We start from the raw sequence: 72,089 nt of genomic DNA, 5'->3' as shown, positions 1-72,089 counted from the left end.
CTGGCCCATGATGGAAGACAGTTGTCCATGAGGACCCTCGGTGCATCTTGTCATCCTCCTCCTGAAATCTGCTGGCAGTGAGGGCCTCACGAGCACGCCTGCCTCGTCCGGCCCCTACAATGGCCTCTCCTCCTGCATCCTCGGCTTCCAAGACTTCATCATCCTCACCCCTTCAAGGTCCTCCTCATCGGAGGAGACGAGCAGTTCCTCCATCTTGTCATCTGCCAAGTCCCCCCCACTTTGTAGCGCCAGATTATGTAGTGGGAAAAAAAGCCACAATGATGTGCGAGACACTCTGGGTCTCACTCATCTGCAGATAACACATGTGATGTCTATACACCCTGGGTCCAGCGAGATGCCTACAAACTACAGCTCCCCAAGGATCATCCTCTGCATCGCAGGGGTACCTGCTGCCCCTTGGCCTCGAGGGCTCTGCCCGCCCCTTTGGCGATCCAGCTGCCTCTGTCACCACCTTCTCATTCTTCCCTCCGGCCTATAAGCAACACAGCAGCAGCGCTAACACCAGGCTCCATCTTTCTGATGTTCCCCTCACTGCAGTATCACTGAGGAACACACGAGAGTCAACATCTGTTCCCAAAGACCCACTTTCTGTCTCTGACTGTGGGCTCCAGGCTTTTTCACACACGCCAGAGAGCACTGGCCCCTGAAATGATGCCCAGTGCAGGGTGGGCATGAACCTTCACTCCAACCCGGCCCCACAAGTCCCAGCCCACATGACCGACTGGCAGCAGCTTCGGCCTGGTGACTGGATGTCCCACTTTCAGCCCCGGCACTGGCACCATCATTCCCTGCAGCCCAAGTCTGCGCTGTCTGGGCTAAACATGAGGGTTAATGTTCAGTGAGTACCTGAGATTCATTCAGGTGGCCCAGTGGCTTCTCCTCTGTGAGTGGTGAATGGCCACATTCCCAAGGGGGGTTCCCAAGCTTGTCCAGCTGCACAATAGTTCTGCAGCTCCATAATACTCCGGTGAATTTGAAGGCTGCGAGCGAGAGGTTAAAACAAGGGGAACAATCATTGCCACTTTGAGGGGTTAGTGTTGCATGAATGGGCATCATTGCTTCACTTTCCTGACTCCCCGCATGACAATTGAACAGCAGCTAACATGCCTCTGCTGTGACTCTGTCCTCAGTTTGGAACCGTCAATTCAGTTGGCTGGCCCTTTAGTGCCCCCCCTACCCCCACCCCCTCAGTCATGTGTCTCAGTGCAACCTTCCCCAGTCGTTGTCCCCAATGGAGCCTTTACCCTGAAGCCCCTTCCCTTCCCTCAGTCCTGTCTGGCCCCTTCCCCAATGGATCCCTTGCCCTGCAGCACAGTAAGAGTGCCCCCCTCCCTCCCCCCTTAACCCTGCTGTCGTACCTGCTTTGAGACAGAGAAATATAGAAAATAGGAGCAGGAGTAGGTCATTCAGTCCTTCCACCCTGCTCCACCATTCAATATGACCATAACTGACCCTTTATCTCAACACCATTCTCCCGCTCTCTCCCCATACCCCATGTACCTTTAGAGTCCAGAAATCTATCTATTTCCTTCTTAAATATATTCAGTGACTTGGCCCCCACAGCCTCTGTGGTGGAGAAATCCACAGGTTCACCAGCCTCTGAGTGAAGAAGTTTCTCCTCATCTCGGTCCTAAATGGTCTACCCTGTATCCTGAGATTGTGACCCCTTGTTCTAGATCCCCCTCCCCAGCCAGAGGAAACATCATCCCTGCATCCAGTCTGTCCAGCCCTGTCAGAATTTTATATGTTTCAATGAAATCTCCTCTCATTCTTCTAAACTCCAGTGAAAACAGGCCTAGTTGGCCCAATCTCTCCTCATACAACAATCCTGCCATCCCAGGAATCAGTCTGGTGAACCTTTGCTGCACTCCCTCTGTGGCAAGTATATCCTTTCTTAGGTAAGGAGACCAAAACTGCACACGATACTCCGGGTGTGGTCTCACCAAGGCCCTGTACAGCTGCAGTAAGACATCCTTGCTCCTGTACTCAAGTCCTCTCGCAAGGAAGGCCAACACACTATTTGCCTTTTTAACTGCTTGCTGCACCTGCATGCTTGCTTTCAGTGATTGGTGCACAAGGACACCCAGGTCCCTTTGTACATCAACATTTCCCAATCTATCACCATTTAAATAATACTCTGCCATTCTGTTTTTCCTGCTGAAGTGGATAACTTCACACTTACACACATTACACTGCACCTGCCATGTATATGTCCACTCACTCAACCCGTCTAAATCACCTTGAAGCCTCTTAACACCCTCCTCATCGCTCACAATCCCACCAAGTTTCGTGTTGTCAGCAAACTTGGGAATATTACATTTGGGTTCCCTCATCCAAAGCATTGATATATATAGTGAACAGCTGGGTCCCAAGCACTGATCCCTGCCATACCCCACTAGTCACCGCCTGCCACTCCGAGAAAGACCCAGAAGAGAGCCTCCTGAAGCTGATGTGGTGCAGCCTGTGAAGTCTGGCACTGACCCTCGGGAGCTCACCCCGGGGTCAGGAATGAAGTGCAGCTTTCCAGATCCACCTGGTTTCAATCCTGTTGTGAAACACGTGGTTCTAACCGCACGCTGATGTGGGCTCTAAAACAGCGTGGAGGGATGATTCCGGAGAGCAGGAGTTGTAATGAGATGCTGATTTATGCTAATGACATTCGCAATCCTCAGCGGTGGGAAACGTGTCCCGCCATTGAGGGCTGAAGCGAACAATCACTTCCTCATTTTACATGGTTGTAAACGCGGTTTTGGGCCTTCTCGTCAGATTCAGCCCTCGCGCCCACCATGACACCCGCCACGATTGGGAGCAGGAAATCCCGGCCAAAGACTGTGGAGAGGAAAGGGAGGTTAGTGATGGGGCGGGAGTTTACAAGGACTGATTGGGTGAGCGTGGGTTTTATGAGGAGATGGTGATGATGGTGATTTTGAGAGCGAGGGGGTCAGTACGTGTGGAGGGCCTGACCCTCTGGTACCTGAACTCTCCCAGTGAAGCTTTCCCTCTGTTACTTTATCTCTCTCCTCATGGCACCCAATTGGAATCTGAATAATTCCAATGGATTTCCCTTTGTTCCCTTGTTTTACAGATTATTCCAAACAGGTTACCCTCTGAGTAAATAATATTTACCTGATCAATGTTGTAATTTTAACCTCACTACTTTCCATTAACGTCACCAGCTTTTTCCACACAATCAGAGAATCACACAGCACTGAAGGAGGCCATTCAGCCCCTCGTGTCTGTTCTAGCTCTTTGAAAGAGCGATCCAATTAGATCTACTGCCCTGCTCTTTCCCCATTGACCTGTAATTTCTCCCTTTGAGTTTTTCTCCAATTGCCTTTTGCGAGTTATTCTTGAATCAGCTTCCACCGCCCTTTCAGACAGTGAGTTCCAGATCAGGACAATGTTAATGACATTCAATCTGTGACCTCTCCTGTCACTGGAAACAGTTTCTCCCCATTTACTCTATTAAAATTCCTCATACTTTAGACAATTTGTATCCTGGGATGGGAATTGAGGTACAGTAAAGTGAGGGAGTCTGGGAGACAAACACAGGAAGACATTAATAAACTTGCAGAATGGGCACTGAATTGGGGAATAAATTTCAACATTGAGAAGATAGAAGCTTTACGTTTTGCTCAGAAGAATAGGGAGGAGACCAACTTCTTGCAAATAAGTCTCTAAATGTGGTCGAGGAACAGAGGGATCTGAGAGTACAGACACATAAATCCCTAAGAGCAGTGAGACAGGTTATTAAAGTCACAAAAGAATCATATCAAGCACTCGGGTCTATTTCTAAAGGGATAGAATTGAAACACAGAGGATTTATGTGAAACAGATATAGAATCTTGGTTAGACCACGCATCTTGTACTGTTACTGGTCTCCATATTAAGAAAAGGATACAGAGACACTGGAGAAGGTAGAAAAGAGAGTGACCCGATGAGGATATAGTCATCAGTCTGGAGTCCTCTTCTCTGGGAATGAAATGACTGAGAGGGGAGCTGACTGATGTCTTTAAGGTGATGAAGGGATTTGATAGGGTGATGTAGAGAAGATGCTTCCAATTGTGGGTGGGACCTAAACTACCAGGCATGAATAAAAGATAAACACCAAAAATCTAAGAGGGAATTCAGGAGAAACATTGTCACTCAGAGGGTGGTTAGAATGTGAAACTCACTGTCACTGATAAACAAGAGATAACAAGTGTTGTAGAGTTGATCTTCAGATAACTTTTCTTGGTGCAAACATTTGACTTTATTTACAAGAGGACAGCAGCAACTACACATGTGCATCAAGCTCCATTACTACAGAAGTACTCTCTCTCTGTGGAGGTTGCCTGCACTGTTCACACATTGGTTTACACAGTTCATGTGATCTTACAGTACACGGTTATTCTTAAAGCTACAGTCCAACATTTCCCAAAACTATAATTACGACATTCCTCCCCCTTTAACATTTCTGTACATTTTGTATGTACAAGGACATTTATCTCATGACATTACAATATTTACACAGGTCATGAAATTACAAGTTCAGCCTTTCAGGTGGTTTCCTGATCCGTGTGGAACATCGCAGCTCCACACCTTCAGATTCTTTTGCAGGAAACCATGTTCTCTGGAACCGCATTAATATCAGGTACCTCATTAGGCACATGCAGTTCAGTGTCTTCCACTCCGACAGAGACATCAGGAATGTCTGCCCTTGGTTGAGCAAATTCAAAGGAACCAGTGGTTCGGTAATGACTATAGGTGGAACAATGTCCTGTAGTTGTATCTCTCCTACTGGAGTGGTAAATTGCAGGTTTTGCCCCTGCAAGTACTCAGGAGGATCACTCTCCCCTTCCCTTCCTCTGTCATTTTGTTTGCTTTAAAGAAGAATTCAAGACATTCTATATATTGAGACCAATCATTAGTGGCTGGCTCAAAGGAATCGATTCTGAAAAACTGACATATTGAATGAGTATACCTGCTGTTATTTCAAACAAACATCGAGATTCACAATCGCTGGGTGAGGCACAGAACCAATTCTGATTTATCCTCATCGCCAGTTTGTTATAGAGTTGATCTTCAGGCAACTTTCCTTCGTGGAAACATTTGACTTTGTTTACAGGACAGCAGCAGCAGCAAATACATGTGAGCATCCAACAGCGTGACTAAAGAAGTACTCTCTCTGTACAGGTTCCCATGTTGCTAGCACACTGGTTTAGAGAGATCACGTGACCTTACAGTATGGGATTATTCTTATAGCTACAGTCCAACAGTTACCAAATTTATAATCACCAAAGCATGAGTGTAAATTCATAGCTTTTATTACTGTTTATTTGGATGGAAAAAAATGCAAAACAAAGTTAATTATTGTTTAGTCAATCCCGTCTGTTTTTAATTGTACAACATTCAAGAAAAGCTCACTCCCTGGGGAGCTCAGATAAATACTGAGCCCCTCCCGGAGCCCAATGTTATGGGAGGGAAACAAAGGAAATTCAGAACGAGTGGTTAGAGAGTGAAACACGGCAGCTTTAATTCAGAGGTGCATGATCTCGCAATATTGTTACGTGCTGAACACAAAAATACTGCTCCCTGCTCCCTCCAACACTGCCAGATCGCTACTCCCTCCAACACTGCCAGATCGCTACTCCCTCCAACACTGCCAGATCGCTACTCTCTCCAACACTGCCAGGTCGCTACTCTCTCCAACACTGCCAGATCGCTACTCTCTCCAACACTGCCAGATCGCTACTCTCTCCAACACTGCCAGATCGCTACTCTCTCCAACACTGCCAGATCGCTACTCTCTCCAACACTGCCAGATCGCTACTCTCTCCAACACTGCCAGATCGCTACTCTCTCCAACACGGCCAGATCGCTACTCCCTCCAACACTGCCAGATCGCTACTCTCTCCAACATTGCCAGTTCGCTATTCTCTCCAACACTGCCAGATCGCTACTCTCTCCAACATTGCCAGATCGCTACTCTCTCCAACACTGCCAGATCGCTACTCTCTCCATCACTGCCAGATCGCTACTCTCTCCAACACTGCCAGATCGCTACTCTCTCCAACACTGCCAGATCGCTACTCTCTCCAACACTGCCAGTTCGCTACTCTCTCCAACACTGCCAGATCGCTACACTCTCCAACACTGCCAGATCGCTACTCTCTCCAACACTGCCAGATCGCTACACTCTCCAACACTGCCAGATCGCTACTCTCTCCAACACTGCCAGATCGCTACTCTCTCCAACACTGCCAGTTCGCTACTCTCTCCAACACTGCCAGATCGCTACACTCTCCAACACTGCCAGATCGCTACTCTCTCCAACACTGCCAGATCGCTACACTCTCCAACACTGCCAGATCGCTACTCTCTCCAACACTGCCAGATCGCTACTCTCTCCAACACTGCCAGATCGCTACTCTCTCCAACATTGCCAGTTCGCTATTCTCTCCAACACTGCCAGATCGCTACTCTCTCCAACATTGCCAGATCGCTACTCTCTCCAACACTGCCAGATCGCTACTCTCTCCAACACTGCCAGATCGCTACTCTCTCCAACACTGCCAGATCGCTACTCTCTCCAACACTACCAGATCGATACTCTCTCCAACACTGCCAGATCGCTACTCTCTCCAACACTGCCAGATCGCTACTCTCTCCAACACTGCCAGGTCGCTACTCTCGCCAACACTGTCAGATCGCTACTCTCTCCAACACTGCCAGATCGCTACTCTCTCCAACACTGCCAGATCGCTACTCTCTCCAACACTGCCAGATCGCTACTCTCTCCAACACTGCCAGATCGCTACACTCTCCAACACTGCCAGATCGCTACTCTCTCCAACACTGCCAGATCGCTACTCTCTCCAACACTGCCAGATCGCTACTGTCTCAAACACTGCCAGATCGCTACTCTCTCCAACACTGCCAGATCGCTGATCTCTCCAATACTGCCAGCTCCCTGTATCCTCCAATACTGCCCGTTTCCTGTGGTCAGAGGTTGTCCTCAATGCCAATTATGCCCCCATGTATGTGAATTGGTTCAGCCTCTAGCAGTTCCCTGATTTCACTAAACTCTGTTTTCTATTGCTGGGCCCTCGATTTAATGGGAATTATTTTTCTATTGATAGTACCTGGGAGTGAACAATGTCTCTGGAAGGCGGAGGGAGGGAAGTTGAATCATTGCCACACTAACTGGCCCTGGGAAAATGTCACTGGCTTCACGGGGCAGATCTGGTGTCTCGTGACCCCCAGGGGGTTATTTTAGGGACAGGGTGGAAACAGACAGTCAGGAGGGGCTGCGTTAGTCAGAAACTCCTGTTTGAAAGTCTGGATTTCACACCCAATTGTGGAACTTACTGAGGGTCCCCAGGATGTAAACCTGCCTCCGGCTGCTAAAAGGGACACCTGCACGTTTAACACTCAAACACTGATTGGAAGCGATGTTTCTGGAGATGGATATGTCACCGGCACTCACCCACTTCCACTGAAGGTGTGGAGTGTGCTGACTGGGAGGGACGTGAGAGTTACAGGATGGCTCAGTGACCCAGCGAGAGGGTTCACAGCTTCTCAGATGTGACTCTGGAGGTCCTGGTGGAGGAGGTCGAGAGGAGGAGGGATGTCCCTCACCCACAGGGAGTGTGGAAGGAGGTTACAGAGGCAGCTCATGCAGTGAATATGGAGGGAGATCACCCAGGAGGTGACAGCCCAGAGCACTGTCCCCAGGACATGGATCTATAGGATTAAATAAGGAAGAAAAGGAGGCTTATGGCAGATACAGGGGGCTGAAAACAGCAGAAGCCCTCGAGGTGTATAGAAAGTGGAGGGGGGTACTTAAAAAAATAATTAGGAAAGCAAAGGGGGCATTAAAAAGCACTGGCAGGCAAAATGAAGGAAAGTCCTAAGGCATTTTATAAATATATTACGGGCAAGAGGATAACCAGGGAAATAGTCGGGCCTATTCCGGACCAAAGTGGCAAACTGTGTGTGGAGCCGGAGGACGTGGGTGAGGTTTTAAATGATTACTTTTCATCTGTGTTCACTATGGAGAAGGACAATGTAGGTGTAGAAATCAGGGAGAGGGTCTGTGATATACTTGAACAAATTAGCATTGAAAGGGAGGAGTATTAGTGCTTTTAGCTGGCTTAAAAATGGATAAATCCCCAGTCTGAGATGAGATGTACTCCCGGCTGCTGTGTGAGGCAAAGAGAGGAGATTGTAGGGGCTCTGACACTAATTTTCAAATCCTCTCTGGCCACAGGAGAGGTGCCAGAGGACTGGAGGACAGTGAATATGGTACCGTTATTCAAGAAGGGTAGTAGGGATAAACCAGGTAATTACAGGCCAGTGAGTCTAACATCAGTGGGAGGGAAATTATTGGAAAAAGTTCTGAGGAACAGGATTAATTTCCACTTGGAGAGGCAGGGATTCATCAGGGATAACCAGCATGGCTTTGTCAGGGGGACATCATGTCTAACAAATTTGATTGAATTTTTTGATGAGGTGACAAGTTGTGTAGATGAGGGTACTGCAGTTGATGTAGTCTACACGGACTTCAGTAAGGGCTTTTGCCAAGGTCCCGCATGGGAGAATGATCAAGAAGGTCAGAGCTCATGGGATCCAGGGCAATTTGGCAAATTGGATCCAACATTGTCTGAGTGGCAGGAGGCAAAGGGTCATGTTCGAAGGTTGTTTTTGTGACTGGAAGCCTATGACGAGTGGTGTACTGCAGGGATCGGTGCTGGGACCCTTGCTGTTTGTAGTGTACATTAATGGTTTAGACGTGAATATCGGAGGTATGATAGGAAGCTCGCAGGTGACACCAAAATTGGTGGTGTTGTAAATAGTGAGGAGGAAAGCCTTAGATTACAGGATGATATAGATGGGCTGGTAAGATGGGCAGAGCAATGGCAAATGGAATTTAATCCTGGGAAGTGTGAGGTGATGCATTTTGGGAGGACTAACATGGCAAGGGAACACACGATGAATGGTAGGACCCCAGGAAGTACAAAGGATCAGAGGGACCTTGGTGTACATGTCCATAGATCCCTGAAGGCAGCAGCACAGGTAGATAAGGCGGTTTAGAAGGCATATGGGATACTTGCCTTTATTAGCCGATGCATAGAATATAAGAGCAGGGAGGTTATGTTTGGAGCTGTATAAAATGCTAGTTAGGCCACAGCTGGAGCACTGTGTGCAGTTCTGGTCGTCACATCATAGGAAGGATGTGCCTGCACTGAAGAGGGTGCAGAGGAGATTCACCAGGATGTAGCCTGGGCTGGAGTGTTTCAGTTATGAAGAGAGACTGGATAGGTTAGGGTTGTTTTCCTTAGAGCAGAGAAGGCTGAGGGGGGAGCTGATAGAGGGGTAGAAATTATGAGGGTTGTAGATTGGGTAGGTAGGAAGAAACTTGTCCACTTTGTGGAGGGGTCAATAATCAGGGGGCATAGATTTAAGGTAAGGGGCAGGAGGTTTAGAGGGGATGTGAAGAAAGATGTTTTCACCCAGAGGGTGGCTGGAATCTGGAACTCACTGCCTGACAGGGTGGTAGAGGCAGAAACCATCACAAAACTTAAGAAGTATTTAGATGAGCACTTGAAATACCGTAGCAGTTCTCTGAGAGGTGCTGTCAGGTCTGTCATGTTCAGAATGAATTTTCCCAGATAGCTCACCATTCCCAAAAACCTCCCCAAGACTTTCTTACATTCTGAGAGTGGCATGTATTACCCGTACGGTGTGTTGAAGGTACAGAGATAGGAGCTGCGTTCATCCAGCTTGTCCTGCCAGAAGCCCAAACTCGCATCGGAGATTGAATGGTATTTAGCATCAGCTAGTTTACACGTGATCTCTTCTACACGTGATCTCGGAATAGTATTTAGCATCAGCTAGTTTACACGTGATCTCTTCTACACGTGATCTCGGAATAGTATTTAGCATCAGCTAGTTTACACATGATCTCTTCTACACGTGATCTCTGAATAGTATTTAGCATCAGCTAGTTTACACGTGATCTCTTCTACACGTGATCTCTGAATAGTATTTAGTATCAGCTAGTTTACACGTGATCTCTTCTACACGTGATCTCGGAATAGTATTTAGCATCAGCTAGTTTACACGTGATCTCTTCTACACGTGATCTCGGAATAGTATTTAGCATCAGCTAGTTTACACATGATCTCTTCTTCACATGATCTCGGAATAGTATTTAGCATCAGCTAGTTTACACGTGATCTCTTCTACACGTGATCTCTGAATAGTATTTAGCATCAGCTAGTTTACACGTGATCTCTTCTACACGGGATCTCTGAATAGTATTTAGCATCAGCTAGTTTACACATGATCTCTTCTAGACGTGATCTCTGAATAGTATTTAGCATCAGCTAGTTTACACGTGATCTCTTCTACACGGGATCTCTGAATAGTATTTGGCATCAGCTAATTTACACATGATCTCTTCTACACGTGATCTCGGAATAGTATTTAGCATCAGCTAGTTTACAAGTGATCTCTTCTACAGGTGATCTCTGAATAGTATTTAGCATCAGCTAGTTTACACGTGATCTCTTCTACACATGATCTCTGAATAGTATTTAGCATCAGCTAGTTTACACGTGATCTCTTCTGCAGGTGATCTCTGAATAGTATTTAGCATCAGCTAGTTTACACGTGATCTCTTCTACACATGATCTCTGTATAGTATTTAGCATCAGCTAGTTTACACGTGATCACTTCTACACGTGATCTCTGAATAGTGTTTAGCATCAGCTAGTTTACACGTGATCTCTTCTACACATGATCTCGGAATAGTATTTACCACCAACTAGTTTACACGTGATCTCTTCTACACGTGATCTCTGAATAGTATTTAGCATCAGCTAGTTTACACGTGATCTCTTCTACATGTGATCTCTGAATAGTATTTAGCATCAGCTAGTTTACACGTGATCTCTTCTACATGTGATCTCAGAATAGTATTTAGCATCAGCTAGTTTACACGTGATCTCTTCTACACATGATCTCTGAATAGTATTTAGCATCAGCTAGTTTACACGTGATCTCTTCTACATGTGATCTCTGAATAGTATTTAGCATCAGCTAGTTTACACGTGACCTCTTCTACACGTGATCTCTGAATAGTATTTAGCATCAGCTAGTTTACACGTGATCTCTTCTACACATGATCTCGGAATAGAATTTAGCATCAGCTAGTTTACACGTGATCTCTTCTACACGTGATCTCTGAATAGTATTTAACATCAGCTAGTTTACATGTGATCTCTTCTACACATGATCTCTGAATAATATCTAACATCAACTAGTTTACATGTGATCTCTTCTACATGTGATCTCGGATTAGTATTTAACATCTGCTAGTTTACACGTGATCTCTTCTACACGTGATCTCTGAATAGTGTTTAGCATCAGCTAGTTTACACGTGATCTCTTCTACATGTGATCTCTGAACAGTGTTTAGCATCGGCTAGTTTACACGTGATCTATTTGTTCTTTCCCAGGGCTGTTTCTGTTTAGTTGCAATTAACTGCTTGACCGTGTGCGGTTTACCATCTTCTGTCATCTGTTTAATCTGGCATTTTGCTGTTTCTGCCGCTCTGCAGATATTTATTGCTTTCCCCAGCGTGAGATCAACTTCTCTCAAAAGCAGTTCTCTCAGAGAGTCAATTGCGATTCCACAAATTATTCTATCTCAGATGAGTGATTCTTCAAGCTCTCCAAACTCACACAATTTATCTTGTTTTCTCAGCTCAGTTATGGACTGACTAATGTTGACTCTGCCTTGTGCACATGTAAAAAATCGATACCTTTCATATGTGATGTTCTTCTTAGGGCTGCTATAGGCTTCGAATTTTTCCATTATTTCTCTCAAGTCATTTTGCTTCTCATCACTTTCAAACGTGAATGTGTTCTCAAATTCTAGGGCTGCTTCCCTGCCACATGAAGAAAGATGGAAGACTGTACCTGAGGGCCTTTTTTATCACTGCCCATTGCTGTGCGGGACAGCTTGAATCACTGCTGGAGCCTCCTCCAGTTATCAGCGAGATTTCCCTCCAAACGGAGCTCTGTTGGTGGTTTCAGAGCCTCCGTTGTTGAGTTTAGTTTACTCCTGACACCATGGGTGGGATTTTCCGCACCTGCCCACCACCAGGATCTTCCGTTCCCACCGCAAGTCGATGGACATCTGGATGGGGCTCCGCCTCGCCCAGGGCAGGTCCCACCCACAACGGGGCCGGATAATCACAGCCCGTGTCTTTCTGTTTGTCTCAATGATGCACACAGGCTGTCGACATTGTAGCTGGGATAACTTTATTGATAGCACATTTTCCTAAAATGAACACATATCTGCAGTGCCTGAATTCTAGCAAGACAGGTTCCAACACGAGCTCTCTGACCTTCAACCCCCAGGTTAAGTGACCCTCTATCTAGTACAGAGCACCGTATGGTATCTACTTCTAGAGTCCACTGTCACAATCAACTATTATCATGACAACCCCCAGAGCATCATCTGGGGTAACTCCGGGTTGCAGAGAATGGGAGGTCGTGGGTCAGTGACACAATTGCTAATAATGGAGAAAATAGAATGGGGGAAATTCAAGAGGCAGCATTAGAGGAACACAGATATCCCAGAGAGTTGTGGGGCTGGAGGAGGTTACAGAGATAGGGGGGTGGGGAACAGGCCTTGGAGGGATTTGTAAACAAGGGTGAGAATTTTAAACTCAAGGCTGTGCTTGACCGAGAGCCAGTGTGAGTCAGTGAACACAGGGGTGATAGATGAAGGAGACACAGGCGGCAGAGTTTGGGTGATATCGAGTGGATGGAGGGTAGGATGTTGCATGTGGTTCAGGAGTGTGTTAGAATAGTCGTGTCTGGAGGTTACACAGACATTGATGAGGGTTTCCACAGAAGATAAGCAGAGCTGGGGCAGAGTCAGGTGTTGTTGTGGAGGTGGAAATAGACGGTCTTAGTGGTGACACAGTTATGTGGTTAGAAGCCCATCTCAGGGGCAAATATAACACCAAGTTTGTGAACAGCCACAGAGCAGACAGGGAGAGGGATGGAACTGGTGGTTAGCAAATGGAGATTGTGGCGGGACTGAAGTCATTGGTTCTGGTATTCCCGGTATTCATTTGGTGGATATTTCTGCTCATCCAGTAGTGAATATCGGATATGAGTCTGATCATTTCGAGACTGTGGAGGGGTTGAGAGAGATGGTGGTGAGATGGAGCTGGGTGGTGTCAGTGTACACGTGGAACCTGATGCTGTGTTTTCAGATGTGGGGCAGTAACTAGATGAGAAATCGGAGGGGGCCACAATTAGATGCTTGAGAGACACCAGAGGGAACAGTCCAGGAGCTGGAAGAGAAGCCATTGCAGGTAATTCTCTGTCTGTGATTCGATCGATAAGAATGGAATTCCCAATCAGCACTCTGTCTCTTCCAGGACGAGATAGCACAGAACAGGCTCGAGCAGGACCTGACCATGGGGAGGAGGGGCACGTCAGTATGAGGTCACTCCCCTTGAGGAGGCAGTGCTGGTGGTGAGCGGGAGGGCAGTGGGAGACACTGTGAATGCAGGGAGAGCAGCTAGGGGGCATCTCACCCGGAGGTATGTGAGCATTCCAGCTTCCTCACAGAGACACAAATATTCCCAATCCCAAATCCCCCAAACCCATCCTCACTCCCAACTCCATATGGTCCCATCGCACACACCCTCCTGTAGAGGTCACAAACACTGTACCCGAACCCTCCCAACGTGATCATTGCAGGTTCCAGGAGCAAGATCCACCTAACACCCACCCCCATAGAGGAATAGGAAGATCCACCTCGCACCCTCCTTGATAGAGGAATAGGAAGATCCACCTCACCCCCTCCCCCATAGAGGAATAGGAAGATCCACCTCGCACCCTCCTTGATAGAGGAATAGGAAGATCCACCTCACACCCTCCCCTGTAGAGCAATAGGAAGATCCACCTCACCCCCCTTCCCCATAGAAGAATAGGAAGATCCACCTTACCCCTTCCACAAAGAGGAATAGGAAGATCCACCTCACCCCCTCTCCCATAGAGGAATAGGCAGATCCACCTTACCCCCTCCCCAATAGAGGAATAGGAAGATCCACCTCACCCCCTCTCCCATAGAGGAATAGGAAGATCCACCCCACTCCTTCCCCAAGGAGGAATAGGAAGATCCACCTCACCCCCTCCCCAATAGAGGAATAGGAAGATCCACCTCACCCCCTCTCCCATAGAGGAATAGGAAGATCCACCCCACTCCTTCCCCAAGGAGGAATAGGAAGATCCACCTCACCCCCTCCCCCAAAGAGAAATAGGAAGGTCCACATCACCCCCTCCCCCTTAGAAGAATAGGAAGATCCACCTCACCCCCTCTCCCATCGAGGAATAGGAAGATCCACCTCACCCCCTCCCCCATAGAGGAATAGGCAGATCCACCTCACCCCCTCCCCCATAGAGGACTAGGAAGAGCCATTTCATCCCCCCTCCCATCGAGGAATAGGAAGATCCAAACCACTCCCCCATAGTGTAAAAGGAAGATCCACCTCTCCCCCTCCCCCATAGAGGAATAGTAAGATCCACCTCTCCCCCTCCCAAATAGAGGAATAGGAAGATCCAACTCACACCCTCACCCCCCCATAGAGGAATAGAAAGATCCACCTCACCCCCTCCCCCATAGAGGAATAGTAAGATCCACCTCTCCCCCTCCCAAATAGAGGAATAGGAAGATCCAACTCACACCCTCACCCCCCCATAGAGGAATAGAAAGATCCACCTCACCCCCTCCGCAATAGAGGAATAGGCAGATCCACCTCACCCACTCACCCATAGAGGAATAGGCAGATCCACCCCAACCCCTCCCCAATAGAGGAATAGGAAGATCCACCTCACCCCCTCTCCCATAGAGGAATAGGCAGATCCACCTCAACCCCTCCCCCATAGAGGAATAGGAAGATCCACCTCACCCCCTCCCCAATTGAGGAATAGGAAGATCCACCTCACCCCCTCCGCAATAGAGGAATAGGCAGATCCACCTCACCCACTCACCCATAGAGGAATAGGCAGATCCACCCCAACCCCTCCCCCATAGAGGAATAGGAAGATCCACCTCACCCCCTCCCCCATAGAGGAATAGGAAGATCCACCTCAACCACTCACCCTTATAGTAAAAGGAAGATCCACCTCTCCCCCTCCCCCATAGAGTAATAGGAAGATCCACCTCCCCCCCTCCCCCATAGAGGAATAGGAAGATCCACCTCTCCCCCTCCCCACCCTCCAGTACTTTTCATTAGTAATGATAAGTTCTGGAAAGATTAATGGGGTAAAAGGCGATAAATCCCCTGGACCTGGTCCCCAACTTCCTCGGGGTCTAATAGATGTGGCTGCGGAGAGAGCGGATGCATGGGTTTCATCTTCCAGAATTCCCCAGATTCTAGACCATTCCCCATGGATTGGAAGGTAGTAAATGTAACGCCACTGTTCCAGAAAGGAGGGAGAGAGAAAACAGGGAATTATAGACCAGTTAGTCTGACATCAGTAATAGGGAAAATACTGGAATCTTTTAAGAGGGATGTGGTAACAGGACACTTGGAAAATCCCGGCCAAGATTAGACACGGTCAACATGGATTTATGAAAGGGAACCATGTCTGACTGAACGATTGTAGGTTTTTCAGTGTGTAACTGGCAGGGTCGATGCAGAGGAACCATCGATTCAGTCTATTTGGATTTTCAGGAGACACTCGATAAGATTCCACACGGGAGGTTGGGACACAAGGTTAGGGCTCATGGGATTGGGGGGAAATGTATGAACATGGATTCAGGACGAGCTAACGGACAGAACACGGTGGGAATGAACCGGTCACTATTCAAACATATTAGATAGGATTGAAATAAAGATAGAATTACTTTAGGAGCAGTTCAGAGAAGGTTCACTGGACTCATTCCTGGGATGAAGGTGTTGTTTTATGAAGGAAGCTTCAACAGGTCAGGCCAATATTCACTGGAGTTTCGAAGAGCGAGAGGGGATTTAAATTGAAATATATAAGATCCTGCGGGACTTGATAGACTGGATACCCTGAGGGTGTTTCCTCATCTGGGGGAGACTAGAACTAGGGGTCATAGTTTAAAAATAAGGGGTCTCCCTTTTTAAGCCAGAGATGTGAAGAAAAGCTTTATCCCAAAGTGTAGTTGGTGTGTGGAATTCTCTTCCCCAGAAAGTAGAGGAGCCAGGGTCTTTGAATTGATTCAGTGCAGAGTTAGATTTTTGTTAGGCAACAAAGTCTAGGCTTAAGGGGGGTAGGAACGTGGAGCTGAGACCATAACCGGATCAGCCATTATCATATTGAATGATGGAGCAGGCTCGAAGGGCCGAATGGCCTACTCCTGTTCCGATGTTCCTGTGTCCTTATTATCAGGATGGAGAGCTGGAACTAACAGGGCAGGATCAATGGGTCTCTGCTTTTTACAATCGAGATCAATGATTTAGACGAGGGATCTGAGTGTAACACAGTCAGGTTTACTGACAATGAAAAGCTAGTTGGGAAAGTAAGCTGTGAGGAGGATACAAAGAGACTGCAAAGGGATATAAACAGGTTCAGATATTCGAGAGAGAGAGAGAGAGAGAGAGAGGAGAGTATGGGAGACACCCTCAGGGTTTAAACTGAAACGTGACAGAGCAGCTGCTGAGAGAGGCGACTGGAACAGGAGAAAAAGATCACAAAGAGACGATCACCGCACAAGGAGAAGTGGCAGGGGTAAGTTTACCCAGAAACATTACAGTGAATCCTCCTATCAGTTAAACCAGACCAATTAATGTCTTCAAAAACTGTAAAATAAGATTAGTTGATTGAATACGATGACCACAAATTTTGTCTCCATAACCCCGGGAATTTGGACACGACAGGAATCCGATTGGAAACAAAATGGTGGCTGCAGATTAAAAAAAAAACAATTTCTCATTCTCCCTGGTCCCTTGGATCTCGAGCTCTGGGAGATTTCCTGTACCTTCGTCTGTGAAGACAGACACAAAGTAATCATTTAGCTTCTCTGCCATTTCTCTATTCCCCATTATAAATTCTCTTAGCTGCCTGTAATGGACCCACATTTATTTTAGCTAAACATATCCTTTTTCATACCTATAGAAGCTTTTACAGTCGGTTTTTATGTCTTTTGCGAATTTACATTCATATTCTATTCTCCCTTTATCAGTTTCTTGGCCCTCCTTTGCTGTTTTCTAAAATGCTCCCAATCCTCAAGTTTACTAATATTTTTGACAACTTTATAAACCTTTACTTTTAATCTTAATCAATCCTTAATGTCCTTTGTTAGCCACGGTCGACTGATTTTTCTTTTTGGGTTTTTGTGCCTTGAAGGAATGTATAATTGCAGTAAACTATGTAATAATTCACTAAAGACTATCCATTGCCAATGTACTGTCGCACCTTTCAATGTATTTCCCAATCCACATCAAGCAATTTTCCCCTCACAGAAACCCAAGGAGAAATAATTTTCCTTGTTGAAATTTAACACACTGGCTTCAGATTGAACTGCCTCACTTTCAAACATTATGTAAATTACAGAATACTCGATATATAATAGCCTGTCCTCTGGTCAGTTCCTCAACATTCTGCTCTAGAAAACCATCCCTAACACGCTCCAGAAACTCGTCCTCCCCAGTGTCAGTGCTCATTGCTCTTACCCAGTCTATATGCAAATTGAAATCACCCATGATCACTGTATTACCCATTCTACACACGTCTCTAATCTCCTGATCAATACCATGCCCCACATTACCGATACTGTTTGGTGGCTGATAAACAATTCCAACCAATCCTTGCTGCCCTTTGCTGTTTCTTAGCTCCCACCCAAACAGATTCCACACTTTGTTCTTCTGATCTGAGATCCACCCATACTAATGCCTGATCCTGCCCCTTATTATCAGCGCAACACCAACATCTTTTCCTTTCTCCTGTCCTTCCTAAATGTCGAATATCATTGAATATTCAGTTCCCAGTCTTGGCAACCCTGTAGCCACATTTCCGTAATGGCAATTAGATCATAGGCATTTACCTCTATCTGTGCCTTTAATTTGCTAGTTAATAATGCTTGCACAGGAACAGCGGAGAGACCTCACCCTGAGTGAGACACAGCCAGAGTGAGTGTGGATATTGGCAATTTGGTGCACAGTGGGAATTCGCTGCATAGGGAAAGAGATGCTCTTTGCATTTTTTTCTTTGCTATCCAACTTCTTAAATCTTCAGAGGGTGGTCTTGCCCTGCTGCAGCAGTAGAGGCTACAAGGGAAAGGAATGGCTGGTAAGTAGTGGGTAAGGTCGGGTAAATATTTACTACTTTTATTGCTTATAGTTTAAGGTCTTTTTGTGGTTTATAGTTTGTATATTTTGTAGTAACGAGCATCAGGAAAGAAGGTCCCTAGAGTAATTGATTTAAAAGGTTTAATTTAAAGGGATAAGTCATGGCAGGAGAGCTCAAAGCTTTGGTATGCTCCTCGTGCTCAAAGTGGGAAGCAGTGAACATTTCCAGTGCCCAGGACCAGCATGTGTGCAGGAAGTGTGTCCAGCTGCAGCTCCTGGAAGCTCTGGTTTCAGAGCTGGAACGGCGGCTGGGTCACTGTGGAGCATCCACGAGTCTGAGAGCATCGTGAATAGCACATTTAGAGAGGTGGTCACACCGCAGCTGAAGGGACTTGAGGAAGGAAGGGAATGGGTGACTACCAGGCAGTCCAAGAGAAACATGGAGATAGTTCAGGAGTCCCCTGGGGTTCCGCTCACAAATCGTTATTCCATTTTGAAGGCTGATGAGGGCGTTGGTTCCTCCAGGGAGTGCAGACAGAGCCAAGCTTCTGGCACCACAAGCAGCCTGTCTGTACAGGAGGGGAGGAAGAGCAATAGTAATAGGGGATTCTATTGTCAGGGGAACAGGTAGGCGCTACTGTGTCAGTCAACGTGACTCCAGGATGGTGTGTTGCCTCCCTGGTGCCAGGGTCCAGGATGTCACTGAATGGCTGCAGGGCATCCTGAAGGGGGAGGGTGATGAGGCAGAGGACATGGTACTTGTTGGTACCAATGACATAGGTAAAAAGAGGGATGAGGTCATGCATCAAGAATTCAGGGAGTTGGGCAGTAGACTAGAAAGCAAGACTTCTTGGGTTGTAATCTCTGGATTACTCCCAGTGCCACGTTCTAGCGAGCTCAGAAATAGGAGAATAGTGCAGATGAATACGTGGCTTAAGAGTTGGTGCAGGAGTTTTATTTAGATAGTCAGCAGGAAATTGAGGAGCAAATATGTGCACAATTTGCAGAGGTGTGTAAAAACAATAACAATAGGGTAATTATATTAGGTGATTTCAACTTTCCCAACATTAATTGGGATAGACATAGTGTTAAGGACTTGGATGGAGTGGATTTCTTGAAATGTGTACAGGAGAACCTTTTAGGTCAACAGGAAAGAGGGTCCAACAAGGGACGGCACAGTGCTGGACTTAATTCTGGGGAATGAAGCCGGACAGGTAGCTGAGGTGGTGGTGGGCGAGCATTTTAGTGATAGCGACTACAACATGGTACAGTTTAAGCTTGTTATGGACAAAGAAATAGACAAGTTGCAAAAAAATGTTTTGGATTGGGGGAGAGCGGATTTTAGTAAAATTAGGCAGGATGTGGCCAAATTAGACTGGGAAGGTAGACTAGCTGCTTGTGGGGAAATTGACAGAGGAACAGTGAGGGGGGCGTTCAAAAAGGAAATGGGCAGGGTACAGGCTCAACATGTTCCCTCTAAGATGATAGGAAGGAGTAACAAGCCCAGAGAACCATGTATGACCAGAGATATTCAGGTTACAATGAGAAGGAAAAGTTGGCTTTTAGCAGTTACAAGGGAAGCAAATCAGCGGAGCCATTAGTGGAGTACAGACAGTGCAGAGTGGAGTTTAAGAAAGCAATTAGGAGAGCAAAGAGGGGATTTGAGAAAGCTCTGGCTGGAAAAGTAGGGAAAATCCCAAGATATTCTATAAGTGTGTCATTGGGAAGAGGATAACCAGGGAAAGAGGAGGGCCCATTAGGGACCAAGGGGGCAATCTATGGGTGGAGCCAGAGGATATCGGTAGAGTGTTGAACGAATACTTCACATCCGTCTTCACCCAAGAGAATGAGGATGAAGGTATCAAACTCGGAGAGACTGTGAGGTTCTTGAGCCAATTGATACAGGGAATGACAAGGTATAGGAGGTGTTGGCAGGTTTAAAAGTGGACAAATCTCCAGGTCCAGATAATTTGTGTCCCAGACTGCTGAGGGAGGCAAGGGAGGAGATCGCAGGGGCTCTGACCCAAATTTTTCATTCCTCTCTGGCCACAAGGGAGGTACCAGAGAACTGGAGAACAGCTAATGTGGTTCCGCTATTTAAGAAGGGTTGTAGAGATAAGCCAGGGAACTACAGGCCAGTGAGTCTCACATCAGTGTTAGGGAAAATATTGGAGAAAATTCTGAAGCAGAGAATCTATCTCCACTTGGAGAGGCAAGGTTTGATCGGGGATAGTCAGCAAGGCTTTGTCAGAGGGATGTCATACCTAACAAATTTGACTGAATTTTTTGAGGAGGTGACCAGGTGTGTCGATGAGGATAGTGTAGCTCATGTAGTTTATATGGATTTCAGCAAAGCCTTTGACAAGGTCGCACATGGGAGACTTATAAAGAAGGCAAATGCACATGGGATACAGGGTAATTTGATAAGGTGGATTCAAAATTGGCTTAGTTGCGGGAGACAGAGGGCGATGACAGAAGGATGCTTTAGTGACTGGAAGCCAGTGCCCAGTGGCGTACCACAGGGATCTGTGCTGTGTCCCCTATTATTCATCATTTATATAAACAACATAGATGAATATGTGGGGGGTAGGATTAGTAAGTTTATGGATGACACAAAGATTGACCGGGTGGTTAACAGTGAGTTTTAGTGTCTTGGGCTACAGGAAAATATAGACAGGATGGTCAAATGGGCGGATAACCCTGAATTTAACCCTGAAAAGTGTGAGGTGATACATTTTGGAAGGAGTAATTTGACAAGGAAGTATTCAATGAACGGCATAACACTAGGAAGGTCTGAGGAACAAAGGGACCTTGGTGTGTGTGTCCATAGATCTCTGAAGGTGGAGGGGCATGTTAGTGGGGTGGTGAAAAAGACATATGGGACACTTGCCTTTATCAATCGAGGCATAGATTACAAAAGTAGGGAGGTCATGTTGGAGTTGTATAGAACCTTGAGGGGCATGAACAGGATGGATAGGGAGCAGCTGTTCCCCTTATTTGAAGGGTCAGCCACGAAGGGACATAAGATCAAGGTGAGGGGAAGCAGGTTTAGGGGGGATGTAAGGAAAAGCTTTTTTACCCAGAGGGTGGTGATGTCTGGAAAGCACTGCTTGGTAGAGTGATGGAGGCGGGTTGCCTCACATCCTTTAAAAAGTAGCTGGATGAGCCCTTGGCATGTCATAACAGTCAAGGCTATGGGCCAAGTGCTGGTAAATGGGATTAGGTAGGTAGGTCAGGTGTTTCTCACGTGTCGGTGCAGACTCAATGGGCCAAAGGGCCTCTTCTGCACTGTGTGATTCTGTGAATAATCTTGTTATAAACGAACGGTTAGGATGAATGGCCATAATATGATAGGATTTTATGTTACATTTGAAAATGCACAAACAATTGTGAAGTGTGCTGTACCTGAGTACACAGACTGGATTGTGAAGTGTGATGTACCTGAGTACACTGACTGGATTGTGAAGTGTGATGTACCTGAGTACACAGACTGGATTGTGAAGTGTGATGTACCTGAGTACACAGACTGGGTTGTGAAGTGTGATGTACCTGAGTACACAGACTGGGTTGTGAAGTGTGATGTACCTGAGTACACAGACTGGATTGTGAAGTGTGATGTACCTGAGTACACAGACTGGATTGTGAAGTGTGATGTAACTGAGTACACAGACTGGATTGTGAAGTGTGATGTACCTGAGTACACAGACTGGATTGTGAAGTGTGATGTACCTGAGTACACAGACTGGATTGTGAAGTGTGATGTACCTGAGTACACAGACTGGATTGTGAAGTGTGATGTACCTGAGTACACAGACTGGATAGTGAAGTGTGATGTACCTGAGTACACAGACTGGATTGTGAAGTGTGATGTACCTGAGTACACAGACTGGATTGTGAAGTGTGATGTACCTGAGTACACAGACTGGGTTGTGAAGTGTGATGTACCTGAGTACACAGACTGGATTGTGAAGTGTGATGTACCTGAGTACACAGACTGGATTGTGAAGTGTGATGTAACTGAGTACACAGACTGGATTGTGAAGTGTGATGTACCTGAGTACACAGACTGGATTGTGAAGTGTGATGTACCTGAGTACACAGACTGGATTGTGAAGTGTGATGTACCTGAGTACACAGACTGGATTGTGAAGTGTGATGTACCTGAGTACACAGACTGGATTGTGAAATGTACATTCACCAATAAGTAGCCATTGTTAAACTATAAGAATGAAATTTTGCTGAACATCATATTAATAAAACTTTTATTGCAGCTTTTTGCAGATCTTTATACATTTGCACAATAACCTGGCCTTCATATATTACTGTATATACATGATATATATTTGTGATACATATTTCATATAATATGATATATATAACTTATTACTCAGGCTTCTCTATATATTACTGGGCAGGATATATCGTCACTAACGTTTTAACTATGTAGTGACACAGCTCTGAGAACCATATTAATAAAGTTTTAATTGTATCTTTCATTCTCTCTGTGTTTACTGACACAATTCTCTGGCTCGTGGGTTACCCTATGTACAAACCATCTGTGATGTCCTTGGAGTAATGGCTCAAATTGACTTCATCAAACTGACATTCCAAATAGGACGATATTGTTCATAATGGGATTAACTGTAATTGGCTCAGATCTGAGCGTCAGCAGCTAAAATGGGGAGAGGGATGGATTTTAGATAGAGAGAGGGATGGAGGTCAGATGGAGAGAGGGATGGAGGTCAGATAGAGAGAGGGATGGAGGTCAGATAGAGAGAGAGAGAGATGGATGTCAGTTAGAGAGAGGGATGAAGGTCAGATAGAGAGAGGGATGGAGTTCCCATAGAGAGAAGGATGGAGGTCAGGTAGAGAGAGGGATGGAGGTCAGGTAGAGAGAGGGATGGAGGACAGGCAGACATCAGGATGGAAGTCAGATAGAGAGAGGGATGGAGGTCGGAGCGAGAGAGGGATGGAGGTCAGATAGAGAGAGGGATGGAGTTCCCATAGAGAGAGGGATGGAGGTCAGGTAGAGAGAGGGATGGAGGTCAGGTAGAGAGAGGGATGGAGGACAGGCAGACATCAGGATGGAAGTCAGATAGAGAGAGGGATGGAGGTCGGAGCGAGAGAGGGATGGAGGTCAGATAGAGAGAGGGATGGAGGTCAGGTAGAGAGAGGGATGGAGGACAGGCAGACATCAGGATGGAAGTCAGATAGAGAGAGGGATGGAGGTCGGAGCGAGAGAGGGATGGAGGTCAGATAGAGAGAGGGTTGGAGGTCAGATAGAGAGAGGGATGGAGTTCCCATAGAGAGAGGGATGGAGGTCAGGTAGAGAGAGGGATGGAGGTCAGGTAGAGAGAGGGATGGAGGACAGGCAGACATCAGGATGGAAGTCAGATAGAGAGAGGGATGGAGGTCGGAGCGAGAGAGGGATGGAGGTCAGATAGAGAGAGGGTTGGAGGTCAGATAGAGGGATGGATGTCAGATAGAGAGAGGGATGCAGGTCAGATAGAGAAAGGTTTGGAGCTCAGATAGAGCTAGTGATGGACTTCAGAGAGAGAGAGGAATGGAGCTTAGAGAGAGAGCGATGGAGGTCAGATAGAGGGACGGGTGTTGGAGAGAGAGAGGGATGGAGGCCGGCGAGAGAGAGGGATGGAGGACAGTAAGAGAGAGGGATGGAGGTCAGAGCAAGATGGGGATGGAGGTCAGATCAAGAGAGGGATGAAGGTTAGAGAGAGAAAAGATTGAACCTCAGATAATTCGAGGGATGGAAGTCAGAGTGAGAGGGCGATGGAGGACAGATAGAGGGATGGAGGTCAGATTGAGTGATGGATGGAGGTCAGATTGAGAGAGGGATGTAGGTCAGATTGAGTGATGGATTGACGCCACATAGTGAGAGGGATAGAGGTCATATAGATGGATAGAGGTCAGATGGAGGGGTAGAGGATAGATATAGAGAGGGATGGAGGTCAGATAGAGGGGTAGAGGCCAGATAGAGAGAGGGATGGAGGTCAGATAGGGAGAGGGGTGGAGGACATATAGGAGTAGGGGTGGAAGTCAGAAACATAGAGGGATAGAGGCCAGTTAGAGACGGGGATGGAGGTCAGATAGAGAAAGGAATGGAGGTCAGATAGAGAGAGGGATGGAAGTCAGATAGAGAGAGGAATGGAGGTCAGATAGAGAGAGGGATGGAGTCAGATAGAGAGAGGAATGGAGGTCGGATAGAGAGACGGATGGAGGTCAGATAGAGAGAGGGATGGAGTTCAGACAGAGAGAGGAATGGAGGTCAGATAGAGAGAGGAATGGAGGTCAGATAGAGAGAGGGACGGAGGTCAGATAGAGAGAGGAATAGAGGTCGGAAATATAGAGTGATGGAGATCGGATGGAGGGAGGGATGGAGAGGTGGCTGGAGCTCAGGCTGAGAGAGGGGTGGAAGTCAGATAGAGAGAGGGGTGGAGGTCGGATAGAGAGAGGGTGGAGGTCAGATAGAGAGAGGGTGGAGGTCAGATAGAGAGAGGGTGGAGGTCAGATAGAGAGAGGGTGGAGGTCAGATAAAGAGAGGGTGGAGGTCAGATAGAGAGAGGGTGGAGGTCAGATAGAGAGAGTGATGGAGGTCAGAGACAGAGAGGGATGGAGGTCTGTTCGGGAGAGGGATGGAGCTCGGATCGAGAGAGGGGTGGAGGTCAGGTTGAGAAACGGCTGGCGATCAGATACACTGAGGGATGGAGATCGGGGGGTGTGTAACTGAGAGGAAGGTCAGACACTCAGAGGGAAGGATGGAGATCAGGGAGGTGTGTATCTGAGAGGAAGGTGGGACATTCAGAGGGAGGGATGGAGATCAGGGAGGTGTGTATCTGAGAGAAAGGTGCGACACTCAGAGGGAGGGATGGAGATCAGGGAGGTGTGTATCTGAGAGGAAGGTCGGACACTCAGAGGGAGGGATGGAGATCAGGGAGGTGTGTAACTGACAGACTGGTTTGTGAAGTGTGGTGTATCTGAGTATACAGACTGGATTGTGAATTGTGATGTACCTGAGTACACAGACTGGATTGTGAAGTGTGATGTACCTGAGTACACAGACTGGATTGTGAAGTGTGATGTACCTGAGTACACAGACTGGATTGTGAAGTGTGATGTACCTGAGTACACAGACTGGATTGTGAAGTGTGATGTACCTGAGTACACAGACTGGATTGTGAAGTGTGATGTACCTGAGTACACAGACTGGATTGTGAAGTGTGATGTACCTGAGTACACAGATTGGATTGTGAAGTGTGATGTACCTGAGTACACAGACTGGATTGTGAAGTGTAACTTCACCAACAAGGATCCATTGTTAACCTTTAATAATGACATTTTGATGAACATCATATTAATAAAACTTTTATTGTCGCTTTTTTCAGATCTTTATACATTGGCACAATAATCTGGTCTGCATATATTACTGTATATAGATGATATATATTTGTAATACATATTTTAATTCATGTAATATGATATATATTACTTATTACTCAGGCTTCTCTATATATTACTGGGCAGGATATATCGTCACTCATATTTTAACTATGTAGTGACACAGCTCTGAGAACCATATTAATAAAGTTTTAATTGTATCTTTCATTCTCTCTGTGTTTCCTGACACAATTCTCTGGCTCGTGGGTTACCCTATGTACAAACCATCTGTGATGTCCTTGGAGTAATGGCTCAAACTGACTTCATCAAACTGACATTCCAAATAGGCCGACATTGTTCATAATGGGATTAACTGTAATTGGCTCAGATCTGAGCGTCAGCAGCTAAAATGGGGAGAGGGATGGAGGTCAATTAGAGGGAGGGGTGGAGGTCAAAAAGATGGAGGTCAGACAGAGAGAGGGAAAGATGTCAGATAGAGAGAGAGATGGAGGTCAGACTGAGGGATGGATGGACGTCAGATGGAGAGAGGGATGGAGGTCAAGTGGAGACAGGGATGCAGGTCAGATGGAGAGAGCGCGATGGAGGTCAGATGGAGAGAGAGATGGACGTCAGATAGAGAGAGGGATGGAGGTCAGATAGAGAGAGGGATGGAGGTCAGATACAAAGAGGGATGAAGCTCAGGGAGGTGTGTATCTGAGAGGAAGGTGGGACACTCAGAGGGAGGGATGGAGATCAGGGAGGTGTGTATCTGACAGGAAGATCGGACACTCAGCGGGAGGGATGGAGATCAGGGAGGTGTGTATCTGACAGGAAGATCGGACACTCAGAGGGAGGGATGGAGATCAGGGAGGTGTGTATCTGACAGGAAGATCGGACACTCAGAGGGAGGAATGGAGATAAGGGAGGTGTGTATCTGAGAGGAAGGTGGGACACTCAGAGGGAGGGATGGAGAACAGGGAGGTGTGTATCTGAGAGGAAGATCGGACACTCAGAGGGAGGGATGGAGATCAGTGAGGTGTGTATCTGAGAGGAAGGTCGGACACTCAGAGGGAGGGATGGAGATCAGGTGGAACGAGGTTACTGTCCATTCTCTCCCCCTGTGCTGCAGTTTAGTGCAGACTAACCTGTTGCTCTGTGGATCCCCGGTTAATGCAGTCCCTTTGCTCCCTGCCTTTCAGCCTCTCTCAATCCACACCACCACTTCTTCCCTATAGGGAATAGGATTGAGCCAGTCACCCAGTGGGGATGAGTTCAAATCCCAGGATGGGAAATAGTGAAATGGAATTGGATAAATCTGATCATTTGTGTCCTGGCTGCAGAAATTGTCCATAAATCCTGCTGGATTGTTATAAAACACAAGGGACTCAGTGAGGGAAGCTGCTGGTCTCACCCTGTCACTGTCGACCCTGTCAACCACTTTAAGAATTTTAAAACAAAAACAGAATTACCTGGAAAAACTCAGCAGGTCTGGCAGCATCGGCGGAGAAGAAATCAGTTAACGTTTCGAGCCTTCATGGCCCTTCGGCAGAACTGAAGCATAGTTAGAAGAAGGGAGAAATATAAATTGGTTAAGGTGGGTGGGGGGGGGGTGGGGGGGGTGGGGGGGGGTGGGGGGGCGGGAGAGAGAGACACATTGAGGGTGTGGTGTAGTGATTGTGGAGATGAGCAGATTATCAAATGATGTCACAGACAAAAGGGTCAAAGAGGTGTTGAAGGTGGTGATATTTGTCTGAGAAAAGTGCTAATTAAGAATGGATGGCAGGACACTCAAAGTACAGCTCTAATGGGGGTGGGGTGGAAAGACTAACAAGGTTTTAGTTTAGATTTAAAAATAATGGAAATAGGTGGGGAAAGAAGAATCTATATAAATTATTGAAAAAAAAGCGCGGGGGGTGGAGAAGAAACGGGGTGGGGATGGGGGGAGGGGGAGTTTATGATCTAAAGTTGTTGAATTCAATATTCAGCCCGGAAGGCTGTAAAGTGCCTAATCGGAAGATGAGGTGCTGTTCCTCCAGTTTGCGTTGGGCTTCACTGGAACAATGCAGCAAGCCAAGGACAGACATGTGGGCAAGAGAACAGGGTGGAGTGTTAAAATGGCAAGCGACAGGGAGGTTTGGGTCTTTCTTGCGGACAGACCGCAAGTAAGAATTTTATATGTTTCAATGGGATCATCTCTCATTCTTCTAAACTCCAGGGAATAATGTCCCAGTCTACTCAATCTCTCCTCATCGGACAATCCCCTCATCCCAGGAATCTCTCTCTGGAATCTCTGCTGTACTCCTTCCAAGGCTCGTATATCCTTCCTTAGGTAAGGAGACCGAATCTGTACACAGTAATCCAGGTGTGGTCTCACCGAGGTCCGATAGAATTACAATAAGACTTCTTCACTCTGACAGGTACAGGAGCTGATACAGAGTCTCTCTCTCTCTCTCTCTCTCCATCTGAGACCCTCTCTCTCACTCTCTCTCTCTCTCTCTTTCTCTCCATCTCCCTGTCTCTCTCTCTCTCTCACTCTGTCTCTCTCTCTCTCTTACTCTCCATCTCCATGTCTCTCTCTCTCTCACTCTCTGTCTCTGTCTCTGTCTCTCTCTCTCTCAATCTCTATCCTGCCTTCTCCCTCTGAAGGTGTTCTCTGGGTGTGAGTGTTTAATATAAGGTGGTGTTTGTCAGTATATTTTCGATGCTTTATGGTTTCTGACCATGGTGGGAGGGGATCAGGGCTCTGTTCTTTGACGTGACGCAGTGATGTCTGTCCCAGTGTCTCAGACTGTGATGCTGTTGTTTTCTGTGACTGACGCTATGATATCGATTGTAATCTCACTCAGTGTGACACGAGGTTACATGGCTTGATCAGTGGTGAGGGAGGAGCAGACTGAACAAGGAGCTGTAATCATCAGTCACTGCCGAAAAGCTTCACACATCCCGCACACTCCGCAAACTTCTTCACTAAATATTCTTTCAGCTCCTTAATGAGAGGCCTGGAGCTGAAAAGGGAAAAAGAGAAAGACATCTTTTCGAGAGGCTCATGGACACAATGTACACTGTACATTACCCACTAATGACACTCTGTCTACATTTAACTCATTGTTCAAGCTCCAGCCCACCTCCTGTTCCTATCCATATGTTTCAGTCAAGGAGCCTGGAAGTCTATAGCACAGGAGGAGGCCATTCAGCCCCTCGTGTCTGTGCTAGCTGTTTGCTGAGATCATTCAGAACTAACGTCTCAGTTTAATATCTGTTATGGGGAAGTGACCGGAACCTGTTTTTAGAGACAGATTGAGTGACAAATATGAACTGATCAGAGAGAGTCAGCATGGATTTAAAAAGGGTCAGAGATCTTTAACTAACCTGGTTACATTTTTTAAGGAGGTCACTAATGTGGTAGATTCGGGAATGTCTCTGGATGTTATTGATATGGATTTCCAGAAAGCATTGGAGAAGGTTCAACATGAGAGACTTAATAAAAATGGAAGCATATGGAATTTGAGGAAACCTGTTGCCATGGATAAGGAACTGGTTAGGAGGCAGGAGACAGAGAGTAGGGATAATGTGCATGGACTCCAATGAGCAAGATGTGAATAGTGATGTCCCCAGGGATCTGTGCTGGAGACTCAGCTTTTCAGGATATTTATCAATGATTTGGATGAAGAAATAGAGAGCCTTATATCCAAGATTGCTGATGACACTAAGTTAGGCGGCTTGGAGGAGGTTACAGAGATCGGGAGTGTCGAGGACTGAGAGGGATTTGAGAACAAGGATGATAATTTTAAATTCGAGACATTGCTGGGCCGGGAGGTCAATGAGCACAGGGGGTGATGGGTGAACGGGACTTGGTGTGAGTTCCGATCCGGGCAGCAGAGTTTTGGATGAGCTCATGTTTACAGAGTGTGGAAGGTGTGACTCCGGCCAGGGCAGCATTGGAATCATCACGTTTCAGGGAACAAAAACATGGAGGAGATTCTCAGCAGCAGATGGTCTGAGGCAGGCCGGACTCGGGCGATGTTACCGAGGTGGAAATAGGCTCTCTTAGTGATGGAGCGGATGATGTGGTCGGAAGCTCATCTCAGGGTCAAACTGGACACCATGGCTGTGAACTGTGTGGTTCAGTGTCAGACAGAGCCAGGGAGAGGGATGGAATCGGTGATGAGGGAACAGAGTTTGTGATGGGGACTGACAACAATGGCAGGTGGAGCTCAATGTGGGGAGTGTGAAATCATCCACTTTGGACTGAAGAAAGATGGATCAGAGTAATTTGTAAATGGTGAGATGCTGGCAACTGTAGAGGAGCAGAAAGATGAGGCCAAGGTTGTAAAGAGTCTGGTTCAGCAGCAGACAGTGCTCAGGGAGAGGGATGGAGTTTGTATCGGGAGCTGAAGACGATGGCTTTGATCTTCCCAATGTGTTTCCCAGTGAGCCTGCCTCCTCAGTCCTGACTGCTCTTAGCTGCTGTTCTTTTCACTGATTGGACAGTTATTATTATAGATTCAGACCACAGCAGAAATCCCCAGTGTAAAAAATAACTGCAAAGATTGTCCGATCGCAAGATTGAAACATGACCAAGAGAGGAAGTGAAAGAAGGAGCTCAGAGCAGCTGCATGTTTGTTACTGACACGGGAGAAAACTGTGAACCATGTCCACTACCTAGAATCTTACAGCACAGAAGGAGGCCATTCAGCCCATCCTGCCTGGGAGTTACCCAGTGAGACCCACTCACCCTCTCTATCCCCATAACCCAGCAAATCTTTCCTTTTCAGGGAGATCTTCAATTCCCTCTTGTAGACCTGGGTCCACAGCACGAGACTGTCCCTAACCTGGGCTCGAAATTGGCATCTCATTCATTCATTGGAAGACAAAATGCCCGGGGTGGGAAATGGAGCTCAGAACTTCCAACATTCCCTCTCCCCTCCTGAGGGACACTTCATGCTGGGATACATTTCGATGGAACCCGGGAGCACAACACGGGGGAGGCTGTGGGGTAGCGGCAATGTTACTGGACCAGTAATCCAGAGGCCCAGGGTCATGCTCTGGGGTCACACTTTCAAATCCCACCCCGGAAGTTGGTGGATTTTAAATTCAATTAATAAATCCAGAATTAAAAGTTAGTCTCAGTCATGGTGACCATGAAACCATTGTCGATTGTTGTAAAAACCCATCTGGTTCACTAGTGTTCTTTAGGGAAGGAAATCTGCTGTCCTTACCTGGTCTGGCCTACATGTGACTCCAGACCCACAGCAATGTGGTTGACTCTTAACTGCCTCTGAAATGTCCGAGCCGCCACTCAGTTGTATCAGACACCACAAAGTCTAAAAGGAAGGAACCGGATGGACCACCCGCCATCGACCTGGGCACCGGAAACAACAACGGCAAATTCAGCCCTGTCCACCCTGCAAAGTCCTCCTGACTGACATCTGGGGGCTAGTGTCAAAATTGGGAGAACTGTCTCACAGGCTAGTCAAGCAACAGCCTGACATAGTCATCCTCACAGAATCATACCTTACAGATAATGTCCCAGACACCAAAATCACCATCCCCGGGTATATCCTGTCCCACCGGCAGGACAGACCCAGTAGAGGTGGGAACACAGTGGTATACAGTCAGGAGGGAGTTGCCCTGGGAGTTATCAACATCGACTCCGGACCCCATGAAGTCTCATGGCATCAGGTCAAACATGGGGAAGGAAACCTCCTCCTGATTACCACGTACCGCCCTCCCTCAGCTGGTGAATCAGTGCCCCTCCACGTTGAACATCGCTTGGAGGGAGCACTAAGAGTGGCAAAGGCACAGAATGTACTCCGTGTGGGGGACTTCAATGTCCATCACCAAGAGCTGCTCGGTGTGTTGAAGCCTCGACCTGATAGCAGGGTATTTGACTGCAGGAGCCATCACCACTGAGTATTATTCTGTCATCGACAACATGAATTTTTGTATCGCCTAAACATAAAAAACATCCCAAGTGGCCTCAGGCAGCTGCAGTAAGAGGAACGGGAAAGGGGGTGGGGGGACATTGGAAAGAGTGATCGAAGACTTGGGTGAAAGGATGGAGTTTGATGGAGGAGAGAGAGGCCTGGAGAGGGGGAGGGATTAAGGTAGGAATTCAGGGAGCTGGGCCTAGGCGTCTGAAGGCTTTGCTGTCAATGGTGGGATGAAGGAAGCAGCGATGGGCAGGAGAGCAGAGTCAGAAGGTGGAAGGGTGAGGGAGGGAATGTGAGTCTGCAGCAGAACGCAGAGGTAGGGAGGAGTGAGGCCATGGAGGGAATTGGAGGGCAGTGAGGTCAGGGGTTACAGATCAGTGAGGTCAGGGGTTACAGGTCAGTGAGGTCAGGGGTTACAGGTCAGTGAGGTCAGGGGTTACAGATCAGTGAGGTCAGGGGTAGTGTAGGAACAACACTTCATGTGGAACACTGCATTTCGGATCAGATGGGGTTTATGGAGCGTGGATGAAGGAAGCTGGGAGAGGACATCGGAATAATGGAGTCAGGAAGCGAGACAAACAGGGATAAGGGTTTCTGTGGTCAAGGGGCTGATGTAGTGTAGAGATGGACAATGTTGTGGAGATGGAAATTAGAGGCTTATGGGATGGAGAGATGTGGCGTTTGAAGTTTAGCAACTGGAGGCCCAATGGGAAGCAGGCCCATGTTTACTGGTCCCTATTGGATGGTCCAGTGGGAGGGGGGCCCATGTTTACTGGTCCCTATTGGAGGGTCCAGTGGGAGGGAAGCCCATGTTTACTGGTCCCTATTGGAGGGTCCAGTGGGAGGGGGGCCCATGTTTACTGATCCCTATTGGAGGGTCCAGTGGGAGGGAGGCCCATGTTTACTGGTCCCCATTAGAGGGTCCAGTGGGAGGGAGGCCCATGTTTACTGGTCCCTATTGGAGGGTCCAGTGAGACATGGACACCATGGTTGATGTGCGGGACAGTTCCTTGTTGTCAATGTGTGACTGTCCACCTTTGAGGAAGTCACAAGCAAGGTGGATAAAGGGGAAACTGTAATGTGGTGGACACGGAATTTTTAAATGCATTTGATAAGGTGACACATCAAACATTGCTGCATAAGATGAGAGCTCATGGGCCAGGATTTTGCCCTCGTCGGGTGGGCTCTGTGGGGGTGATAGTGGGCGTTCAGGAATCCGACCACCGCCCGTGATTGCCTGACCGGGATTTCACACTGGCGGGCCAATTAAAGCCCTCCCAGCGTGAACCGCGTGCTACAGCGCTCAGCGCTGCCTGTGTCGGGGGTGGGAGGGAGGGGGGCAAGGGGAGAGCTTTGTGCATGAGTGCGAGTGTGCACAGGAAAAGCTCCCTGAGGGACGGAGCTGCCTGTGGGAGATGAAGATCTTAAAAATTAAAAATAAAGAATTTTCAAATGTTAAAAAACACCTCCCCTCATGTGACTCTGTCATGTGAGCAGGGAAATGGTATTAACCAAAAGCTAAAATTTGTATTTAATTTTTGATCGCTGTTGGAAACCTCATCCCACCGTAAGGTTGGATGGGCAGCAAATAATTAAATTCACTTATTACTTTACTGGCCTGAATCGGCCTGTTAATTGTCGGTGGGCGTGCTGCCCACTCCCACCTGTGCCCACCGGCCGAAATATCGCGCGAGTCCAGCATCTTGGCATCTAGAAAGAATTGGGGTTAACAGGAACCAGAGACGGGGAGAAATGTGTTTTTTCCACTTGACAAGCTGTAACCAGTGGAGTGCCACAGGGATCAGTGCTGGGGCTCAGCTATTTACAAACTATATCAATGTCTTAGATGAAGGGAGTGAATGGAAGGTAGCTAAATGTGTCGATCTCATCAAGCTGGGTAGGAACGTAATTTGTTAAGAGGAGGTAGGGAGTCTGCAAAGGGATATGGACAGGTTAAGTGAGAGGACAACAATTTGGCAGGTGGAGCGTAATGTGTGAAAATGTGAACTTGGCAGGAAGAATAGAAAAGCAGGATATTATTTAAATGGAGAGGGATATTGCAGAACTCTGAGATCCAGAGGGATCTGGGTGTCCTGGTGCATGAATCACAAAAAGTTGGTTTGCAGATGCAGCAAGTGATTGGGAAGGCACATGGAATGTTGGAGTTTGTTGCTAGGGGAATGGAATATAAACATAAGGAAGTTATACAGCAGCTGTACAGAGACGTGAGTGAGACCACATCGGGAGCAGTGTGTACAGTTTTGGTCTCCTTATTTGATAAAGGATATAATTGCGTTCGAAGCAGTTTAGAGAAGGTTCATTCGACTCACTCCTGGGATGAGGGGCGTATTTCATGAAGGAAGGTTGGACAGGTTGGGCCTCCAGTCAGTGCAATTGAGAAGAATGAGAGGGGATCTTATTAAAACATATAAAATCCTGAAGGGATTTGATAGAATGGATTCCAGGAGGTTGACCCCTGTTCTCAGGAGAGAGAAGAATGAGTAGGTAGAGGGACAAAGAAAGAGAGACAGAAAGTGGGGGCGAAAGAGTGAGAGGGAGGGAGAGGGAAAGGAAGAGAAGGGGAGAGAGAGAGAGAGAGCAAACAAGGAGAGTGAGACTAGAAGAACAAGACCAGGAGACAGGCAGAGGGAGAGGGGGGGGAGAGCCAGAGAGTGACGGACAGAGAGAGGGAGAAAGAGACAGAGAATGACAGGCAGACACTGGAAGAGGGAGAGAGAGACAGAGAGTGATGGACAGATACTGAGAGAGGGAGAGAGAGAAAGAGAGTGACGGACAGAGGGAGGGAGAGAGAGTGATGGACAGGCACAGAGAGAGACAGAGAGTGACAGACAGACACAGAGAGAGACAGAGAGCGATGGACAGATATTGAGAGAGAGGGAGAGAGAGAGAGTGACGGACAGACACTGAGAGAGACAGAGAGTGACGGACAGGCACTGAGAGAGAGAGAGAGAGAAACAGACAGAGAGTGATGGACAGAGGGAGGGAGAGAGAGACAGAGAGTGACAGACAGGCACTGAGAGAGAGAGAGAGAGACAGGGAGTGATGGACAGATACTGAGAGAGGCAGAAGGAGGGAGTTGAAGAGGAAGTGAAAGGTGCTGACGTGGTTTTCTAAGGGTGATACCATTTACATACCGAGGAACAGCCAGTGAGACTCTGACAGGCTGCAGCTTTATAAAGCTGAGCCCAGTGAAGGGAGAGTTTATCAGTGACCAGGCACAGGGACAGGAGCAGACACCATGATTTCAGCCATCCAGCTCATCTGGCCTCTGGCATTCTGCATCGCAGGTACAAATCTCTCTCCTTCCACCGTGAATATTTTCCTGCTCTCCATTTCCATCCAATTCGACTGACTTGTGATTGAAGGGAAAATGCTGAAAGCAGAGGAACGGTCACTGTCTCTAACAATATCTCATTTTACAGGCTCTTTGTGTGACAATTCTTACTTCACTCTGTTTCTCTATTACCCCTCAGGTATCAGTGGGGACACCACCATGACCCAGTCTCCCCCGATGCTGTCAGTGAGCCTGGGCCAGACCGCCACCATCACCTGTACGGCCAGTCAGTCTGTTAGCAGCTATGTTGCTTGGTACCAGCAGCGAGAAGGACAGAAACCCACTCTCCTGATCTATGGTGCAACAACTCGATTCACAGGAACATCGGAGCGATTCACCGGCAGTGGATCTGGCACTCAATTCACCCTGACAATCAGCAATGTACAGAATGAGGATGTCGCTGATTATTACTGTCAGAGCTATAGCAGCTATGCATACACTGTGATACAGAGCCTTACAAAAACCTCAATACACACAGCACCACCTCCTGTACTGACACATCCCACAGTTATATAGCATATATAGTAATGGACACACAGTCCCTCCTCCGGTACTGACACATCCCACAGTTATATAGAATATATAATAATGGACACACAGTCCCACCTCCTGTACTGACACATCCCACAGTTATATAGAACATATAATAATGGACACACAGTCCCACCTCCTGTACTGACACATCCCACAGTTATATAGAAAATATATTAATGGACACACAGTCCCACCTCCTGTACTGTCAAATCCCACAGTTATAAAGAATATTTAATAATGGGCACACAGTCCCACCTCCTGTACTGACATATCCCACAGTTATATAGAATATTTAATAATGGACACACAGTCCCACCTCCTGTCCTGACAAATCGCACAGTTATATAGAATATATAATAATGGACACACAGTCCCACCTCCTGTACTGACACATCCCATAGTTACATACAATATATAATAATGGACACACAGTCCCACCTCCTGTACTGACACATCCCACAGTTATATAGAATATATAATAATGGACACACAGACCCAGCTCCTGTACTGACACATCCCACAGTTATATATAATATATAATAATGGACACACAGTCCCACCTCCTGTACTGACACATCCCACAGTTATATAGAATATATAATAATAGACACACAGTCCATCCTCCTGTACGGACAAATCCCACAGTTATATAGAATATATAATAATGGACACACAGTCGCACCTCAAATACTGACACATCCCACAGTTATATAGAATATATAATAATGGACACACAGTCCCACCTCCTGTACTAACACATCGCACATTGATATAGAATATATAATAATGGACATTCAGTCCCAGCTCCTGTACTGACACATCCCACAGTTATATAGAATATATAATAATGGACATTCAGTCCCACCTCCTGTACTGACACAACCCACAGTTATATATAATATAAATTAATGGAAACAAAGTCCCACCTCCTGTACTGACACATCCCACAGTTATATAGAATATATAATAATGGACACACAGTCCCACCTCCTGTACTGACACATCCCACAGTTATATAGAATATATAATAATAGACACACAGTCCCACCTCCTGTACTGACACATCCCACAGTTATATACAATATATAATAATGGACACAAAGTCCAACCTCCTGTACTGACACATCCCACAGTTATATAGAATATATAATAATGGACACACAGTCCCACCTCCTGGACTAACACATCCCACAGTTATATAGAATATATAATAATGGACACACAGTCCCACCTCCTGTACTGACACATCCCACAGTTATATAGAATATATAATAATGGGCCCACAGTCCCACCTCCTGTACTGACACATCCCACAGTTATATATAATATATAATAATGGACACACAGTCGCACCTCCTGTATGAGTGAGAGACAGAGGGTGATAGTGAATTAAAGGTGAGTGTGAGTGAGACAGGGAGAGGGTGAGAGTGAGTTAAAGGTGAGTGTGAGTGAGAGACAGGGAGAGGGTGAGAGTGAGTTAAAGGTGAGTGTGAGTGAGACAGGGAGAGGGTGAGAGTGAGTTAAAGGTGAGTGTGAGTGAGAGACAGGGAGAGGGTGAGAGTGAGTTAAAGGTGAGTGTGAGTGAGAGACAGAGAGAGGGTGAGAGTGAGTTAAAGGTGAGTGTGAGTGAGAGACAGAGAGAGGGTGAGAGTGAGTTAAAGGTGAGTGTGAGTGAGAGACAGAGAGAGGGTGAGAGTGAGTTAATGGTGAGTGTGAGTGAGAGACAGAGAGAGGGTGAGAGTGAGTTAAAGGTGAGTGTGAGTGAGAGACAGGGAGAGGGTGAGAGTGAGTTAAAGGTGAGTGTGAGTGAGAGACCGGGAGAGGATGAGAGTGAGTTAAAGGTGAGTGTGAGTGAGAGACCGGGAGAGGATGAGAGTGAGTTAAAGGTGAGTGTGAGTGAGAGACAGGGAGAGGGTGAGAGTGAGTTAAAGGTGAGTGTGAGTGAGAGACCGGGAGAGGGTGAGAGTGAGTTAAAGGTGAGTGTGAGTGAGAGACAGGGAGAGGGTGAGAGTGAGTTAAAGGTGAGTGTGAGTGAGAGACCGGGAGAGGATGAGAGTGAGTTAAAGGTGAGTGTGAGTGAGAGACAGGGAGTGGGTGAGAGTGAGTTAAAGGTGAGTGTGAGTGAGAGACAGGGAGAGGGTGAGAGTGAGTTAAAGGTGAGTGTGAGTGAGAGACAGGGAGAGGGTGAGAGTGACTGAGTGAAGCAGAGAGCAGAGGTTTTTGTACAGCCCCTGCACTGGAAGCTCTCAGTGTGGGTTACGTTCGCTAAAGGAACCAAGCTCAGACTGAGTAAGTAAACCCCAATCCTCCCTTATTAACCCTTTCAATACTGAAACTTTCTCAAACACTAATGCTGAATAGTTGAAGGTGTTAGTGAGGAGCTGCACTGAATGAAATGGTTCAGTGAACAACACTGTGTATAACAGGGTGCCCAGCTGTATTTCTTTCATTACATTCCCCCCTTTAAGCAGCAAGATATAAATAACCAACTTTTACCCACCGTCTCGAGGAGATCTGGACGTTTGCAGACTGTGCTGACATTGCTGCACCATGGAGTGAAATCACTCACTAGACTCCTGTCAGTCTCAGTGTGACAGACACGGGCAGAGTTTGATATGAGCTCTGGCTCCCTCTCACAGTCTCTGATATAACTGATCACAGCACCAGCACAGTGAGACACCGAGGTCCCACCTCCCCCAGCTTGAACTCTGCTCTCTCCACTCCCTGGTTATCTCTTGGCAAAGTTCTGATGACAAACAGGTAGAGCAGGGCCCACAATCCAGTGGCTTCAGTGTTCCAGGGTTTCGGGGAGACTCTCCGTTTCCCCCGAATGTTTAAATGTCACCCTCTAGACTCCAGGCCTCCCGGAATCTGCTCTCCATCTCTCTCCTGAAGACACTGTCTCTGACTGGGGAACAGCTCCACCCTCCCCAAGTGGGCTCATTCCTCCAAGTGTGAGCCGGGAGGGTGAACATGGTGGGCTATTGGACCGTGAGGTGTTGGCCTTGCCTCAGTGGTTAGCACCAGCCCCTCAGAGTCACAATGTTGTGGGTTCAAATCCCACTCCAGAGACTTGAGCACATAATCCCGGCTGAGACTCCAGTGCAGTATTGAGGGAGGGCTGCACTGTCAGAGGAGCCGTCTTTCAGATGATACAAACTGAGGTCTGCCCTCTCAGGGGGATCTCAAATATCCCACGGGCGCTTTGAGAAGAAGAGCAGGGGTGATCCCCCTGGTTTCCTGGACAATATTTATCCCTCAATCTACATCACTACACATCTGATTATCTGGTCATTGTCAACCTGATATCTGGGATCTTGCTGTGCACAGTTGGTTGTGGAACACTCTGGGACATCCTGAGGTGGTGATAGGCGCCATTGAAATGCAAGCCTTTCTTTGAAGTTGGAGATTCCTGATGGTGACCCTGTGAGTTGCCATAGACCTCACACTGACCCTGTCTGACCCCCGGACTTTGAGATTAATTGAAGCCTCACCCTTGACGTCACCCCAGTGTTGGCTGGCAAGGTTTCAAATGAAATCTCGAACCATCTACACCCAAAGCTGTTTTCTCAATACTTAAGAGTAAGAGAATAACTAAGGGACGGGTTGGGCCCATAAAAGACCAAAAAGGTAACCTATGTGAGGAGGGGGAGAATGTGGGTATGGTTCTGAATGAATACTTTGCGTCTGTCTTCACAAAAGAAAGGGAACAATGTAGACATTGTCACTATGGAGGAGGAGTGTGAAATATTGGATGTGATAAACATAGGGAGAGAGGAAGTATGAGGGGGATTAGCATCCTTGAGAATGGATTAACCACCAGGGCCGGGTGAAATGTGCCCGAGGCTGTTAACAGAAACCAGGGAGGATATTGTGGAGGGTCTGACCCTCATTTTCCAATCCTCACTGGATACAGGTGAGGGGCCGGAGGATTGGAGGTCTGATAATGTTGTACCTTTGTTTAAAAATGGAGCGAGGGATAGACTGAATAATTACAGGCCAGTCATTGTGTCCTCGTTGGTGGTCAAATAATTGGAATCAATTCTGAAGGACAGGATAAACTGTCGTTAAGAAAGGCACAGATTAATCTAGGACAGTCAGCATGGATTTGATAAGGGCCGGTCATGTCTGACTAATTTGTTCATCTTTTTTGAGGAAGTAACAAGGAGGATTGATGAGGGTAGTGTAGTTGATGTTATCTACATGGATTTTAGCAAGGTTTTTGAGCAGGTTCCACATGGCAGACTTGTTAAAAAAATAAAAGCCAATGGGGTCTATGGGAATGGGGCCCATTAGATACAAAATTAGCTCAGGGGCCGGGAACAAAGGGTAATTATTGATGGTGTTTTAGTGACTGGAAGGCTGTTTCCAGTGTGGGTCTGCAGGCCTCAGGCCTCGGTACCCTACTTTTTGTGTATATATTAATGATTTGGACATAAATGTAGGAGTTAATCAAGGAGTTTACAGGCGACACAAAAATTGGCTGCATGGTAGATAACAAGGAGGATTGTTGTAGGCTGCAGGAAGATATCAATGGACTGGTCAGGTGGAAAGAAAAGTGGCAAATGGAATTCTCCCCAGAGAAGTGTGAGGTAATGCATTTGGGGAGGTCAAACAAAGCAAAGGATTACACAATAAATGGGAAGATACTGAGAGGTGCAGAGGAAGTGAGGGACCTTGGGGTGAATGTCCAGACTCCTGAAGGTAGCAGAACAGGTCAATAAGGTGGTTAAGAAGGAACATGGAATCCTTTCAATCATTAGCCGAGATATAGAGCAAGGAGGTTATGCTGGATCTGTCTAAATTATAAGTTAGGAACAACTTGAGTACAGTGCGCAGTTCTGGTCACCTCATTACAGGAAGAATGTGATTGCATTAGAGAGGGTACAGAGGAGATTTAACCAGGATGGAGCCAGGACAGGAAAATTGCAGCTATGAGGAGAGATTGGATTGGCTGGGGTTGTTCTCCTTGGAACAGAGGAGGCTGAGGGGAGATTTGATTGAGATGTACAAAATTATGAGGGGCTCGGATAGATTGGATGGGACGGACCTATTTACTTTAGCAGAGAGGTCAGTGACTAGGGGGCATAGATTTAAAGTGATTGGGAGAAAGATTAGATGGGAGATGAGGCTCTGGAACTCACTACCTGAAAGGGTCACAGAGGCAGAAAAGCTCAACCCATTTAAAAGGTGTCTGGATATGAACCTCAAGAGCCTGAACCTGGAGGACTACGGACCAAATGCTGGAAAGTGGGATTCGGCCGGACGGCTCGTGTTTCAGTGGGCACAGACATGATGGGCCGAGTGGCCTATTTCTGTGCCAGAAACTTTCTATGATTTTATTCTATGACACCCAATCTGAATCCTTTCTGAAGTGGGTTGATCCAAGTGTGCTCCAACATTCTGGGATAAAGTTCTCTCGATGTGTGTGTGATCTGAGGATTGTTAATGCTGAACCTGTTTCCCCCAGACAGACTGATCAATAGTGAGAGCTTCCTGACAGCTTAACAGGGTCTTAGAGGGACACTGAGTCTTTAAACACTCTTACTATTAACCATTTCAGTGCTGAATTTGTGGAAACCCTCTTTACAAATGTCTAAGTAACAGTCCAATATGATTTAACCAGTTTAACATCAAACCTTTACTTCCTGCCACTCAACTAATTTGAAACACAACTTGCCCCTTTCCCTGGGATTCCATGAATTTTTAATTTTCTGAACAGTCTGTCATGTGGAACCTTGTCAGAAGTCTTGCTAAAATCCGCATAGACCACGTCAAACTCGCTCCCCTCATCAACCCTCCTTGTTACCCCCTCAAAAAATTCAAGCAAGTTAGTCGGACACGGCTTTCCCTTAACAAGTCCATGTTGACTGTCCTTGGTCGTATCTTTCTCAAAGATGATTAAAATGTCCCTCAGAATATTTTCCAACAATTAATATTTCCTCTCTCACTATGGCCGGAATTTTCCTGCCCCATTGGTGTCAGGTGTCATGGTGAGCAGTGGGAATAATATGGTGAGACAACCAAAAATCTGAAACTGATGGCTCTCCTGCGGCCAGAGCGGGGGTAGAGGACATCAGGATGGGCCTCCACAGTGTCCAGAAGGCATCCCAGTAATGTGTCACTGAATCGGGGGCTGCACTCTGCTTGGCTTTTGGGGCCATGTCTTCACCGGAGCAGCCCCGGGCTGCAAGCATTGAGAAGTGTTCACATGGCTGCAGTTTAAATATGGTGTCCAGCTTCTTCAGCGTTGTTGGAGCTGCACTCATCCAGGCAAGTGGAGAGTACTCCAATACATTCCTAACTTGTGCTTTGTAGATGGTGGACAGGCTTTGGAGAGTCAGGAGGTGAGTGACTCGTCACACGATTCCTAGCCTCTGACTTGCTCTTGTAGCCACAGTATTTATATGACTAGTCCACTTCAGTTTCTGCTCAATGCTAACCCCCAGGAAGTTAATAGTGGGGGATTCAGTGATGGTAATGCCATTGAACATCAAGGGGCGATGGTTGGATTCTCTCTTGTTGGAGATGGTCATTTCCTGGCACTTGTGTGGCATGTATGTTACTTGCCACTTGTCAGCCCAAGCCTGGATATTGTTCAGGTCTTGCTGCATTTGGACAGGGACTGCTTCAGTATCTGAGGAGTCATGAATGATGCTGGACATTGTGCAATCATCAGTGAACAGACCGACTTCTGACCTTATGATGGAAGGAAGGTCATTGATGAAATAGCTGAAGATGGTTGGGCCGAGGACGCTACCCTGAGGAACTCATGCAGTGATGTCCTGGAGCTGAGATGACTGACCTCCAACAACCACAACCATCTTCTTTTGCGCTAGGTATGACTCCAACCCACAGAGAGTTTTCCCCCTGATTCCCTTTGACTCCAGTTTTGCTCGGGCTCCTTGATGCCACACTCAGTCAAATACGGCCTTGATATCAATGACAGTCGGTCTCTCCTCACCTCGGGAGTTCAGCTCCACTGTCCATGCCTGAACTAAGGCTGTAATGAGGTCAGGAGCTGAGTGGCCCTGGCAGAACCCAAACTGGGCATCAGTGAGCAGGTTATTGCTGAGCAAGTGCCAGTTGATAGCACAGCTGATGACCCCTTCCATCACTTTACTGATGTTGGAGAGTAGACTGATGGGGCGGTAATTGGCCAGGTTGGATTTGTCCTGCTTTTTGTGTACATGACATACCTGGGCAATTTTCCAGGTGTTGCTGTGTGCCACACAGCAATGTGGTTGGCTCTTAACTGCCCTCTGAAGTGGCCCAGCCCCCACTCAGTTGTTAGAAACTGCGACAAAGTCACTAAAAAGGAATGAAACCGGACCGACCATCCGGCATCGACCTAGGCACCGGAAACAATAACGGCAATCTCAGCCCTGTTGACCCTGCAAAGTCCCCCTTACTAACATCTGGGGGCTAGTGTCAAAATTGGGAGAACTGTCTCACAGACTAGTCAAGCAACAGCCTGACAGAGTCATCCTCACAGAACCATACTTTACAGATAATGACCCAGACTCCACCATCACCATCCCCGGGTATGTCCTGTCCCACCGGCAGGACAGACCCAGCAGAGGTGGCAACACAGTGGTATACAGGCAGTGGGGAGTTGCTGTGGGAGTCCTCAAAATCAACTCCGGACCCCATGAAGTCTCATGGCATCAGGTCAATCATGGGGAAGGAAACCTCTGTCCGATTACCACGTACCACCCTCCCTCAGTTGATGAATCAGTGCTCCTTCATATTGAACACCACTCGGAGGAAAGACTGAGAGTGACAAGGGCACAGGGGATGTAAAACAATCTTTCTCCCATACGCCAGTGCCCTTTGTGCAAATCTGGGGGAATTCCGCACTATTTATATCCCATCCAATATTTCACAATTCTCCTCCATGAAAACCTCCCACTGCTCTGACACTGATTTACCTTCAAGTTGCTGTTTCCTGTCCATTTCGGCAAATCACAGCTTAGTTAAATTGGCCTTTCCCTAATTCACAACTTTTACACTTGGTCTAGCTTTATCCCCTTCCATAACTGCTCAAAACCTAACTGAATTATGATCACTATTACCCAGATACTCTCCCACTGATACACCTTCCACCTGCCCAGATTCATTCCCTGAAATTGTCTAAAACTGCCCCTTCTCTTGTTGGGTTTGTTACGTTCTGGCTAAAAGAATTCACGTGGATGGATTATAAGAATTTTACATCATCTATAGATTTACACAGATCTGATCCCAGTTAATATTCGGGAAGTTGAAATTCATTATAATGACAGTGATTAAACTTCCTTCTCTTCTCTTTCAGGCAGTAAGAAGTCACAACCCACACTGACCCTGCTGCCCCCCTCCCCGGAGGAGGTCAAGACCAAGGGCACTGCCACCCTGGTGTGCCTTGCCAATCACTTCTATCCCGATGAGGTGAAGGTGGAGTGGAAGAAGGACGGTGCAGCCATTTCGGATGGGGTTCAGACCAGCAACTACCTGCGAGCTTCGGACAGCACCTACAGCGTCAGCAGCCTGCTGACCCTCTCTGGCTCCGGCTGGGAGTCCAACGCCCGCTTCTCCTGTGTCATCACCCACGAGAGCCTCTCCTCTCCCCTCAGCAAGAGCATCAGGAGATCAGAATGTGCGTAGAGTGTTAGAGACAGTCCACAGAGGAGACACAACTTTAAATAGAACAGGGGTGAGCTGGGAGGGCAAAGGTCATTGTCAGCACCGAATTACAACTCTCTTCCTTCTCGGGACCAGCTCTGAGACACTTCTGAGGGTCAGGGGTTAAGGCACGTTATTGGGGCAGTGTAAAGGGAGCTTTACTCCGTATCTAACCCATGCTGTACCTGTCCTGGGAGTGTTTGATGGGGACTGTGTAGAGGGAGCTTTACTCTGTATCTAACCCCGTGCTGTACCTGCCCTGGGAGTGTTTGATGGGGATTGTGTAGAGGAAGCTTCACTCTGTATCTAACCCCGTGCTGTACCTGCCCTGGGAGTGTTTGATGGGAACTGTGTAGAGGGAGCTTTACTCTGTATCTAACCCCGTGCTGTACCTGCCCTGGGAGTGTTTGCTGGGACAGTTTAATCTCGTGATGCTAAGTAAAACCTCTCTAAGATGCTGAAGACTGTCAGCTGTACAAAAATAATGTGACCCTCCGAAGTGTCTGCATCAGTAAACCAGACCCCTTCCTGCTCACTCTGAAGTTACAATTTAAGGTTCAGTCACTGTTTAAAGGGACAGGATTCTCATGTTCTTGAGAAAATCTCCACAAGTGTTTTAATAAACCTCCATTCTCCCTGTGAATTTCTCCATCTTCCTCTGGCTGGGCTGTTTATTCAAGTCTTTTTTCTGTAAATGTCAATGTGTAAAAGGTAGTAAACATTAAGAATATTCAGTCTCTGTCTGGTGAGTGCTTTGGAAATGTCCCACCTCCCCATCAGCTGATTGGCTGCATTTCAGCAAGTGATTGTCCTGATTGGCTGGTTGGCCTGTCAATCAATAACACCTACAGACGATTTAGTTCAAAGACAATTATCAATCATTTAAAATGATCAGTTTTATCTCGAATCTCTTGAATTTACAAGATTAAAAACAGAAAAGAAACTGGAAGTTGCTGGGATTAAATCATCACAACCACAATTCCCCAAACCATATTCACGACCTCCCCCGTGACCTTCCCATCTCACGTGGTCTCGCTATTCCCATAGTTTCAATCACAGATAAGACCATCTCTGATCACTTCCTTGTATCACTCCCCACCCACATCCCCCTTCCACAGCACAACCCTACCCCCTTCTGTATCCATCCCTAGAAAAACCTATTCCCCAATTCACTTACAACTGCACTTTCAAAATCCCAACGATCTCGCCTCTGGCCCTGCGATCACCACATTTCTGCAGCTACTGATTTACTCAACCTCACCCTCACCTCCACCTTTCATATCCTAGTCCCCAATAAAACCATTCCTCTCCCTCACCCTGGTTCTTCCCCCTGCTACAACCCTCATCTCCACTCACTTAATCCAAGGGAGGCAGACTTGAAACTGGTTTATCCATCACCGCCAGATCTGGCTGGAGCGCTCCAAACACTCCCGGCTCCTCCTCTCATCTGCTAAAACTGTCCCTGCTCCATTACCTCTGGTGTCCCCCAGGGATCGATCCTTGGCCCCTCCTATTTCTCATCTACATGCTGCCCCTCGGACACATCATCCGAAAGCATAGCGTTAGTTTTCACATGTACGCTGAAGACCCCCAGCTCTACCTCACCACCAGCTCTCTCACCTCCTCCACTGTTCCTAAATTATCAGACTGCTTATCCCACATCCCGTACTGGATGAACAGGAATTCCTACAATTAAATATTGGGAAGACTGAAGCCATTGTTTTCAGTCCCCACTCCAAACTCTGTTCTCTAACTCCTGACTCCATCCCTCTCCCCAGTAACAGTCTGAGATTAAACCCGTCTGTTCACAACCTTGGGGTCACATCTGACCCTGAGATGAGCTTCCGACCTCATATTCGTCACATCACTAAGAGCGCCTATTTCCACCTCCATAACATCGCTCGACTTCACCCCAGTCTCAGCTCATCAGCTGCTGAAGCCCTCACCCCTGCCTTCGTTACCTCTGGATGTGACTATTCCAATACACTCCTGGCTGCTCTCCCACATTCTACCCTCCGAAATCGTGGGATCATCGAAAACTCTGCTGCCCGTGTCCTAACTCAGAGCGAGTCCCGTTCCCCTGTCACCCCTGTGCTCACTGACCTACATTGGTCCTTGACCTCCTGGTCAAGCAACATCCTGATTTTACAATTCCCATCCATGTTTTCAATTCCAACCATTACCCCGCCCCTCCCTATCTCTGGAATCTCCTCCAGCCCTACAACCCTCCGAGATATCTACGCTCCTCTAATCCTGGCCTCTGGTGGATTCCTAATCAGAATCGCTCCACCATTGGTGGCCATGCCTTCAGCTGTCTGGGCCCCAAGCTCTGGAATTCCCTCCCTACACCTCTCCCCGTCTCTCCCTCACTTTCCTCCTTTAAGACACTCCTTAAAGTCAACATCTTTTGCCAAGCTTTTGGTCGTCTGATCCATTGGCCCAGAACTTCCGATCTCCGTTACCCCGGAGGCACAGGCCAAGATGCACTGGGGAACCCCTCGGAATTCCCTACACACTGACTGCAAGGGAATTATGCAGGAAGTCCGAACTTCCCATGGGCAATTACCCTGTGCCTGGAACCCTCTGAAACTCTGACTTAAAGCCCGGAGACTTCCGATCATTCCGACTTTCTGATTGGAAATGTTACCCGGGAAACGTTTGGAGGATTAAAACCACTTCTAACTCCTGGGTAACTAGACGACTAAAACCCCCAACACCCAAATATACCCGGGACTACCCCCTCCCCTACCCACCTCACCCGATGAACGCCCCTGGTCCCCAATGACACCCGACCCGTACACCACCCCGAATGCCCCTCCAGATTACCCCCGACCTTCCCAATAGTCCCCTGAGAGCCAAGTACCCTCCAACCACCATAACAACACCCCAGCCCCGACACACCCTATCCCCTCACCCCCCACCTGCCACCCTAATCACTTGCCCACTTACCTGATGCTCTACCCCCTCGCCCACCTGCCTGACAACCTATCCTCTCACCCACTTACCTGCCACTCTACCCCCTCACACAATTATCGGCTACTCTACCCCCTCCCCCACATACCTATCACTCTACCCACTCACCCACTTACCTGCCACCCTACACCCTCAGCCATTTAACTGACAATCTACCCCCTCACCCACTTACCTGACACCCTACTCCCTCACCCAATTACCTGACAATCTAACCCCTCGCCCACTTTGCTGACACCCTACTTCCTCACAAACTTACTTGACATCTACCCCCTCACCAACTTAAGTGACACTCTGCCCCCTCACCCACTTACCTGCCACTCTACCTCCTCGCCCAATTGCCTGACACTCTACCCACTCACCACTTGCCTGCCAAACTACCACCTGGACAACATACCTGCCACACTACCCCCTCACCCACTTACCCGCCACTCTATCCCCTCATCCAATTGCCTGACATCCTACCCACTCACCCAATTGCCTGAAACTCTACCCCCTCACCCACTTGCTGGGCATTCTACCCTCTCACCTACTAACCTGCCACTCTACACCCTCACCTACTTACCTGCCACTACAACCCCTCACCCACTTGCTTGACACACTGACCCCTCGCCCACTTGCTTGTCACCCTACCCCCTCGCCCACTTACCTTCCACTCAACCCCCTCGCCTATTTTGCCTAACACTCTCCCCCCTCCCCCATTTACCTGCTACTCTACCCCCTCACAGACTAACCTGACACTCTACACCCTCACCCATTTACCTGCTACTCTACCCCCTCACAGACTAACCTGACACTCTACGCTCTCACCCATTTACCTGACAATTTGCCCCCTCACAAACTTACCTGCCACCCAAACCTCTCACCCACTTACCTGCCACCCTACCTCCTCCCCCATTTACCTGACAGTCTAACCCCTCACCTAAACGCTTGACATTCTACCCACTAAACCCACCTACCTGACAATATACCCCCTCACCCACTTTCCTGCCACCCTACCCCCTTGCCCACTTACTTGCCACCCTACCCCCTCACCCAAATATCTGACAAGCTACACCCTCGCCCACTTGTCTGACACCCTAAACACCCACCCGCTTACCTGACACTCTACCTCTCCCCCACTTACCTGACACCCTACCCACTCACCCACTTATCTGACACTCTAACCCATCACCCCCATGCATGACACTCTACCCACTCGCCCACTTACCTTCCACTCAAACCCCTCGCCCTTTTGCCTGACACTCTCCCCCCTCCCCCATTTACCTGCTGCTCTACCCCCTCGCAGACTAACCTGACACTCTACGCCCTCACTCATTTACCTGACAATCTGCCCCCTCACAAACTTACCTGCCACCCAACCCCCTCACCCACTTTCCTGCCACCCTACCCCCTTGCCCACTTACTTTCCACCCTACCCCCTCATCCACTTATCTGACAAGCTACACCCTCGCCTACTTGTCTGACACCCTAACCACCCACCCACTTACCTGACACTCTACCCACTCACAAACCTGCCTGCCAGAATACCCACTCACCCACTTGCCTGCCACTCTACCCCCTCACCCAGTCGACTGACACCCTACCTCCTCACCCACATGCCTGAAACCCTACCCCCTCAACCACTTACCTGACACAGTACCCCCTCAACTTAGCTCCTGACAATCTACACCCTTGCCCACTTGCCTGACACCCTACCCCCTCACCCATTTACCTGACATACTACCCGCTCACCAATTGCCTGCCAACCCACACCCTCACCAAATTGCCTGCCACCCTAACCCTGACCCATTTACTTGACATTCTACCCCCTCACCCAATTACCTCACATTCTACCCCCTCACCCACTTGCCTGACAACCCACCCACTCACACACTTCCTGACCCACTACCCCCTCACCCACTTGCCTGCCACCCTACCCACTCACCCACTAACCTGACACTCTACCACATCACGAACTTACCTGACCCACTACTCCCTCCCCAACTTGCCTGCCACAATTACCCTCACCACTTGCCTGCCACCCTACCCCCTCACCCACTTACCTGACACTCAACCCCCTCACCCACTTGCATGCTACCCTACCCCTCACCCAATTACCTGACACTCTAACCCCTATCCCATTTGCCTGACATTGTACCCCCTCACGCATTTAACTGACACCCTACCCCATCACCCACTTTCCTGCCGCACTACCCCCCCAACCACTTGCCAGCAACCCTACACCCTCACCCACTTTCCTGACACTCTACACCCACACCCACTTGCTGACCACCCTACCCCCTCACCCACTAATCTGACACGCTATCCCCTCACCCACTTAGTTGACACATTATTCCCTCACCCACTTGCCTGCCACCCAATTCCCTCACCCACTAACCTGATACGCTATCCCCTCACCCACTTGGCTGCCATGTGAAGCCCTCACCCACTTGCCTGACACTCTACACCCTCACCCAGTTACCTGACACTCTAACCCCTCACCCACTTTCCTGATACTCTACCCTCTCTACCATTTGCCTAACCCTCTACCCCCTCACCCACTTACCTAACACTCTGCCCCCTCACCCACTTACCTGACACTCTACCCCCCCACCCACTTACCTGACACTCTGTCCCCTCACCCACTTATCTGACACTCTACACACTCTCCCACTAGCATGACACTCTACCCCCTTGCCCACTTACCTGACACTCTAATCCCTGGCCCACTTACCTGACACACTACCCCCTCACACAATTACCTGAAACTCTACCCAGTCACCCACTTAAATGACACTCTACCCCCTCACCCACTTCCTGACACTCTACCCCCTCACCCACTTACTTGACACTCTACCCCCTCACCCACTTACCTGACACTCTACCCCTTCACCCACTAACTTGACACTCTACCCCCAACCCACATTCATGCCGCCCTACCCCCTCGCCTACTTATCAAGACACACTACCCCCTCACCCACTTGCCTCCCACCCTATCCCCTCGCCCATTTAACTGACACCCTACCCCCTCACCCACTTTCCTGCCACTCTACCCCCTCACCCACTTTCCTGCCAACCTACCCTCTCACCCACTGACCTCACAATCTACCCCCTCGCCCACGTGCCTGATACCCAACTTCCTCACACACTTTCTTGACATCTACCCCCTCTCCAACTTACCTGACACTCTGTCCCCTCACCCACTTGCCTGACACCCTACTCCCTCACCCACTGACCACACAATCTACCGCCTCGCCCACGTGCCTGATACCCTACTTCCTCACACACTTTCTTGACATCTACCCCCTCTCCAACTTGCCTGACACTCTACCCCCTCACCCACTTGCCTGACACTCTACCCCCTCAACCACTTACCTGACACTCTACCCCTCACCCACTTAAATGACACACTAACAACTCACCCACTTGTCTGCCACCCTACCACGTCAACCACTTGGCCAACTTACCTGCCTCCCTACCCCCTCACTCACTGACCTGACACTCTACACCCTAACCCACTTGCCTGACACTCTACAACCTCGTCCACTTACCTGACATTCTACCCCCTCGCCAAATTACCTGACACTCTGCCCCCTCGCCCACTTAACTGACCCTCTAACCCCTCACCCACTTACCAGATACCCTACCCTCACTACCACTTTCCTGACACACTAGGCCCTCACCCACTTGCTGCCCCATCCCCTCACCCACTTACCTGCCATCCTAACCCCTCCCCATTTACCTGCCACATTATCCCCTCACCCACTTACTTGCCACCCTAACCCCTCCCCCATTTACCTGACACTCTACACCCACACCTAAATGCTTGACACTCTACCCCCTCACCCACCTACTTGACAATCTACCCCCTCACACACTTTCCTGCCACCCAAACCCCTCACCCACTTGTCTGCCACACTACACCCTCAACCACTTGACAGCCACCCTACACCCTCACACACTATCCTGACACTCTACCACCTCACCCACTTGCTTGCCACCCTACCCCCTCACACATTTACCTGACACCCTTCCCCATGACCCACTTACCTGACACTCTACTCCCTCAACCACTTACTTGACAGTCTAACCCCTCACCCGCATACCTGCCGCCCTACCCCCTCGACTACTTATCGATACACTCTACCCCCTCACCCACTTACCTGACAATCTACCCCCTCACACATTTACCTGACACACTACCCCCTCACCCACTTGCCTCCCATGCAACGCCCTCACACACTTGTCTGGCACCCTACCCCCTCTCCCACCTACCTGCCACTCGACACTCTCAAACACGAGCCTGACACTCTACCCCCTCACACACTTTCCTCAAAATCTACTCCCTCACCCACTTACCAGCCATTCTACCCCCTCACCCACTTGCCTGACACCCTATCCCCTCACCCACTTTCTTGACACTCTAACCCCTCACCCAATTACCTGACACACTAACACCTCACCCACTTTCCTGCCATGCTACACCCTCTCCAACTTGCCTGACACCCTACACCCTTACCCACTTGCCTGACACTCTACCCCCTCGCCCACTTAACTGGCACACTACCCCTTCACCCACTTTCCTGCCACCCTACCCCCTCACCCACTTACCTGCCATTCTATCACCTCGCCCACTTGCCTGACACTCTACCCCCGCACCCACTTGCCCGACACAATACCCCCTCAACCTATTGCCTGACACCCTTCCCGCACATCCACTTGCCTGCCACTCTACAATCTCACCCACTTGCCTGACACTCTACCCCCTCACACAATTGACTGACACATGAACTCCTCAACCAAATGCCTGACACCCTACCCCAACACCCACTTACCTAACACAGTACACCCTCACCTTAGTTCCTGACAATCTACCCCCTCACCCACTTGCCTGCCACCCCACCCCCTCACCAACTTCCCTGCCACCTTAATCCTGACCCATTTACCTGACACTCTGGCCCCTCACACAATTACCTGACACTCTACCCCCTCACCCACTTCCTGACACACTAGCCCCTCAACCACTTGCCTGCCATCCTACCCACTCAACCACTAACCTGACACTCTACCATCTCACACACTTACCTGACACACTACCCCCTACCCCATTTGCCTGGCATTGTACCCCCTCACCCACTTACCTGACACACTACCCCCTCACCCACTTGCCTGCCACCATACCCCCTCACCCACTTGACAGCCACCCTACCTCCCACGCCCACTTGCCTGCCACCCTGTCCCCTCACCCACTAACCTGACATGCTACCCCCTCACCCACATGCCTGACACTCTACCCCCTCACTCACTTTCCTGACACTCTACCGCTCACCCACTTACCTGATACTCTACCCCCTCACCCAATTACCTAACACTCAACCCCCTCGCAGATTAATCGGATATTCTAAGCCCTCACCTACTTGCTGCCCCATTCCCTCACCACTTACCTGCCATCCTAACCCCTCCCCATTTACCTGACACTCTACACCCACACCTAAATGCTTGACACCCAACCCCCTCACCCACTTGCCTGCCACCATACCCCTTCAACCACTTGACAGCCACTCTACACCCTCACCCACTTGACAGCCACCCTACCCCCTCACCCACTTGACAGCCACCCTACCCCCTCACCCACTTGACAGCCACTCTACCTCCCATGCCCACTTGCCTGACATTCTATCCCCTCACCCACTTGCCTGACATGCTACCTCCTCACCCACATGCCTGACACTCTACCCCCTCACTCACTTACCTGACACTCTACCCCCTCACCCAATTGACTGACACACGAACTCCTCAACCAAATGCCTGACACCCTACCCCCTCACTCACTTACCTGACACAGTACACCCTCACCTTAGTTCCTGACAATCTACCCCCTCACCAACTTCCCTGCCACCCTAATCCTGACCCATTTACCTGACACTCTGGCCCCTCACTCACTTTCCTGACACTCTACCCCCTCGCAGACCAATCGGATATTCTAAGCCCTCACCCACTTGCTGCCCCATCCCCTCACCCACTTACCTGCCATCCTAACCCCTCCCCATTTACCTGCCACATTATCCCCTCACCCACTTACTTGCCACCCTAACCCCTCCCCCATTTACCTGACACTCTACACCCACACCTAAATGCTTGACACTCTACCCCCTCACCCACCTACTTGACAATCTACCCCCTCAACCACTTTCCTGCCACCCTACCCATTTGCCAACTTACCTGCCACACTACCCCCTCACCCACTTACCTGACACACTAACCCCTCAACCACTTGACAGCCACTCTACCTCCCATGCCCACTTGCCTGACATTCTATCCCATCACCCACATGCCTGACACTCTACCCCCTCACTCACTTACCTGACACTCTACCCCCTCACCCACTTAGCTGATACTCTACCCCCTCATCCACTTATCTGATACTCTACCCCCTCACCCAATTACCTGTAACTCAACCACCTCGCAGACTAATCGGATATTCTAAGCCCTCACCCACTTGCTGCCACCATCCCGTCCCCATTTACCTGCCACATTATCCCCTCACCCATTTACTTGCCACCCTAACCCCTCCCCCATTTACCTGACACTCTACCCCCTCACCCACCTACCTGACAATCTACCCCTCAACCACTTTCCTGCCACCCTACCCATTTGCCAACTTACCTGCCACACTACCCCCTCACCCACTTACCTGACACACTAACCCCTCAACCACTTGACAGCCACCCTACACCCTCACACACTATCCTGACACTCTACCACCTCACCCACTTGCTTGCCACCCTACCCCCTCACACATTTACCTGACACCCTTCCCCATGACCCACTTACCTGACACTCTACTCCCTCAACCACTTACTTGACAGTCTAACCCCTCACCCGCATACCTGCCGCCCTACCCCCTCGACTACTTATCGATACACTCTACCCCCTCACCCACTTACCTGACAATCTACCCCCTCACACATTTACCTGACACACTACCCCCTCACCCACTTGCCTCCCATGCAACGCCCTCACACACTTGTCTGGCACCCTACCCCCTCACCCACCTACCTGTCACTCGACACTCTCAAACACGAGCCTGACACTCTACCCCCTCACACACTTTCCTGAAACTCTACCCCCTCACCCACTTGCCTGACACCCTATCCCCTCACCCACTTTCTTGACACTCTAACCCCTCACCCAATTACTTGACAATCTATCCCCTCACACACTTGCCGGACACCTAAAACACTCACCCACTTCCTGACCCACTACTAATCACCCACTTGCCTGCCAACCTACCCACTCACCCACTTAGATGACACTCTACCCCCTCGTCCACCTTCCTGATACTCAAACCTCTCTACCACTTGCCTGATACTCTGCCCTTTCACCCACTTACCTGACACTCTACTCCCACAACTACTTAACTGACACGCTACCCCCTCACTCAATTGACTGACACGCTACACCCTCACTTACTTACTTGACAGTCTACCCCCTCGCCCACATACCTGCCGCCCTACCCTATCGCCTACTTATCGAGACACTCTACCTCCTCCCCAACTTACTTGACACTCTACCCGCTCACCCACTTACCTGACACTCTACCCCTCACCCACTTACCTGACAATCTACCCCCTCACACACTTGCTTGTCACCCTACCCACTCACCCACTTACCTGACACACTAACACCTCACCCCCTTGCTTGCCACCCTATACCCTCACCCACTTTCCTGCCATGCTACACCCTCTCCAACTTGCCTGACACCCTACACCCTTACCCACTTGCCTGACACTCTACCCCCTCGCCCACTTAACTGACACACTACCCCCTCACCCACTTTCCTGCCACCCTACCCCCTCACCCACTTTCCTGCCACACTACCCCCTCACCCACTTACCTGCCATTCTATCACCTCGCCCACTTGCCTAACACTCTACCCCCTCACCCACTTGCCTGCCACAATAACCCCTCAACCTATTGCCTGACACCCTAACCGCTCACCCACTTGACAGCCATTCTACAACCTCACCCACTTACACACCACTCTATCGCCTCACCCACTTACCTGACACGCTACCCCCTGACCCACTTACCTGACACTCTACCCCCTCAACCAGTTAACTGACAATCTACCCCCTCACCAACTTACCTGACTATCTAACCCCACATCCCCTTGCCTGCCACCCTACCCGCTCACCTACTTGCCCCCCATGCAATGCCCTCATACACTTGTCTGACGCCCTACCCCCTCACCCACCTACCTGACACTCTACACACTCACCCACTAGCATGGCACTTTACCCCCTCACCCACTTACCTGACACTCTAACCCCTCGCCCACTTAGCTGACACTCTACCCCCTCACCCACTTGCCCGACACAATACCCCCTCAACCTATTGCCTGACACCCTACCCGCACATCCACTTGCCTGCCACTCTACAATCTCACCCACTTGCCTGACACTCTACCCCCTCACCCAATTGACTGACACACGAACTCCTCAACCAAATGCCTGACACCCTAACCCCTCACCCACTTACCTGACACGGTACCCCCTCACCCACTTACCTGACACAGTACACCCTCACCTTAGTTCCTGACAATCTACCCCCTCACCCACTTGCCTGCCACCCCACCCCCTCACCAACTTCCCTGCAACCTACCCACTCACCCACTTACCTGACACTCTACCCCCTCGCCCACTTGCCTGCAACTCTACCACCTCAACCAATCGACTGACACCCTATCTCCTCACCCACATGCCTGACAACCTACCGCCTCACCCACTTACCTGACACAGTACCCCCTCGCCTTAGTTCCTGACCATCTACCCCTTCGACCACTTACCTGACATTCTAAACCCTCACCCACTAAACTGACACTCTACCCCCTCATTCACTTACCCGATACTCTACCCGCTCACCCAATTACCTGACAACCTACCCCCTCACACACTTACAATGACACGCTAACCCCTCACCCACTTACCTGATACTCTACCCTCTCTACCTCTTGCCGGACACTCTGCCCCCTTCCTCACTTACCTGACACGCTAAACCCTCAATCACTTACCTGACATTCTACCCCCTCACCCACTTACCTGACACTCTACCCCCTTCCCCACTTCCTTGACACTCTACACTCTCACCCACATACCTGCTGCCCTCTGCCTCGCCTACTTATCGAGACACTCTACCCCCTCACCCACTTACCTGACACTCTACCCCCTCACACACCTGCCTGCCACTCTACCCTCCTCACCAAATTTCCTGCAACCCTACCCCCTCACCCACTTCCCTGCCAGACTACACCCTCACCCACTTGCCTGCCACACTTTCCACTCACCCACTTACCTGGCACTCTACCCTCTCGTGCATTGGCCTGCCACCCTAGCACTTCACCCACTTACCTGGCAATGTAACACCTCTCCCTCTTGCCTGCCACCCTATCCCCTCGCCCACTTGCTGGATACCCTGCTTCCTCACACAAATCTACCCCCTCACCAAATTAACTGCCACTCTGCCCCTTCACCCAATTACCTGCTCCTCTACAGCCTCGCCCACTTGCCAACCAACCTACACCCTCACCCACTTACCTGACACCCTACACCCTCACCCACTTACCTGACACCCTACTCCCTCACCCACTTACCCACCACTCTATCCCCTCGCCCACTTGCCTGACAGCTTATCCCCTCACCTACTTGCCTGCCACAAAATCACCCTCACCCTCACCCACTTACCCGCCACTCTATCCCCTTGCCCACTTGCCTGACGCTCTACCCCCTTACCCACAAACATGCCACACTACCTCCTCACCCACATGCCTTCGACCCTAACTCCTCACCCAATTGCCTGACGCCTTAAACCCGCACTACCCCCTCACCCACTTACCTGACAATTTACCCCATCACCCACTTGCCGGCCACCCCACCCTCTCACCAACTTGCCTGCCACCCTAACCCTGACCCATTTACCTGACACTCTACCCCTCATCCAATTAACTGACACACTACCCCCTCACTCCCTTGCCTGCCACACTACCCCCTCACCCTATTGCCTGTCACCCTACCCCCTCATCAACTTGCCTGCCTCTCTACCATCTCATCCACTTGCCTGACACTCTAACCCCTCACCCAACTGGCTGCCACTCTACCCCCTCACCCACTTACCTTACACTCTACAACCTCACACACACACAATGACACTCTAACCCCTCACCCACTTACCTGATACTTTACCCTCTCTACCACTTGCTGGACACTCTGCCCCCTTACCCACTTACCTGACATGTTAAGCCTTCACTCACTTGCCTTCCGCCCTACCCCCTCAACCACTTACCTGACACGCTACCCCCACAACCACTTACTTGACACTCTACCCCCTCACCCACATACCTTCCACCCTACCCCCTCACCTACTTATCGAGACACTCTACCTCCTCAGCCACTTACCTGACACTCTACCCCCTCACGCACTTCCTTGACACACTACCCCCTCACCCACATACCTGCTGCCCAACCCCTCACCTACTTATCGAGACACCCTACCCCCTCACCCACTAAACTGACACTCTACCCCCTCATTCACTTACCTGATACTCTACCCGCTCACCCAATTGCCTGAAACTCTACCCCCTCATGCACTTACCTGACAACCTACCCCCTCACACACTTACAATGACACTCTAACTCCTCACCCACTTACCTGATACTCTACTCTCTCTACCTCTTGCCGGACACGCTAAGCCCTCACTCACTTGCCTGACATTCTACACCCTCACCCACTTACCTGACACTCTACACCCTCGCCCACTTACCTGACACCCTACCCCCTCACACACTTACCTGACACATGACCCCCTAACCTACTTGACAGCCACCCTACCCCGTCAACAACATGCCAGACACCCTACAACCTCACCCACTTCCTTGACACTCTAACGCCTCACCCACTTGCCTGACACCCTAGCCTCTCGCCCACTTACCTGACACGCTACTCCCTCACCCACTTACAATGACACTATAACCCCTCACCCACTTACCAGGTACCCGACCCTCTCTACCACTTGTCTGACACTCTGCCCCCTCAACCACTTACCTGACACTCTACGCCCTCACCCTCTTACCTGACACTCTACCCCCTCACCCACTTACCTGACACATTACCCCCTTACCCACTTCCTTGACACTCTACCCCCTCACCCACATACCTGCCGCCCTACCCCCTCCCCTACTTATCGAGACACTCTACCCCCTCACCCACTTACCTGACACTCTACCCCCTCACCACTTACTTGACAACTTACCTCCTCACCAACCTGCCTGCAACCCTACCCATGTCACCCACTTGCCTGCCACCCTACACCCTCGCCTACTTACCTGACACCCTACTCCCTCACCCACTTACTCTGGCATGCTACCCCCTCAAACACTTGCCTATCTCCCTACCCCAACACCCACTTGCCTGACACCTTATCCCCTCACCCACTTGCCTGACACTTTATCCCCTCACCCACTTGCCTGACAGCTTATCCCGTCACCCAATTGCCTGGGACAAAAACAACCTCACCCATTTACCTGCCACTCTAACCCCTTGCCCACTTGCCTGACACTCTACCCCCTTACCCACATGCATGCCACACTACCTCCTCACCCACATGCCTACTACCCTCCCTCCTCACCCTACTGCCTGACACCCTAAACCCACACCCATTTCCTGACAATCTACCCCCTCGACCACTTTCCTGACACCTTACCCACTCACCCACTTACCTGACAATCTACCCCCTCGACCACTTTCCTGACACTCTACCCACTCACCAACTTATCTGACACACTACCCCCTCACACACTTACAATGACACTCTAACCCCTCACCCACTTACCAGATACTCTACCTTCTCTCCCACTTGTCTGACACTCTGCCCCCTCACCCACTTACCTGGCACTCTGCCCCCTTCCCCATTTCATTGACACTCTACCCCCTCACTCACATACCTGCTGCCCTCCGCCTCGCATACTTATTGAGACACTCTGCCCCCTCACCCACTTACCTGACACTCTGCCCCCTCACCCACTAAACTGACACTCTACCCCCTCACACACTTGCCTGCCACTCTACCCCCTCACCAAATTTCCTGCAACCCTACCCCCTCACCCACTTCCCTGCCATTCTAACCCCTCACCCACTTGCCTGCCACACTTTCCACTCACCCACTTACCTGGCACTCTACCCTCTTGTGCTTTGGCCTGTCACCCTAACACCTCATACACTTACCTGGCAATGTAACACCTCTCCCTCTTGCCTGCCACCCTACCCCCTCACCCACTTGCTGGACACGCTGCTTCCTCACACACATCTACCCCCTCACCAACTTAACTGCCACTCTGCCCCTTCACCCAATTACCTGCTCCTCTAGCCCCTCGCCCACTTGCCTACCAACCTACACTCTCACCCACTTACCTGACACCCTACACCCTCGCCCACTTACCTGACACCCTACCCCCTCACCCACTTACCCACCACTCTATCCACTTGCCCACTTGCCTGACACCTTATACCCTCACCCACTTGCCTGCCACAAAATGACCCTCACCCACTTACCCGCCACTCTATCCCCTTGCCCACTTGCCTGACACTCTACCCACTTACCCACAAGCATGCCACACTACCTCCTCACCCACTTGCCTTCTACCCTAAATCCTCACCCAATTGCCTGACACCCTAAACCCGCACCCACTTGCCTGACAATCTACCCCCTCGATCACTTTCCTGACACCCTACCCCCTCACCCAATTACCTGACAATCTACCCCCTCGCCTATTCCCTGCCACCTTACTTCCTCACAAACTTACTTGACATCTACCCCCTCACCAACTTACCTGCCACTCTAACCCCTCACACAATAGCCTGCCATCCTACCACCTCACCCACCTACCTGACACTCTACCCCCTCACCCACCTACCTGACACTCTACCTCCTCACCCACCTACCTGACACTCTACCCCCTCACCCACCTACCTGACACTCTACCTCCTCACCTACTTACCTGACACTCTGCCACCTCGCCCACTTGCCTGTCACTCTAACCGTTCACCCAGTTACCTGATACACAAACCCCTCATCCTCTTCCCTGACATTCTACCCCCTCACCCACTTACCTGTCACTCTGCCACTCGCCCACTTACCTGACACTCTAACCCCTCACCCACTTGCCTGCCACCCTAGCCCCTCACCCACTTGCATAACACCCAACCCCCTCACGCACTTACCTGACACCCTACACCTCACCAACTTACAAGTCACACTGCCCCATCACCCACTTGCCTGAAACCTTACCCCCTCCACCACTTGCCACCCACCCTACACTCTCACACACTTGCCTAACTCTCTACCCCCTCGCCCACTTACCTGACACTCTGCCCCCTCAGCCACTTACCTGACACTCTTCCACCTCACCCACTTGCCTGCCACCCTACCCCCTCACCCACTTAGCTGACATTCTACCCCCTCGCCCACTTACCTGGCATTCTACCCCCTCGCCCGCTTACCTGATACTCTACCCCCTCACCCACTTATCTTACATCCTAACACCTCACCCACTTACTTGACAATCTACCCCCTCACACACTTGCCTCCCACCCTACCCCCTCACCCATTTTCCTGCTGCCCTACCCCCTCACCCATCCACCTGACACTCTACCCCCTCTCCCACTTCTCTGACACTCTAACCCCTCAGCCAATTGCCTGAAACTCTACCCCCTCACACATTTGCCTCCCACCCTTCCCCCTCACCCACTTACCTGACAATTTAAACCCTCACCCATGTGCCTGATACCCTACTTCCTCACACACTTTCTTGACATCAACCCCCTCACCAACTTACCTGATATTCAACACCCTCACCTCCTTGCCGGCCACCCCGCCCCCTCACCAACTTGCCTGCCACCCTAATCCTGACCCATCTACCTGACACTCTACCCCCTCATCCAATTAACTGACACACTACCCCCTCACTCCCGTGCCTGCCACACTACCCCTTCACCCTATTGCCTGTCAACATACCCCCTCATCAACTCGCCTGCCTCTCTACAATCTCATCCACATACCTGACACTCTACCCCCTCACCCGCTTACCAGATATGCTACCCCCTCACCCACTTATCTGACACCCTACCACCTCACCCACTTACCTGACACTCTTCCCCCCTCACCCGCTTACCTGATACTCTCACCCCTCATGCACTTATCTGACACTCTCCCCACTCACCCACTTACCTGACAATCGACCCCTTCGCCCACGTGCCTGATACCCTACTTCCTCACACACTTTCTTGACATCTACCCCCTCACCAACTTACCTGACAGTCAACCCCCTCACCCCCTTGCCTGCCACACTACCCCCTCACCATATAGCCTGTCACCCTACCCCCTCATCAACTTGCCTGCCTCGCTACCACCTCACTCACTTGCCTGACACTCAACCCCCTCACCCAACTGACTGACACCCTACCTCTTCACCCACTTGCCTGACACCCTAGCCCCTCACCCACTTACCTGACACAGTACACCCTCAACTTCGTTCCTGACAATCTACCCCCTCGCCCACTTTCCTGACACCCTTCCTCCTCATATATTTACCTGACACACTACCCCCTCACCTACTTGCCTGACACCCTCCCCCCTCATCCAATTAACTGACCAACTACCCTCTCGCACACTTGCCTGCCACCCTACCCACTCACCCTCTTACCTGACACTCTACCATCTCACCCACTTACCTGACACACTACCCACTCCCCCACTTGCATGACACTCTATCTCCTATCCCATTTGCCTGACACTGAACACCCTCACGCAGTTACCTGACACCCTGCCCCTCACCCACTTACATGACACACTGCCCCATCACCCACGTTCCTGACACTGTACGCCCTCACCCACTTGCCTGCCACCCTATGCCCTCACCCACTTGCGTGCTACCCTACCCCCTCACCAACTTACCTGCCATCCTACACCCTCACCCACTTGCCTGACACTCTACCCCTTCACCCATTTTCCTGCTGCCCTACCCCCTCACCCACCCACCTGACACTCTACCCCCTCCCCCACTTAGCTGACACTCTTCCCCTTCGCCCACTTGCCTGACACTCTAAACCCTCACCCACTTACTGACACTCTACCCCCTCACCCACTTACCTGACACACTACCCCCTCACCAACTTAACTGACACTCTATCCCCTATCCCACTTACCTGACACTGAACACCCTCTCCCACTTACCTGTCACCCTAACCATTACCCACTTGAATGCCACCCTACCCCTCACCCACTTACAAGTCACACTGCCCCATCACCCACTTGCCTGAAACCCTACCACCTCAACAGCTTGCCACCCACCCTACACCCTCACACAATTTCCTGCCACCCTAACCATTACTCACTTGAGTGCCACCCTACTCCCTCAACCACTTGCCTGCCACCCTACCCCCTCATAAATTTGCCTGCCATTCTACCCCCTCACACACTTGCCTGCCACCCAACACCCTCACCCACCTACCTGACACTCTAGCCCCTCACCCACCCACCTGACACTCTACCCCTTCACCCACTTACTTGACACTCTACACCCTCACCCACTTACCTGACACTCTACCCCCTCACCCACATTCATGCCGCCCTACCCCCTCACCTACTTATCGAGACACACTACCCCCTCACACACTTGCCTCACAACCTACCCCCTCACCCATTTAACTAACACCCTACCCCCTCAACCACTTTCCTGCCACCCTACCCCCTCATCCACTGACCTGACAATCTACCCACTCGCCCACGTGCCTGATACCCTACTTCCTCATACTCTTTCTTGACATCAATCCCCTCTCCAAATTACCTGACACTCTACCCACTCACCCAATTTCCTGACACTCTACCCCCTCACCGACTTACCTGACACATTACCACCACTCCAACTTGCCTGACACCCTACTCCCTCAGCCAATTACCTGACACTCTACCCCCTCACACGCTTGCCTGACACTCTACCCCTTCACACATTTACCTGACACTCTTCCCCCTCACCCACTTACCTGACACCCTACCCCCTCACCCACTTACCTGACACTCTACCCCCTCACCTACTTACCTGACACCCTGCCACTCACCCACTTACAAGTCACGCTGCCCCATCACCCACTTGCCTGAGACCCTACCCCCTCAACCACTTGCCACCCATCCTACACCCTCATCCACTTTCCTGCCACCCTACCCCCTCACCCACTTGCCTGCCACCCTACCCCCTCACCCACTTGCCTGCCACCCTACACCCTCATCAACTTGCCTGCTTCTCTAACACCTCACCCACTTGCCTGACACTCCACCTCCTCACCCACTTGCCTGACACCCGAGCCCCTCACCCACTAACCTGACACAGTACACCCTCAACTTCGTTCCTGACAATCTACCCTCTCACCCACTTGCCTGCCATCCTACCCCCTCACCCACTTACCTGACACTCTACCCCCTCACCCACTTGCCAGCCACCCTACCCCCTCACCCACTTACCTGAAACTCTACCCCCTCTCCCACTTGCATGCCACCCCAGCCCCTCACCCACTTACCTGACACCCTGCCCCTCACCCACTTATTTGACACACTGCCCCATCACCCACTTACCTGACACTCTACCCTCTCACCCACTTGTCTGACACCCTACCCACTCACCCACTCGCCTGACACTCTACCCCCTCACCCACTTGCCTGACACTCTACCCCCTCACCCATTTTCCTGCTGCCCTACCCCCTCACCCATCCACCTGACACTCTACCTCCTCACCCAAATGCCTGACCCCCTACCCCCTCACCTTAGTTCCTGACAATCCACCCCCTCGCCCACTTGCCTGACAATCTACCCCCTCACCAAATTGCCTGCCACCCTAACCCAGACCCATTTACCTGAAACTCTACCCCCTCACACAATTACCTGACACTCTACCCACTCAACCACTTACCTGACACCCTACCCACTCACACAATTACCTGACACTCTACCCACTCAACCACTTACCTGACACCCTACCCACTCACCCACTTGCCTGCCACCTTACCCCCTTCGCCCACTTGCCTGCCACCCAACACCCTCACCCACTTGCCTGATACCCTACTGCCTCACCCAATTACCTGCCACCCTATCCCCTAAACAAATTACCTGCCACCCTACCACGTCACCCTCTTACCTGACACTCTACACTCTCACGCTCCTACCTGACACCCTACCCCCTCACCCACTTACCTTCCACTCAACCCCCTCACCCGCTTACCTGGCACCCTACCCCCTCACCCAATTACCTACCACTCTACCCCCTCACATACTTACCTGGCACTCTATCCCCTCACCCACTTACCCGCCACACTACCCCCTCACCCAATTACCTGACACTCCATCAGCTCGCCCACTTGCTTTACACTCAACCCCTACACCCACTTGCCTGCCACAATACCCCCTCAACCTATTGCCTGACACCCTACCTGCTCACCCAAGTGCCTGCCACTCTACAACCTCACCCACTTGCATGACACTCTACCCCCTCACCCTATTGCCTGACACCCTACCCCCTCACCCACTTCCTGACCCACTACCCACTCAACCACTTACCTGACACTCTACCTCCTCACATACTTACCTGACACACTACTCCCTCTCCCACTTTCTGACCCACTACCCCCTCAACCAATTGCCTGCCATCCTACCCACACAACCACTTACCTGACACTCTACTACCTCACACACTTACCTGACATATTACTCCCTACCCCACTTGCCTTCCACAATAACCCCTCACCCACTTAACTGACACCCAACCCTCTCACCCACTTGCCTTCCACCCTACCCCCCTCACTCACTTGCCTACCACCCTACCCCCCTCACTCACTTACCTGACACCCTACCCCCTCACCCACTTGCCTGCCACCCTACCTCCTCACGCACTTACCTGACACCCTACCCCCTCACCCACTTGCCTGCAACCCTACCCGCTCAACCACTTGACAGCCACCCTACACCCTCACCCACTTACCTGACACACTATCCCCTCACCCACTTGCCTGCCACCCTACCCCCTCACCCAATTACCTGACAATCTACCCCTTGCCTACGTGCCTGGTACCCTACTTCCTCACACACTTTGTTGACATCTACCCCTTCTCCAACTTACCTGACACTCTACCCCATCACTCGCTTGCCTGACAATCTACCCCCTCACCCACATTCATGCCGCCCTCACCCCTCGCCTACTTATTGAGACATTCTACCCCATCACCCACTTGACTGACACTTTACGCCTTCTCCCACTTAACTTACACTTTACCCCTCTCACCGGCTTACCTGACACTCTACCCCCTCACCATTTACCTGACAATCTACCCCCTCAGGCACTTACCTCCCATCCTACCCCATCGCCCATTTAACTGACACCCTACCCCCTCACCCACTTTCTTGCCACCCTACCCCTTAGCCCACTTATTTGCCACCCTACCCCCTCACCCAATTACCTGACAATCTACCCCCTCGCCCACGTGCCTGATACGCTACCCGTCGCCCACTTGCCTGACACTCTACCCCCTCACCCACTTGCCTGACACTCTACCCACTCACCCACTTGCCTGACACTCTACCCCCTCACCCACTTACCTGACACTCTTCCCCCTCACACACTTACCTGCCACTATCCCCTCACCCACTTACCTGACACTCTACCCCCTCACCCACTTACCTGACACTCTACCCCATCACCCAGTTGCCTGACACTGTACCCCCTCACCCACTTACCTGACACTCTACCCCCTCACCCACTTACCTGATACTCTACCCCCTCACCCACTTACCTGAAACTCTACCCCCTCACCTTACACACTTAGCTTCTCTCCGTAGCTTCTCGAAGTGTCTTTGGGACATTTAACCTTCCCGGAATACGGCAGTTAGTGCTGTAAAAAGTGGGAGAAACTTGGATTTCCCCCCCTTCCTGCTCTCCGAGGAAGCTCTCGGGGAACAGATACACTCCACATTTGTGAGGAGTCCCACTTCGGACTCTGGGTGAGAAATGTGGAGCTCTCGGGAAAGGTAAGTAAAGAGGAGTGGTCTCCGGCCGCCATTTCATGGTGGCTGCCAGGAGAGACACCCTTGTCCCCAGAGATGGGAGAGGGAGCCCACCGCACCTCACCAAGCGGGCATGGGAGGAGGTGGCAGCAATGGTGAGCAGCCATGATGTGGTGCGGTGCACATGGGTGCAGGGCAGTAAGTGCTTCAATGACCTGCTGCGCTCAGGAACGGTGAGTACCATGTAGGCGTGGGTCCGTGTGCAGATGTGTTAAGTTCTCACTGTCCCCCCCGTGGACCTCACGGGTGCTAGAGTCTGAGTGCCAGCTGTCAATCACACTGGAGGTGGCCCAGGGGGTGAGCCCGGGCTGCTTGGACTGAGTGCCTTGTGGATCCAGGGCTATGACTCGGAAGTGCCCTGCCAGATGTTCCTCAGCTGGGCTTGGCCAGGCTGCAATGGAGCTGCAGGTACAGAGTGGACTAATCAACGCTCCTCTGTTGTTTCAGGAGAAGACGGCCCACGACAGAATAGAAAGGCCGCGGACCAGCGGAGACCCCGCTAGACTCTTCATCCTCTCGAGATACAAGCAAGACGCCCTGGAGCTTGAGAGCCAGCATGTCCCACGTGTAACCGGGCGCGGAGAGGCAGGGGTACCAGACGAAGGTAAGAGTGCAGTGCACTGAGGGGAGAGTTTCACCTTGTGCAACCATTCTAGTGCAGCCCCTTCATTGATGTGAGCCTCGAACCTGGAGACCCCATTGATCATTGGAAGACGAGGGCACCATGATGCAAATCTCCATTGTCTCACCAGGGTTCCTGGCATGCACAGTGACAGTGTGAAGACTTTACCTAATGTCATGTCCTTCTTCCCCCTTTTCGGTTCCCCAGCAGGCATTCGCTCTCCGTACCCTGAAGGACCACCCCTAACACCAGAGGAACACTGGGCACCATTTTCACCAGCATCACACCCGCTCCCGGAAGCAGATCCCAGCACCTCAGTGGGTATTAGAGCGGTGACTAGTATCTCGATGCATATTGGTGGGGGCAATTCACACTCGCTTGAGGTGCGGGCGGAGGCAGAGAGTGCCCAGTGTGCCGACAGCCGGAGGATGCTGGGAACAAGGACGATGCTCAGTCAAAGGCTGATGATGGGCCTCTGGAGCCGTCCATTAGGCAGCAGGAGCTGGATGTCCAGTGAGATGTGCGGGAGGACCTGACGGAGATCCATGGGGGTCTGCGTGCCATGGTCTCCATTGTGGAAGAGTCCATGTGGAGCATCAGCACTGCGTTGACCCTCATGGCCGAGCGCACTGCCTCCTCCATTGAGACAGTGGCAACTCTCATGGAGAGGCTGCTCCAGGGACAGAATCAGGGGCTCCTGGGGTTGTGCTCGGACCTGCAAGCCCTCACACAGGCACTGACCTCAGCTGGTCAGTGTCAGTGTGGGAGATGGATGAGGCACCCAGTAACCCAGCTTGGTGCCCGTCCATCAATGGTGAGCAGGGAGGTCCACAGCGACCTCACGTTGGAGCATGAGCTGCCTGGCATCTCTGCGGGATCCTCTCAGGGCCCTCTGGATGACGGCAGCAGCTCCTCCGCCCCTCTGCCAGTAGCCGTGGCATCTGATGAGGCTGCGGTGACTGGGGAGGTGCCAGCTGTGGGACTGGACGCTCCCTCCCAGGCAGGGCCAGCACAGGCTCCACTGGCCAGAGGACGACTGCCAAGGTCATCAAGACCAACAAGACAGCAGAGTCAGCAGCTGCCTCCAATGCCGGTGCCAGCGAAGGGGGGTGGGTAACAAGACGTAGCTCTCGCAAACGTAAGTTAAAGGCACCATGAGCACAAGAGGGATAGGTCACGGGTGAGTTCAAGTTCATTTTTGTTTTCTTTATGTAAACCAGTCCAATGTTTAACACCAGTAAAACATTTCTGTTAAGATTAAGTTGTCAGAATGTCTCTGGATTACTTCCAGTGCCAGCGCTGGTGAGTATAGAAACAGGAGGTTAGTCCAGATGAACGTGTGGCTGGAGAGATGGAGCAGGAGGGAGGGCTTTAGATTTATGGGACATTGGGACCGTTTCTGTGGGCGATGGGACCTGTAACAAGGTGGACGGGCTGCACCTGAACCGAAATAGGACCAACATCCTTGTGGGGAGGTTTGCTCGTGCTGTTGGGGAGGGTTTAAACTAACTTGGCGGGGGATGGGATCCTGAGAGGAGATTCTGCAGGGGGAGATGCACAGCCAAAATTAGAAGAGAGAGCCAGTGAGTCACGAAGGCGTTCCTGGACTTAATTTTAGGGAATGAAGCCAGGCAAGTGGTAGAGGTATCAGTGGGGAGAGCATTTGCAGATAGTAATCATACCTCTGTTAGATTCAAGCTTGTTATGGAAAAGGACAAGAATGGGCCAGAAATCAGAGTTCTAAATCGGGTGAAGGCCGATTTTAATAAGATCAGAAATGATTCGGCCTGAGTGGGCTGGGAGCAGCTAGTTTGAGGTAAATCTGTGTCAGAGCAGCGGGACTCATTCAAGAAGGAAATAGGGAGAGTACAGGGCCAACATATTCCAGTAAAGACAAAGGATGGGACCAACAAACCCAGGGAACCCTGGATGTTGAGGGATATACAGGATTGGATAAAGAGGAAAAGGGAGGCTTATGGCAAATACCGAGGGCTCAAAACAGCAGAAGCCCCGGAGGAGTATAGAATGTGTATAGGGGGACTTAAATAGGAAAGTAGGAGAGCAAAAAAGGGGCATGAAAGAACATTGGCAGGTAAAATAAAGGAAAATCCAAAGTTATTTTACAAGTACATTAATAGTAAGAGGATAACTAGGGAAAGAGTTGGGCCCATTAAGGACCATAGTGGTAATTTGTGTGTGGAGCCGGAAGACGTACGTTGGGTTCTAAATGAATACTTGGTGTCGGTGTTCACAAGTGAGAGGGACGACGTGGGTATGGAAATCAGGCAGAAGGACTGTGATATAAACTAAAGAAAGTAGCATAGAAAGGGAGGAGGTTCTAAATGGTCTGGCAGGATAGAATTAGATAAATCTCCAGGCCTGGATGAAATGTATCCCAGGCTGTTGAGTGAGACAAGGGAGGAGATAGCAGGGGCGCTGGCAATAATTTTCAATACCTCCCTGGCCACAGGAGAGGTGCCAGACGACTGGAGGACAGCCAATGTGGTACCGTTATTTAAGAAGGGAGGAAGGGATAAATCAGGGAACAACAGGCCAGTCACTCTAACCTCAGTGGTGGGGAAACTATTGGAAGCAATTCTAAGGGACAGAATTAATCTAAACTTGGAGAGGCAGAGATTAATCAAGGAGAGTCAGGATGGTTTTGTTAAGGGGAGGTCATGTCTGACCAATCTGATTGAATTTTTCGAAGAGGTGACCAGTTGTGTAGATGAGGGCAATGCATTTACAGTAATTTACTTGGACTTCAGCTAGGCTTTTGATAAGGTCCCTCATGGGAGACTGATAACGAAGGTAAGAACCCTAGGGATCCAAGGCAATTTGGCAATTTGGATCCAGAATTGGCTGAGTGGCAGGAAGCAGAGGGTGATGGTCAAGGGGTGTTTTTGTGACTGGATGTCTGTGTCCAGTGGGGTTCCACAGGGATCAGTGTTGGGTCCCTTGCTGTTTGTGTTATATATAAACGATTTAGACTTGAATGTAGGAGGGTTGATCAGTAAGTTCGTGGATGACACAAAAACTGGTGGGTGGGTAAATAGTGAGGAGGATAGCCTTAGATTACAGGAGGATGTCGACGGGCTGGTCAGATGGGCTGATCAGTGGCAAATGGAATTTAATCGGATAAGTGTGAGGTGATGCACTTGGGCAGGACAAACAAGGCACAGGAATACACAATGAATGGTAGGACCCTGGGAAGTACCGAGGATCAGAGGGACCTTGGTGTGCATGTCCACCGGTCCCTTAAGGTTGCGGGACAGGTAGATAAGGTGGGTAAGAAAGCATATGGGATCCTTGCCTTTATTAGCCGAGGCACAGAATATAACAGCAGGGAGGTTATACTGGAACTGTATAAAACACTGGTTAGGCCACAGCTAGAGTATCGCGTGCAGTCCTGGAATCCGTATTATAGGAAGGATGTGATTACACTAGAGTGAGTGCAGAGGAGATTTATCAGGATGTTGCCTGTGCTGGAGAGTTTTAGTTATGAGGAGAGATTGGATAGGCTGGGGTTATTTTCCCAGAAGCAGAGGAGATTGAGGGGACATGATTGAGGTGTATAAAATTATAAAGGGCATAGATAGGATAGACAGGAAGGAACTTTTCCCCTTGGTGGAGGGATCAATAACCAGGGAGCATAGATTTAAGGTAAGGGGCAGAAGGTTTAGAGGGGATGTGAGGAAGAATTTTTTCACCAAGAGGGTGGTGGGAATCTGGAACTCACTGCCTGAAAGGGTGGTAGAGGCAGAAACCCTCATAACAGTTAAGAAGTATTTGGATGTGCACTTGCGATGCCATGGCAGACAAGGCTATGGGCCTAGTGCTGGAAAATGGGATTAGAATCGTTAGGTACTTGTTTGACTGGCGCAGACTTGATGGGCCGAAGGGCCTTTTTCTGAGCTGTAGACCTTTATGACTCTGTGACTCTATGAGTTACATCTTTTTAAACTTCCTAACCCTGCCCTTACATCTTGGTGCTCCCCGGCCATCCACAGCGGAGGTGGAGACAGCCTCCTGGCTGCTACACCATGCCTGAGATAACCCTGGTGGGCGTCCTGTGGAGGGATGATACTTGGAGGTCCCCGGCCTGCTTTTGGGGTCCTGCTGTGTGGCAGTGGCACCCTCCTCAGCCTGTGAAACTGGAGCTGCTGGGGTCACAGGAAGAGGGGATTCGGATGGGCCGGACACTCCCGGAGTCACCTGGGTGGATGACCCTGGGGGGTGCACCTGCTGATCCTCCTCCCTATGGGTGCCTGAGGGCCCCTGGCTGACTCCTTGAGGAGAAGGGGAAGCTGGAGTGAGATCGAGCTGCCCCGCTTCCCTCTCACGTACACACTGTTGGAGGCCAACCATGGCTTCAGTGATGGAGTTGAGCCCGTGCAGCAGTGCAGGACCAACGTCCTGGACCAAGGTCTCCATGGCGGCCGCCATCCTACCAGTGTTGATCTCGGTGCGTTGCAATGCTGGCGCTATCACCTCAGCCTGAAGATGGACGGACTCCTCCATCGTGCCTTGCAATCTGAGGGGTGCAGCGGACATCCCTTCCTGATGTTCCCGAGTTTGCCTTTGCAGATCCAGCAACTGTGACATGACCGAGTCCAGAGGCTCCTCATCTGACTCGGACTCAGCAGATTTCTGGCCTCCAGCTGCCCTCCGAGTGCCGGGGACCTGGGAAGTCCCTGCCTCCGCCTGCTGTGGATCAGACAGTGGGATGTGCTCACCAGATTGTGACCCCGAGGCTACTCTAAAGCCACCGAGGTGTGTGTCTCTGCGCTGCTGGAGGGAGTGGGTGAGCACGGTGACAGGTCTTCAATGAAGGTGCCTTCAGATTCCTCTTCAGAGGTTTCTTCGGAGCTTGTTTGGAGACCCTGGGTCATGGACTCTGTCGGCTGCTTTCCAGATGTGCCTGTGGAAGCAAGGAGAGATAATTAGTGTGTGACAGTGGCCTGTGAAAGAGGACACATCACTCACAGCTTGGTTATCTGATGGATGTTTCACTGCTGGATCCTCACTTGTTAGAGCAGCACCGACCTCACCGTCAGCACAGGAACGGTCCCGGTCATCGCCGGCCAGCTGGATGGCTCTGTTTTCAAAGTCCGTGAGGACCTTGATTTCAGA

At 49.9% G+C, this 72,089-nt stretch overlaps 1 pseudogene across 1 annotated transcript; it reads left to right on the top strand.

Annotated features, from left to right (window-relative positions):
• The first annotated feature begins 34,859 nt into the window (after nt 1-34,859).
• LOC144692690 (Ig kappa chain V region Mem5 pseudogene) lies at nt 34,860-44,956 on the top strand (annotated as a pseudogene). Its single transcript, XR_013579367.1, has 3 exons — nt 34,860-34,983; nt 35,170-35,471; nt 43,863-44,956. The product of XR_013579367.1 is annotated as an Ig kappa chain V region Mem5 pseudogene (transcript).
• The last annotated feature ends 27,133 nt before the right edge of the window (nt 44,957-72,089 follow it).

Source organism: Cetorhinus maximus, chromosome 17, assembly GCF_964194155.1.
Source record: "Cetorhinus maximus chromosome 17, sCetMax3.hap1.1, whole genome shotgun sequence".
In the NCBI taxonomy this organism is placed as follows: Eukaryota; Metazoa; Chordata; class Chondrichthyes; order Lamniformes; family Cetorhinidae; genus Cetorhinus; species Cetorhinus maximus.
The sequence above is the reverse complement of the archived record's forward strand: the minus strand, read 5'-3'. Positions and strand labels throughout refer to the sequence as shown.